Below are 72,089 nucleotides of genomic sequence, written 5' to 3'. Positions count from 1 at the left end.
TGCGTTCAGTGGAATGTGTCTGTGTCTTTGGTGTGATGAAATCCAGCTACTTTAGAGCACACGTGTTTGAGAACAGCAGCTAGGGGAAGCTAGGCAAATCAAGCTCATGACAAATGGGAAACAGATACAGAAATGTCTTGCCTGACTCATAATTCAAAGTGTACAGTACATTCTTAATTCAATTGTCAAACAGTTATTGCTGTATAATGTAAGTCCCAGTGTTGCAATTGGAGGACCAGAATGATTGTAGGCAGTATAATATCCAGTAAATGTTGACATTCTAAACCAACCACTTTGACTTGTCCTTTAACAACGACACCTGGGTGTTCATGTGACACAGGGTGGACAAGAGCTTCCCCAACTCCTACGCCACAGCCATGGGTGAGTGAGCAGTGTTTTCCCAATTTTTTTGGCCATTCAAAATCAGATCAATTGATTCTCCCCAATTTGAAGTCAATTAAGTAGCTAGCCACATACTGAACAAAAATATAAACACAACAAATATTTTACTGAGTTACAGTTCATATAAGGAAATCAGTCAATTGACATTAATGAATTAGGCCCTAATCTATGGATTTCACATGACTGGGCAGGGGTGCAGCCATGGGTGGGCTTGGGAGGGCATAGGTCCACCTACAGTTGAAGTTGGAAGTTTACATACACCTTAGCAAAAGTATGCTTGGGGTCATTGTCCATTTGGAAGACCCAATTGCGACCAAATTTTTACTTCCTGACTGATGTCTTGAGATGTTGCTACAATATATCCACATCATTTTCCTCCCTCATGATGCCATCTATTTTGTGAAGTGCACCAGGCCCTCCTGCAGCAAAGCACCCCCACAACATGATGCTGCCACCCCATGCTTCACGTTTGGGATGGTGTTCTTCGGCTTGCAAGCATCCCCCGTGTTCCTCCAAACATAACGATGGTCATTATGGCCAAACAGTTCTATTTTTGTTTCATCAGACCAGAGGACATTTCTCCAAAAAGTACAATCTTTGTCACCATTTGCAGTTGCAAACCATAGTCTGGCTTTTTTATGGTGGTTTTGGAGCAGTGGCTTCATCCTTGCTGAGCGGCCTTTCAGGTTATGTGGATATAGATACTTTTGTACCTGTTTCCTCCAGCCTCTTCACAAGGTCAGTTGCTGTTGTTCTGGGATTGATTTGCACTTTTCGCACCAAAGTGCGTTCATCTCTAGGAGACAGAATGTGTCTTCTTCCTGAGCGGTATGACGGCTGCGTGGTCCCATGGTGTTTATACTTGCGTACTATTGTTTGTACAGATGAACGTGGTACCTTCAGGCGTTTGGAATTTGCTCCCAAGGATTAACCAGACTTGTGGAGGTCTACAATTGTTTTTCTGAGGCCTTGGCTGATTTCTTTTGATTTTTCTATGATAAGCAAAGAGGCACTGAGTTTGAAGGTAGACCTTGAAATACATCCACAGGTACACCTCCAATAGGCTAATTGACATAATTTGAGTCAATCAGAAGCTTATAAAGCCATGACATCATTTTCTGGAATTTTCCAAGCTGTTTAATCTCACTAGGGTATGTGGGACGCTAACGCCACCTCGTCAACAGCCAGTGAAACTGCAGGGCGCCAAATTCAAAACAACAGAAATCCCATAATTAAAATTCCTCAAACATACAAGTAGTTTACACCATTTTAAAGATACACTTGTTGTAAATCCAGCCACAGTGTCCGATTTCAAAAAGGCTTTACGATGAAAGCACACCAAACGATTATGTTAGTCAGAAGCCAAGTCACAAAAAAACACAGCCATTTTTCCAGCCAAAGAGAGGAGTCACAAAAAGCAGAAATAGAGATTAATGAATCACTAACCTTTGAATGATCTTCATCAGATGACACTCATAGGACTCATGATACACAATACATGTATGTTTTTGTCAGAAAGTTCATATTTATATCCAAAAATCTCAGTTTACATTGGCGCGTTATTGCAGTAGTTCCAAACACTCCGGTGATTTTGCAGAGAGCTACATCAATTACAGAAATACTCATAATAAACATTGCTAAAAGATACAACTGTTATGCATGGAATTTTAGATCCACTTCTCCTTAATGCAACCGCTGTGTCAGATTTCAAAAGAAACTTTACGGAAAAAGCACACCATGCAATAATCGTGTTACAGCCTCAGACACAAAACCAAGCCATACAGATATCCGCCATGTTGTGGAGGCACAGAAGCCAGAAATAGCATTTCATCAGAATGCACTCCCAGAATCCCAGTTCCACAATAAATGTTTGATTTGTTCGATAAAGTCATCATTATGTCCAAATACCTCCTTTTTGTTCGCGCGTTTAGTACACAATCCAAACTCACGAGACGCGGCAAGTCCAGTCGAAAGTTCAGACGAAAAGTCATATTACAGTTCGTAGAAACATGTCAAACGAAGTATAGAATCAATCTTTAGATTTTTTATCATATATCTTCAATAATGTTCCAACCGGAGAATTCCTTGTCTGTAGAAATGCAATGGAACGCAAGCTAACTCTCACCTGAACGTGCGTGGTCACTCATGCCACTCTGCAGACCTCTGACTCATTCAGCTCCCATTCCCCCCTCCTTCACAGTAGAAGCATCAAACAAGTTCTAAAGACTGTTGACATCTAGTGGAAGCCTTAGGAAGTGCAATATGACCCCATAGACACTGTATATTCGATAGGCAATGACTTGAAAAACTACAAACCTCAGATTTCCCACTTCCTGGTTGGATTTCTTTATCAGTTTGCCTGCCATATGAGTTATGTTATACTCACAGACATCATTCAAAACAGTTTTAGAAACTTCAGAGTTTTTCTATCCAAATCTACTAATTGTATGCATATCTAGCTTTTATGGCTGTAGTAGGCAGTTAATTTGGCACGCTTTTCATCCAAAATTCCGAATGCTGCCCCCTACCCTAGTGAAGTTAAAGGCACAGTCAAATTAGTGTATGTAAACTCTGACCCACTGGAATTGTGATACAGTGAATTATAAGTGAAATAATCTGCCTGTAAACAATTGTTGGGAAAATGACTTGTCTCATGCACAAAGTCGATGTCCTAACCAACTCGCCAATACTATAGTTTAACAAGATATGTGTGGAGTGGTTGAAAAAACTAGTTTTAATGACTCCAACCTAAGTGTATGTAAACTCCTGACTTCAACTGTACTTGGGAGCCAGGTCCACCCACTGGAGCCAGCCAGAATGAGTTTTTCCCCACAAAAAGGCTTTATTACATACGGTAATACTCGTCAGCACCCCCCCCCCCCCCCCCACACACACACACATTCCCGCAGGTGAAAGCCGGGTGTGGAGTCCTGAGCTGGCATGGTTACATGTAGTCTGTGGTTGTGAGGCCAGTTGGACGTACTGCCAAATTCTCTAAAAGTGACGTTGGAGGCAGCTTATGGTAGAAAAATAACATTAAATTGTCTGGCAACCGCTCTGGTGGACATTCCTGCAAGTCAGCATTCCAATTACAAGCTCCTTTTACAACTTGGCATTGTGTTGTGTGACAAAACTGCACATTTGAAGTGGCCTTTTATTGTCCCCAGCACAAGGTGCACCTGTTTAATGACCATGCTGTTTAATCAGCTTCTTCATATGCCACACCTGTCAGGTGGATGGATTATCTTGGCAAAGGAAACATTTTCACTAACAGGGATGTAAACAAATTTGTGCACGAAATGTGTGCGCATGGAGAATTTCTGGAATTAATTTCAGCTCATGAAACATGGGACCAACATGTTGCGTTTATATTTTTGTTCAGTGTTTTGTAAGTAGTCGGCTATTTGGCTCACAGCTGAGTAGAGTACCTGCCTGCCTGGCCAGCCTTGGAGCAATCTGTATTAATATCTACAGACTCTTTATCTCTGTCTGCAATAAGACAATCACTGGGCCTATTAATAATGGCTTAGTTCATCTATATTTCACACATGCCGTCTTACTTTAATGCCATTTTTTTGCATTACTCATTGGTGTGGTGGGTGTGTGTGTGTGTGTGTGTTTGGTTGTGTGTGTGTGTTGTGTGGTGTGTGTTGTGTGTGTGTGTGGTGTGGTGTGGTGTGTGTGTTGTGTGTGTGTGTGTGTGGTGTGTGTGGTGTGTGTGAGTGTTGTGTGTGTGTGAGATTATTGTGTTTTTATTTTATTGTAGAAATGTCCACTGATTGAATACCATACTCTTTCTTCTACGCTTCAAGGCTTTTTATCTTCTCGGTTTCCCAAATCTATGTTTAATGCTTGAATTCTGCCAACCTTATAGCTGCAAATGTCAAGGGAGTCCAAACATTAAAAAAAATATGTATTTTTAAGTTACTGAAATTTCTTTAATGGAATTTGAGAAGTTATAGTGTAGTTTAGTTGCTGGAGTACACTTGTGCCCTGAGGTAAGGAAAAGGTTTAGAGATTTTGAGAGTTTATTAGTCACATGCACAGGGTTTCAGATATAAATGCAAGGTACAGCTGCAACAGTGCAGGTCAAAGGGTTTAATACTACCTCCACTATGAAGTGAACATGGCCTGTATTTATTGTATATTTTTCATGTGACTGCAGAAACAGCCTGCATTAGAGGTGGACCAAGCCCAGGAAGGGTCCATCATCATGTCTGCGCTAACTTCCTGTCTGTGTGTCTCTTCTCTTCCAGCTCTGTGTAACAGCATCCAGCATCCTGTCACAAAAGAAAACCTCTGAGTTTCTGGACCGCTGTGCCCTGGGGGCCCACAGACAGAACCGGAAACACCCCCATGACCCAGACACAGAGCTCATGCCCCGTACTGCTCCAAAGAGACCCAACCGGGCCGCACCACACAGCGGGGGCGGGCCGGGCCAGTGTAGCAGTGTATCTATGTGGCTTGCAGAGCGAGGTCATTCATGGCTACAGCCCGCCCCCTTCCTCCCCCCTCAGAGACACAGACATTTGAAAAGCCCCTCTTATCTGTAACCATTTGATTATCAGCCTCTTACAGGCCCTCTTAACTAAAAATATTGGATTGAATAACTTATAGATCCTGTTAGATATCCCCATGTAGTGCCTTAGCTTTAATTTCAGTGGTTCTTATTAAAGATAAAATACATAATGGTGAATTTAGATTTTATTTATTTTATATTTCCCTTTTTTTAACGGTCTCCCAACTAATCTATTGATCAACAACAGAGGAATTGGTGTTTTAACTACGGCAACAACTGACTATGTTTTTCCTAGCTGTTTATTTGTATTTGGAATGGCGGTAATCAGATGGGAAACAACCACCTGACCCCTCCTTTCTATCTTTTCTCTCCCAGCAGTGAAGTGAAGGAATGCACTAGCAAATATTTCAAAGGTATTGTTTAGTAGCAAGAGAGAGCTATTCCTCTGAGATATTCTTCTGACACACAGTGATACATCGGGTTGACAACATGAATAACCATGACAAGATGTCTCCACAGTATGGGTGTAACAAACACACTCTGCCTCCACATGACGTCACATATCCATATCGTCAGACCCCAGAATAGACTCGGTAACCGCTTGGGAAATGTCATGATGGAAACACACCTCTCCTTTGTTTTTCTTCTTCGTTTTTCTTCTTCAATGTGTGTACAGAATAATAACATTTCAACACTTGCTTTATTTTAACAGATACCCCAATTAAGGACTGCCCTAGTTCATAACAGACTGGTTTACTCCTGAATTTGTTGTTTGATTGGATCCATTAAAACAATACATCATGTGAAAGGGAAGGTACAGTGGTAAGAAAAAGTATGTGAACCATTTGGAATTTCTGCATAAATTGGTCATCAGATTTGATCTGATCTTCATCTAAGTCACAACAATAGACAAACATAGTGTGCTTAAACTAATAACACACAAATTATTGTATTTTTCTTGTTTATATTGAATACATAATTTAAACATTAACAGCTATCCAGGAGTCCAATCAATGAGACAAGATTGGAGATGTTGGTTAGAGTTTTTGAGTTTGCTATTCACAAGAAGCATTGCCTGATAGAGCTCAGAAGACCTTAGATTAAGAATTGTTGACTTGCATAAAGCTGGAAAGGGTAACAAAAGTATCTCTAAAAGCCTTGATGTTCTTCAGTCCACAGAAAGACAAATTTACGCCTTCTGGAGTGGTCCAGTCAGAGTCCTGACCTCAACTCGATTGAGATGCTGTGGCATGACCTCAATAGAGCAGTTCACACCAGACATCCCAAGAATATTGCTGAACTGAAACAGTTTTGTAAAGAGGAATGGTCAAAAATTCCTCCTGATCGTTGTGCAGGTCTGATCCACAACTACAGAAATGTTTGGTTGAGGTTATTGCTGCCAAAGGAGGGTCAACCAGTTATTAAATCCAAGGGTTCACATACTTTCCCCACCCTGCATTGTGAATGTTTACACAGTGTGTTCAATAAAGACATGAAAACGTATAATTATTTGTGTGTTATTAGTTTAAGCAGACTGTGTTTGTCTATTGTTGTGACCTAGATGCAGATCAGATCAAATGTTATGACCAATTTATGCAGAAATCCAGGTATTTCCAAAGGGTTCACATACTCTTTCTTGCCACTGTATTTTCAACCAATAAGCAAAGCTTTTTCATTATCACTATTGTCCTGATGTGTGGATGATACTAGATTTTGAAGTTACAATGCAATACCATTTAAGGAATATTCCTTCATGTGTCTGTCTGACTGCGTGTGTTTGTATATATATTTTTGGTCTATTTGTCTGCCGTTTTTTGGATGTCTGTCTCTGTGTGCCTTAGGGTCTTACCACTTCTTGCAGCAGGGGAACAGACGGGGGGGGGGGGGGGGGTAGATGAGTTGTACTGCCAAGGCACTTTCCCCTCTGGCAGCACATGAAAGCTGCTCCATCTCCATCAAAGCCACGCTCACCTTTTGTCCTGTATCTGGCTGCCTCGGAGATGCATTCATTCACATGCAGCTGGAGGCCCACACACATACACACATACACACATACATACAAACATACATAATATTTCAGATGTGGAGGTGTTTGTGTCCTGGAGTATAGACTAGGAGAGAATAGGGAACCGTACTGTTTTTATGATCAGATGTTTGATTCCCCTGAGATGACACTACTCCCAGATGCCCTGGGAGACGTGTGTGTGTGTGTGTTCCAACTCAAAAACACTGGTAAAAATCAAATCAGCGTGTATGAATACAATCATTTAAATCTCAAAAGGTAGCCCAAATCATGTCTTTGATCAAACGGGAGAGGAGCAAGCAGGTAGTTAATGCTGACAATAACAACCTAATAATGTATCACTTGATACACTCCATCCACGACATGGGTTTAAAATGGTAAATATAATTAGGGGAGTGAGATGCACCCCTCTTCCCCCTAACGTCACGATCATGCATCTGTCTTTGTAGAATTGATTTAACTGGGCGGTTTGCACTCGCTTGAAGTCAGGCTGGTCTGACCCGATTACCCTCCTGAAATTAGAAATTTAATTGCATGGATCTTTCAATGCCAAACTCTTGAGGCGTGGAGACTCAAATCTATTATTAGTGGATTTTTCTTCCCATAAACCCATCTCAGCGTTGGCCATGTGAAAAATGAGTCAGACTGATTTTGAACATGGTGTACAGCAGGGTTTCCCAAACTCGGTCCTGGGGACCCCGCAGGGTGCATGTTTTGGTTTTTACCCTAGCACTACACAGCGGACCGAGTTAGGGAAACCCTGCTGTACACTGCGACATTGTCATCAGAAGGACTGCAGTGTCACGATGACTAGGACAGCCGTTCTGCTGGCACAGCTTGCCAGGCAGGAGGAGTAGCTCATCGTGGGCTTGGCAGTGCCCTTCTGCTCCTGTCACGACATGTCCACCTCGAAGGCTCCAAGATGCCCATGCCATTCCCTGACACTCTGATGCATGTCTGTCTGGACTGCCAGTGCCCAAGTCCGAGCCTGGTTTCCAGTCTCTCTACTATCTTGCCAACTCCTCATGGAATTGTCACGCCTGCATTTACAATGACAATGGAGTAGGCAAGAGCACAAACATCTAGGCCCAGGCTACCAAAGTCCTCCAGAAGAATTTGTTTTTTGTATCCCATCTGCCTCCTATACGTTCTCAACTAGCTTCATACAGAAACATATGTATATTGAATCATTCTGATACCTCTTGTTATGTTCATCAACAACATAAAAAAAGCCATGGTTCTTACAGACGCAATTAAACACTAATGAACCTATTTGCATTTTAACGTGATTAGACCAACTGTTCAACTACCAGAACTCACATGGTGCCACCGCTGTCAGTGTCATTTAGTCTGGAGACGAGTCTCAGAAAAACATGGACATGGAACTGAAGACACAGGACAATATGACTGCAAATATTACAGAATGTAATATGTGATGAAAAATTGAGTACTAGCCTCACCTCTCTCCCCTGCTTGCTCATTTTCTATTTACCCAGAGCTGCTGTCTGGGTGCTTATGTAAATAGCTTTATAGCTATGTGGCCTTTGTAGGTTTCATTAGCATAATGTTATAGCCAATCCATGTTGTGGGTTGAGATGTGGATTTCCAACTGTCCTAATGGGTTTGTAATGGTGGATGATATGGGCCAGTGTGATCACTCTAGTGTGACTACCACTGGAATCTGTTCAGTGGCTCCTGTTGACTTGCCTCCAGTAAGCATGGCAAGAAATGGCAAGAAATGACTAATAGAAGACTGTGTTTATGTGTGCGTGTTTCAAAAACACTTGCATAAGTTACCTACCATGTGTTGCAATGGCACAAGGCAGATTTTAGGAAGATGTACAATACGTATTACTCAACTTTTATGCATTAGCTCCCCATATTCAATAGCAAAAATGCTATTATTTTACTGTTGTGATAGGGGTGGGGTGTCTTGTGATAAGGGTGGGGTGTGTTGTGATAGGGGTGGGGTGTGTTGTGATAAGGGTGGGGTGTGTTGTGATAGGGGTGGGGTGTGTTGTGATAGGGGTGGGGTGTGTTGTGATAGGGGTGGGGTGTGTTGTGATAGGGGTGCGGTGGGGTGTGTTAAGGGTGGGGTCCTGCATTGAAAACAAGCCTTGCTTGCAGCTCTCTTTTGCATAGTGAGTGGATTTGGTGGGAGTAGTGTTGAGACTGTTTTGTTTCAAAAAGTACTTTCATATTGCGTTTGCTGAAAGACTGATTGATGTATTTGCATAAAAATAGAGTGGAGAGAAGCAGCAGGTGTCTTCCATAGCTCCATTTCACTCATTCTAAACTGAGCGTTAAGCCTTTCTCTCTGGAAGTGTTTCTTGACGAAAGCGCCAGAAGCTACAGTAGTCACAGTCGCAGGGTTTTTTACGTCTATCTTTTTTCTGTGAAAAACTAGGTGTGATGGTTCAAATGTGAAATATTTATGGGTACACATTAAACAGCTGTTAATGCAGTCGAGAGGGAAATCCAAACTCATTTATGAGCCTTACTCAGAGTGTTGACAGCGTGGTTATACAGACCTTATGGATGGCTATCAAAACGTTTGAGCATCAATGCCCTGGCAAAATCACTCTCAGAGGTGACCTTGGGATAGTTATTGCTCTCTTGTGTGTGTTTCCTCTATGTTTTAAACACTACGACAGCAATGCAGAGGAGAGGTCAAATGGAGAGTAGGGAGCCTCCCGAGTGGGGCAGTGGTCTAAGGCACAGCATTGCAGTGCTAGCTGTGCCAATAGAGATTCTGGGTTCGAGTCCAGGCTCTGTCGCAGGACTGTCCTTGTCCCATCGCGCACTAGCAATTCCTGTGGCAGGCCGGGCGCAGTGCACGCTGACACGGTCACCAGGTGTACGGTGTTTCCTCCAACACATTGGTGCGGCTGGCTTCCGGATTAAGTGGGCATTGTGTCAAGAAGCAGTGCAGCTTGGCTGAGTTGTGTTTCGGAGGACGCACGGCTCTTGGCCTTCGCCTCTCCCGAGTTCGTGGGGGAATTGCAGCGATGAGACAAGACTGTAACTACCAATTGGATACCACGAAATTGGGGAGAAAAAAGGGCAAAAAACATTTAAAAACTATAAATACATTTTTTTTATTAAAAATATATACATGGAGAGTAGGCAAAGTGGTTCACGATAAAAACATGAATTGGATTAGTCCCAACTCTGTTTGCATTGGTCTTACCATTCAACACCACATGTGTGTAGGAGGTCTTTTATATTCAGAGTTAAGCTCAGCTTGGAGCTGACCTTCCGTCATCTCATCATCAACTAGGAGAGTGTTTCCAATCCAACCCAATTCACGTTCAGTCTCAAAATACCAAATCCTTCTCTGAGCTCTACCTGGGCCAAGGCACACAGCGCCCGGGAGGCGGAAGGCACCATTTCAAATTGACATTGTTGGAGCTCATTGTAGTGGGGTTGCGATGGAACTGCTTCCAGAGCAGGAATAATAAAGGGGATGAGATCTGTAATGGGACTCTGCAGAGATACCTAATCTGTGTGCAAATGTCAAAGACCAGCCAATTTGAAAGAATTCAATTATTTAAAACTTTCTAGCCTGGCACAATAGCATATAGGGCCCAGAAATCAGGTGGATAAATTCACCTGCATGAAGACAACATACACTTATAACAAGGCATCACTGTGTCAATCCAGAAGCTAATACCGATGGATTCAAATTACTTTCTAATCTTTCTAATCTTCTACCACTTTTATTTGTGTCTTGAATTATCAACCTATTACTTGCATCTGTTTAGCAATAATGTACTTTTTTATCAGCTTTTTTTTATTTTCCTGTCCTGTATTGTAGCTTTGAGTTTTAGAAAATCTATCTATTAATATAATGTATCATGAATTAGAGGGCTTGTCTACTGCTCTGTAAGAAGAGAGCTGGTATGAATGAGATGCTACAAAAGCAGAGTAATAGTTATCTTATCCATGTTAAGCATTCTTAGAGATACAGTGGCTTGCGAAAGTATTCACCCCCCTTGGCATTTTTCCTATATTGTTGCCTTATAACCTTAAAATTGATTTTTGGGGGGTTTGTATCATTTGATTTACACGACATGCCTACCACTTTGAAGAAGCAACATTTTTTTTTTTGTGAGACAAACAATAAATAACACAAAAACAAAAACAACTTGAGCGTGCATAACTATTCACCCCCCAAAGTCAATACTTTGTAGAGCCACCTTATGCAGCAATTACAGCTGCAAGTCTCTTGGGGTATGTCTCTATAAGCTTGGCACATATAGCCACTGTGATTTTTGCCCATTCTTCAAGGCAAAACTGCTCCAGCTCCAACTTTGTCCCTGACCTGTTTGGAGAGCTCCTCGGTCTTTATGGTGCCACTTGCTTGGTAGTGCCCCTTGCTTAGTGGTGTTGCAGACACTGGGGCCTTTCATAACAGGTGTATATATACTGAGATCATGTGACATTTTATGACTTCTGGAGGTAATTGGTTGCACCAGATCTTATTTAGGGGCTTAAGAGCAAAGAGTACAAATACATATGCACGCACCACTTTTCCATTTTATTATTTATTAAATTTTTTGAAACAAGTAATTTCTTTCATTTCACTTCACCAATTTGTACTATTTTGTGTATGTCCATTACATGAAATAAAAATCTATTTAAATTACAGGTTGTAACGCAACAAAATAGGAAAACGCCAAGGGGGATGAATACTTTTGCAAGGCACTGTAAAGTGCATCCCAAATCGCACCCTATTTCCTCAAATAGTGCACTACTTTTGACCAGAGCCCTATGGGCCAGTATATGGGGATTAGGGTGCCATTTGGGACGCAAGTCACAGGCTCCGACAGGAGGCCATAGTGACCAGACTCATACCCATCTCTTCTTCTCCTCAAGCATAACTCATACAGTACCAATCAAAAGTTTGGACACACCTACTCATTCAACAGTTTTTCATTATTTTACTATTTTCTACATTGTAGAATTATAGTGAAGAAATAAAAACTATGAAATAACACATATGGAATCATGTTGTAACCAAAAAGAGAGTTAAACAAATCAAAATGTATTTTATATTTGAGATTCTTCAATGTAGCCACCCCTTGGCCTTGATGACAGCTTTGCACACGCTTGGCATTCTCTCAACCAGCTTCATGGGGTAGTCACCTGGAATGCATTTCAATTAACAGGTGTGCCTTGTTAAAAGTTCATTTGTGTTTTTACTTTCCTAAATGCATTTGAGCCAAATGGTTGTGTTGTGACAAGGTAGGGGTGGTATACAGAAGATTGCCCTACTTGGTAAAAGACCAAGTCCATATTATGGCAAGAACAGCTCAAATAAGCAAAGAGAAACGACAGTCCATCATTACTTTAAGACATGGTCAGTCAATCTGGAAAATTTCAAGAACTTTGAATGTTTCTTCAAGTGCAGTCGCAATAACCATCACGCGCTATGATGAAACTGGCTTTCATGAAGACCGCCACAGGAATGGAAGATCCAGAGTTACCTCTGCTGCAGAGGATAAGTTCATTAGAGTTACCAGCCTCGGAAATTGCAGCCCAAATAAATGCTTTACAGAGTTCAAATAAGACACACATCTCAACAGCAACTGTTCAGAGACTGCATGAATCAGGCCTTCATGGTTGAATTGCTGCAAACAAACCACTACTAAAGGACCCAAATAAGAAGAAGAGACTTGCTTGGGCCAAGAAATACAAGCAATGGACATTAGACCGGTGGAAATCTGTCCTCTGGTCTGATGAGTCCAAATTTGAGATTTTTGTTCCAACCGCTGTGTCTTTGTGAGACGCAGAGTAGGTGAACGCATGATCTCTGCATGTGTGGTTCCCACCATGAAGCATGGGGGAGGAGGTGGGAAGGTGTGGGGGTGCTTTGCTGATGACACTGTCAGTGATTTATTTAGAATTCAAGGCACACTTAACCAGCATGGCTACCACAGCATTCTGCAGCGATACGCCATCCCATCTGGTTTTCACCTAGTGGGACTATCATTTGTTTTTCAACCAGAAAATGACCCAACACACCTCCAGGCTGTGTAAGGGCTATTTGACCAAGAAGGAGAGTGATGGAGTGCTGCACAATGTGGCCTCCACAATCACCCAACCTCAACCCAATTGAGATGGTTTGGGATGAGTTGGGCCTCAGAGTGAAGGAAAAGCAGCCAACATGTGCTCAGCATATGTGGGAACTCGTTCAAGACTGTTGGAAAAGCATTCCAGGTGAAGCTGGCTGAGAGAATGCCAAGAGTGTGCAAAGCTSTCATCAAGGCAAAGGGTGGCTACTTTGAAGAATCCAAAATCTAAAATATATTTTGATTTGTTTAACACTTTTTTGGTTACAACATGATTCCATATGTGTTATTTCATAGTGTTGATGTCTTCACTATTATTCTGCAATGTAGAAAATACTAAAAATAAATAAAAACCCTTGAATAAGTAGGTGTGTCCAAACTTTTGACTGGTACTGTAGATTTATTGGAATGTGATAGCACACAAAACCTATGACTCACATTTGGCTTTGTGTCTTTTCTTAATGATGTTCAGGAAAAGCTGCCTGTCTCAGACTGATGCTGTTACTGTGACAGATACGGTGTGATAGGGTCAATTTTCTGTCTCCACAGCAGAGACAGCCGACTCTGTACACAAACCTTACTTACACTGTGAGCCAATCCCCATGTCCTCCATGCAAAACAGCAGGTGAAGTACAAATATTCCCACCTTGACATTCTGGGGAATATTACATAAGACATCTATTTTCTCCAGGTTTCAGGTTACTCTGCAGTCTCTGTCACAGGCTTTCCACCTTCGGTGAGTGAAACCTGGTTGTCTGAGGCTCGTTACTCTGTAACCCAATAACACACCCATGGGGTGACGATAGGAGCACTGTCTTAGAAGGTTTGGGGGATGTTTACACTGAGCTCAGCCCTCCCACAGTCAGACACTAGATATCTGTTTTTTCTGTACGATCGTCTGTCCATGGGAGTATCGGCTAAGTGTTACTATAGAGATCCATTTGTCTGAGCCTAGGACCCCTACCTCTCTTCTGTTAGCAGCCATTTCATGTGGCGAGACGTGTTGGTTCATCTGATCCCCAAGGATCACACACTTTGAGACAACTTTCCTTTTTTTTCAAAGCTGGTATGGTTTTCAAAGCCTTTTGCAAACTCGACACGAATTTCAAAGACCATGGGCAGAATTAGAACAATATCCAACTTTGAATCAATGCATAAAGGGAATGATTGTCATGTGAAATAAATATTGAACAGGTAATGCCCTCAGTGATCTGTACAGTATACTGTAAGTCTCTGAGATATAAAATGCTGAGGGAGAGAGTGAAGAAACATATGTTTTGAAATTGCAGAGGCAGAGAGAGATGTTGGAAATTGCCCTCTGACTCTGACATATTTGTAATTAGCAAGTATTGAGATTCAAGGCTATGGGGAATTTCCAGTCCTCTTTGAGTGTGGGGGTGTTTGAATTGGAAGGAAGGAGGTTCTTGGGGTGCACAGGACATAAATGGATTTGGAGAGAAAGAGGCATTGTAAAGCCATTGCACTGTGCTTTTGTGTAATTCTGAGCAGAGGCGGTATCAAGCACTGTGGGTCTGAGTTACGGCATTATGCTATAATAAGAAATTGGACCTAAAATGCCCTGCTATATTGTCCCTAGCCACATCAAAGACCACCCTGTGGTGGTGCTGGTTTAATATTTAATGCCATGCACTGATAAATGTCCCCTGGTCATGGGCTATCATGGGAGAGCAGCAACACCTCCCTAAAAAACAAATGATTGGGAAAATGAAAGGAAAATGGGGGTTGGTTTTCTGAGGACTAAGGGAACACAATGCTATCACCTAGGGATTTGAGCTAAAAGAAGATCAGCAAAGGGACAAGAGAATGCAGTCTGAGAATAATGTAAAAGAGTAGTATTCACAATTTGTTTTTCCAGACACCTAATTTCAATGAAAGCATTCAAACCACGTAGAGCATTCAAACCAACCTTGACCTCTACTTCCTGTTTGAAGAACCAATCCTGACCTCTACTTCATGTTTATTATACGCTCTGACGAGTTGTTTCTCTGGGAATGGCGAAGCTCAGGACATCAAACTCTTTTACAATATACGGACCACAAACCTATGGTGACAGGCTGTCATTTCTGCATCCTAAATACCACTATTCATATTGATCAAAGCTGTCTTTTACAGAGCTTTTATGACAGTGTAAACTGCCATTCAGACATTTCCTCAAGATTGCTACAGGGGGCTTTATATGCCGTGTGACATTTACCGTATATGACATTTTTATTTCAATCATAGATTTCTGAGTCTCATCAGTTCTGCACCATCAATCCTGTCACATAGAGCTCATGGGTCTGAGCCTTTATGCTGTACGCTCCTCATGATGAGTAGTCACCGTAGGCAGACAGGTTGCCTCTCACATTAACAACGTTCCAGCATACACCCTTGGTCTGGGATTTCTGAGACAACATAATAAGTGTAAAATCTGGAAGAGGAACGCTCCTGTCCCTGTCTAGCTGGGACCACTGCTCCTCTCCCATGTCTTCCCAGAATCCCTCTATCATTGTGTGTGTTGGAAGAACATCAACACCTCATCGGTATTGATCGTGTTGCCATGACACCAGAGCTGGGTCTAGTTCATGCAGTGGATGTTGATGTTCTTTGGTGGAGGAGCCTTGGTGCTTCAGTCTTCCTCTGATCTACGGCATTGTTAATAAGTGGTCAAAAGTAGTTTACTACATAGGAAATAGAGTGCCATTTGGAACTCAATCACCCTCTCGACCTAAAAGTGAGGATGGGCTCCCTTGAACATTTTGGAAGCATTTCAGATTTCTGACATAAGGTTGTCTTGTTTTCGGCTCTCTTGTTTTCGGCACTTCACTGTGAAAAAGATACAGCTCTTTAATGTGCTTCATCCTTGTGTGGGTCATGTAACCAGTCATTTTAATCCTCTGTGGTTGTCATGCCAACAACATTTCCAAGGCAGTTGGTTGGGTAAGCTCTGTGGAGTGAAGTGGTTGGTGTGTACACAGATACACTACATGACCAAAAGCATGTGGACACCTGCTTGTCGAACATCTCATTCCAAAATCATGAGCATTAATATACCACTTCGTGGCCGAGCCGTTGTTGCTCCTAGACGTTTCCACTTCAAAATAACAGCACTTACAGTTGACCAGGGGAGCTCTAGCGGGGCAGAAATTTGACTAACTGACTTGTTGGAAAGGTGGCATCCTATGACGGTACCACGTTGAAAGTCACTGAGCTCTTCAGTATGAGTCATTCTACTGCCAATGTTTGTCTATGGAGATTGCATGGTGGTGTGCTTGATTCTATACACCTCGCAGCAACAGGTGTGGCTGAAATAGCTGAATTCACTCATTTGAAGGGGTGTCCACATACCTTTGTATATATAGTGTACACAGGAGGTTGGTGGCACATTAATTGGGAAGGACAGGCTCATGGTAATGTCTGGAGCAGAATAGGTGGAATAGTATCAAATACATCAAACCCATGGTTAGATGCCATTCCATTAACTCCATTCCAGCCATTAGATGAGCCGTCCTCCCCTCAGCAGCCTCCACTCGTAATGTATGTAGTGGACATGTGGAGCGAGGAAGGAAAAGGTGTGCTGGCTGGCTGTCACTAGTGTCTCTCCTGCTTGGTGGTGGCTGAGGAGACAGATGGGAGCTCACATAGCCATGAGTCCATATAAGCTCCTCAGTTCAGATCTAAGGCACGGCGCCCAGGCAGGTTCACTCTCTGGATCCGTCCCAAATGGCACTCTATTCCCTTTATAGTACACAGTAGTGCACTATATAGGGAATAGGGTGCCATTACTGTGCACTATATAGGGAAGAGGGTGCCATTTGGGACTAGGCCTCTGTCTGCCTGGGACATCTCCACACCTCCACTGCTGCTGTTAGTCATATGGCAAAGGCAATACTCTCTTCTTCTGGTGGGACATGCCTGGCATGAGAAGAAAGGACATAGATTGAGGAATGCAATGAATCTTCATACCTATACTGTCAACATTGTATTTTAAACGAATCAGTTGATCCACGTGTATAAGTAAAGACACTTTTTACTTGTTGGTTTCCATTAATGGCTGAATTTTATATTAGCAGATCATTGGCGTAAACAACTGACATAACTTCATTTTGGCTTTTTGTGGTGTTGAATTTTGGTTTAAAATATACAGTTGATGTCGGAAGTTTACATACACTTACTGTAGCTTGGAGTCATTCAAACTCGTTTTTCAATCACTCCACAAATTTCTTGTTAAAACAAACTATAGTTTTGGCAAGTCGGTTAGGACATCTACTTTGTGCATGACACAAGTAATTTTTCCAACAATTGTTTACAGACAGATTATTTCACTTATAATTCACTGTATCACAATTCCAGTGGGACAGAAGTTAACATACACTAAGTTGACTGTGCCTTTAAACAGCTTGGAAAATTCCAGAAAATGATGTCATGGCTTTAGAAGCTTCTGGTAGGCTAATTGACATAATTTGAGTCAATTGGAGGTGTACCTGTGGATGTATTTCAAGGCCTACCTTCAAACTCAGTCCCTCTTTGTTTGACATCATGGGAAAATCAAAAGAAATCAGCCAAGACCTCAGCAAAAAATTATTGTAGATCTCCACAAGTCTGGTTCATCCTTGGGAGCAATTTCCAAACGCCTGAAGTTACCACATTAATCTGTACAAACAATAGTACGCAAGTATAACACCATGGGACCACACAGCCGTCATACCGCTCAGGAAGGAGACGCGTTCTGTCTCCTAGAGATGAACGTACTTTGGTGCGAAAAGTGAAAATAAATCCCAGAACAACAGCAAAGGACCTTGTGAAGGAAACAGGTACAAAAGTATCTATATCCACAGTAAAACGAGTCCTATATCGACATAACCTGAAAGGCCGCTCAGCAAGGAAGAAGCCACTGCTCCAAAACCACCATAAAAAAAGCCAGACTAAGGTTTGCAACTGCACATGGGGACAAAGATCATACTTTTTGTAGAAATGTCCTCTGGTCCTGGTCCTCTTAGACCCCATCATAGCACTGAGACTGCACTTGTGAAGGTGGTAAATGACCTTTTAATGGCGTCAGACCGAGGCTCTACATCTGTCCTCGTGCTACTAGACCTTAGTGCTGCCTTTGATACCATCGATCACCACATTCTTTTGGAGAGATTGGAAACCCAAATTGGTCTACACGGACAAGTTCTGGCCTAGTTTAGATCTTACCTGTTGGAAATATATCAGTTTGTCTCTGTGAATGGTTTGTCCTCTGACAAATCAACTGTAGATTTCGGTGTTCCTCAAGGTTCCGTTTTAGGACCACTATTGTTTTCACTATATATTTTACCTCTTGGGGATGTCATTCGCTGCTATGCCGATGACACACAGCTGTACATTTCAATGAAACATGGTGAAGCCCCAAAATTGCCCTCGCTAGAATCCTGTGTTTCAGACATAAGGAAGTGGATGGCTGAAAACGCTCTACTTTTAAACTCGGACAAAACAGAGATGCTTGTTCTAGGTCCCAAGAAACAAAGAGATCTTTTGTTGAATCTGACAATTAATCTTGATGGTTGTAAAGTCATCTCAAATAAAACTGAAGGACCTCGGCGTTACTCTGGACCCTGATCTCTCTTTTGACYAACATATCAAGACTGTTTCAYGGACAGCTTTTTTCCATCTACGTAACATTGCAAAAATCAGAKARTTTCTGTCCAAAAATGATGCAGAAAAATMWATCCATGCTTTTGTTACTTCTAGGTTAGACTACTGCAATGCTCTACTTTCCGGCTACCCGGATAAAGCACTAAATAAACTTCAGTTAGTGCTAAATACGGCTGCTAGAATCCTGACAAGAACCAAAAAATTTGATCACATTACTCCAATGCTAGCTTCCCTTCACTGGCTTCCTGTTAAGGCAAGYGCTGATTTCAAGGTTTTACTGTTAACCTACAAAGCGTTACATGGGCTTGCTCCTACCTATCTTTCCGAGTTGGTCCTGCCGTACATACCTACACGTACGCTACGGTCACAAGACGCAGGCCTCCTAATTGTCCCTAGAATTTCTAAGCAAACAGCTGGAGGCAGGGCTTTCTCCTATAGATCTCCATTTTTATGGAATGTCTGCCTACCCATGTGAGAGACGCAGACTCGGTGTCAACATTTAAGTCTTTACTGAAGACTCATCTCTTCAGTAGGTCATATGATTGAGTGTAGTCTGGCCCAGGAGTGTGAAGGTGAACGGAAAGGCTCTGGAGCAACGAACCGCCCTTGCTGTCTCTGCCTGGCCGGTTCCCCTCTCTACACTGGGATTCTCTGCCTCTAACCCTACTACAGGGGCTTACTGGTGCTCTTTCATGCCGTCCCTAGGAGGGGTGCGTCATTTGAGTGGGTTGAGTCACTGACGTGATCTTCCTGTCTGGGTTGGCACCCCCCCTTGGTTTGTGCCGTGGCGGAGATCTTTGTGGGCTATACTCGGCCTTGTCTCAGGATGGTAAGTTGGTGGTTGAAGATTTCCGTCTAGTGGTGTGGGGGCTGTGCTTTGGCAAAGTGGGTGGGGTTATATCCTTCCTGTTTGGCCCTGTCCAGGGGTATCATCGGATGGGGCCACAGTGTCTCCTGACCCCTCCTGTCTCAGCCTCCAGTATTTATGCTGCAGTAGTTAATGTGTCGGGGGGCTAGGGTCAGTTTGTTATATCTGGAGGACTTCTCCTGTCTTATCCAGTGTCCTGTGTGAATTTAAGTATGCTCTCTCTAATTCTCTCCTTCTCTCTCTCTTTCTTTCTCTCTCTCGGAGGACCTGAGCCCTAGGACCATGCGTCAGGACTACCTGGCATGATGACTCCTTGCTGTCCCCAGTCCACCTGGCCTTGCTGCTGCTCCAGTTTCAACTGTTCTGCCTGCGGCTATGGAACCCTGACCTGTTCACCGGACGTGCTAAAAAAGCCAACTGACATTTACTCCTGAGGTGCTGACTTGCTGCACCCTCGTTAACTACTGTGATTATTATTATTTGACCATGCTGGTCATTTATGAACATTTGAACATCTTGGCCATGTTCTGTTATAATCTCCACCSGGRACAGCCAGAAGAGGACTGGCCACCCCTCATAGCCTGGTTCCTCTCTAGGTTTCTTCCTAGGTTTTGGCCTTTCTAGYGAGTTTTTCCTAGCCYCCGTGCTTCTACACCTGCATTGCTTGCTGTTTGGGGTTTTAGGCTGGGTTTCTGTACAGCACTTTGAGATATCAGCTGATGTACGAAGGGCTATATAAATACATTTGATTTGATTTGATTTGGTCTGATGAAACAAAAATAGAACTGTTTGGCCATAATGACCATCGTTATGTTTGGAGGAAAAAGTGGGAAGCTTGCAAGCCGAAGAACACCATCCCAACCATGAAGCACGGGGGTGGCAGCATCATGCTGTGGGAGTGCTTTGCTGCAGGAGGGACTGGTGCACTTCACAAAATAGATGGCATCATGAGGGAGGAAAATTATGTGGATATATTGAAGCAACATCTCAAGACATCAGTCAGGAAGTTAAAGCTTGGTTGTAAATGCGCCTTCCAAATGGACAATGACCCCAAGCATACTTCCAAAGTTGTGGCAAAATGGCTTAAGGACAACAAAGTCAAGGTTTCGGAGTGGCCATCATAAAGCCCTGACCTCAATCCCATAGAAAATTTGTGGGCAGAACTGAAAAAGCATGTGTGAGCAAGGAGGCCTACAAACCTGACTCAGTTACACCAGCTCTGTCAGGAGGAATGTGCCAAAATCCACCCAACTTATTGTGGGAAGCTTGTGGAAGGCTACCCGAAACGTTTTATCCAAGTGAAACAATTTAAAGGCAATGCTGCCAAATACTAATTGAGTGTATGTAAACTTCTGACCCACTGGGAATGTGATGAAAGAAATAAAAGCTGAAATAAATCGTTCTCTCTAATATTATTCTGACATTTCACATTCTTAAATAAAGTGGTGATCCTAACGGACCTAAGACAAGGCATTTTTACTAGGATTAAATGTCAGGAATTGTGAAAAACTGAGTTTAAATGTACTTTGCTAAGGTGTATGTAAACTTCCGACTTCAACTGTATACTGTATACTTGTCAATGCAACGTGGAATCTTGAAATGACCACATTTGTTACTCTGACTGAAGATTCATTAAAAAAGGTGTACAAATGACGTTTGTGGAGATGTTTGGAAAGGCGGTAGCATCCGTTTACATTACGTTCTCACTCATCTGAGAAACCATGACTTTATTGCATTTCATATACATTTACAGAGGATACGGCAGGATAAACTAATGCTGATTTGCTGATTTTCCGAGTTTCAAGGCATCAGCTCCCAGTACTTCACTTTCACCACCCTGAATGTTTTGCTCAGAATCCATTTGAGTTGCAGACTGTGGGATATTTCTAGTTGAAACATGATACATTTTCAACGATTGATGTCCTTTGCTGCCAGATTTTGAAACATAAAACACAACCTTGTCAAAAAAGGGAATGAGGGCTAAGGAGAGTGCCCACATTGATAAATGACTACTACGAAACATTAAGTCAGAAAAGCAGGCAGGCTGCAGCATGCAAATAAAAGATACATGATATGTCATCGGCACTGTACCATGAAATTCTTCCAGACACAAACATATACATCTGAAATGCACTGGCAGGTGACATGGGAGATATTGCAGGTTACTTGCATCATTGTAAAATTGTTTGAAAATACTCAAGTTATGTAACGCAGCTATTCCCTCAGGGGATCGCGCAATGCCGTCGGGGGTACGCCCCCCCAAAAAAATTCTAATTTTTTAACAGTCCATTTAGTAAGGCCCGCGTCCATGGAGACACATACCAGCTCTACTGGTAGTACTGATGTGCTAGCATCAGTAATTCTACATTTGTTGTTAGCCCAGCTAGCATGGACACTGACAGTTGTGAATCTGATGCAGCTGAAGAGCTACTGCTCCCTCACCTGGGAAAGCACCAACCAACAGACAGGGACGTCGAAGAGGCACAAATATGATGAAAACTACATTGATTTGGGGTTCACTTACTGTATATTGGGAGTAGTGCCTTTCCTCAGCCACATTGTGTTATATGTGCAAAAGTACTATCTCACAACTCAATGAAACCTTCACTCTTACGCAAACATTTAGAAACAAAACATGCCAATTTGAAAAATAAGCCACGGGAGTTTTTTGAGCGAGAATTAAGACGATTTTCGAGTAGTAAGACATGTATAAAAGCTACAGATACCATTAATTAGAAGGAGCTAGTAGCATCTTATATGGTGAGCTACCGAGTGGCTAGGACATGCAAGCCCCATACTATTGTGAAGGACTTAATTCTTCCTGCTGCCACGGATATGGCTGGGACAATGCTGGGGGATAAGGCCAATAAAACTATACAGACAATGCCTTCGCCAAACAACACTGTTTCACGGCGCATCAGTGACATAGCAGGATAAAAAAAATTACATTTCTGCTTCGCATACAAGCCAGTGAATTCTATGCGTTACTACTGCTGGATGAGTCAACAGAGGTGGCGGGCCTGGCACAGCTCCTGGTATATGTCCGTTACGTTTATGGGGGGTCAATTAAGGAAGAAATCCTCTTCTGCAAACCACTGGAAACCAGAACAACAGGAGAGGATATTTTTAAAGTACTGGACAGCTTTGTGACATCAAATGTACTTTGGTGGTCAAGATGTGTTGGTATTTGTACTGATGGCCTAAAAGCCATGACAGGGAGACATATTGGTGTGGTCACGCGCGTGCAAGCATTCGCTCCTGACGCCACTTGTGTTTTTTTTTTGTTTTTTTTTAATTTCACCTTTATTTAACCAGGTAGGCTAGTTGAGAACAAGTTCTCATTTGCAACTGCGACCTGGCCAAGATAAAGCATAGCAGTGTGAACAGACAACACAGAGTTACACATGGAGTAAACAATACCAATAAACAAGTCAATAACATGGTAGAAAAAAAAAGAGAATCTATATACATGTGTGCAAAAGGCATGAGGTAGGCAAATAAATCGAATAATTACAATTTAGCAGATTAACACTGGAGTGATAAATCATCAGATGATCATGTGCAAGAAGAGATACTGGTGTGCAAAAGAGCAGAAAAGTAAATAAATAAAAGCAGTATGGGGGGTGAGGTAGGTAAATTGGGTGGGTAGTTTACAGATGGACTATGTACAGCTGCAGCGATCGGTTAGCTGCTCGGATAGCAGATTTTTAAAGTTGTTGAGGGAGATAAAAGTCTCCAACTTCAGAGATTTTTGCATTCGTTCCAGTCGCAGGCAGCAGAGAACTGGAAGGAAAGGCGTCCAAATGAGTTTTGGCTTTAGGGATGATCAGTGAGATACACCTGCTGGAGCGCGTGCTGCGAGTGGGTGTAGCCATCGTGACCAGTGAACTGAGATAAGGCGGCACTTTACCTAGCATAGCCTTGTGATGACCTGGAGCCAGTGGGTCTGACGACGAACATGTAGCGAGGGCCAGCCGACTAGGGCATACAGGTCGCAGTGGTGGGTCGTATAAGGTGCTTTAGTAACAAAACGAATGGCACTGTGATAAACTGCATCCAGTTTGCTGAGTAGAGTATTGGAAGCTATTTTGTAGATGACATCGCCGAAGTCGAGGATCGGTAGGATAGTCAGTTTTACTAGGTAAGTTTGGCGGCGTGAGTGAAGGAGGCTTTGTTGCGGAATAGAAAGCCGATTCTTGATTTGATTTTGGTTGGAGATGTTTGATATGAGTCTGGAAGGAGAGTTTGCAGTCTAGCCAGACACCTAGGTACTTATAGATGTCACATATTCTCGGAACCGTCCAGGGTGGTGATGCTAGTCGGGCGTGCGGGTGCAGGCAGCGAACGGTTGAAAAGCATGCATTTGGTTTTACTAGCGTGTACAGTGCAGCATCCACCAAAAGGCTCTTGCTGCCAAGGGAATGCCTGACAGCTTGAAAGATGTTTTGGACACTACAGTGAAAATGGTTAACTTTATTAAAGCAAGGCCCCTGAACTCTCGTGTATTTTCTGCACCATGCAATGATATGGGCAGCGACCATGAAACGCTTTTACAACATACAGAAGTGCGCTGGTTATCTAGGGGCAAAGTATTGACACGTTTTTTTAAACTGAGAGATGAGCTTAAAGTTTTCTTTACTGACCATCATTTTCATTTGTCTGACCGCTTGCATGATAATGAGTTTCTCACACAAATGGCCTATCTGGGTGATGTTTTTTCTCGCCTGAATGATCTGAATCTAGGATTACGGGACTCTCCGAAACTATATTCAATGTGCGGGACAAAATTGAGGCTATGATTAAGAAGTTGGAGCTCTTCTGTGTCTGCATTAACAAGGACAACACACAGGTCTTTCCATCATTGTATGATTTTTTTGTGTGCAAGTGAACTCAAGCTTACGGACGATGTCAAATGTGATATAGCGAAGCACCTAAGTGAGTTGGGTGAGCAATTACGCAGGTACTTTCGGATGACACAAAGAACTGGATTCATTATCCCTTTCAAATCTCACTGTTAAGACACTGATGCCCTTTGCAACCACGTACCTATGTGAGAGTGGATTCTCGGCCCTCACTAGCATGAAAGCTAAAACTGTGTGGAGAATGACTTAAGACTGAGTCTCTCCCCAATACAACCCAACACTGCAGAGTTATGTGCATCCTTTAAAGCACACCCTTCTCATGAACCTGTGGTGAGTTATTCACAATTTTCGATGAACAAATAAGGTTTTATATGTAAAATTATTAAATAAAGAGCAAAATTATAATTATATTATTATTTGTGCCCTGGTCCTATAAGAGATCTTTGTCACTTCCCACGAGCCGGGTTGTGACAAAAACTCACACTCATTCTTATGTTTAATAAATGTATCGTATAGTGTGTGTGTGGCAGGCTTACAATGATGGCAAAAAACAACATTTGAGAGTGGCTAACCCTGGTGCTGGAGGGGTTACGCAGCTGGAGGTTGAATGTTTGAAGTGGTACGGGACTATAAAAAGTTTGGGAACCAACGTTCTAGGAGAAAGGGGTGTTTGATTAATCACAGGATTGGAGAAACAGTAATTTGTCAGGAACTGAACGTGGAAGGGGGGCTGCATAATCAGAAACAGACCATGGTTGTATTGCTGCTATTTATGGATACACCAGATCAACAAATTGTTTCCTTTTATGGTTTTCTCAGCATTTTCACATATTCAGATTTCTGCAGAAAACATTTGGAAGTTAAAGACTCGGTGTAGCCAAAAACGTGATTTTCCTGTGTTTGAAAAGGCTGCCTGAAATTTCAGCCTGTTTTGGTGGGATGGAGTGTTGGCCTGCCTTGTGAAATAATTTGGAAGACATACCGTTGCTTCGGTTTTCCTTATGAGAACTATGAGAGGAGTGCAGCAGGTTTCCATGACTGCGTCCCAAATGGCACCCTAGTACCTATATACTGTAGCGGTAACCTATATAGAGGGCCCTATGGGCCCTGGTCAAAGTAGTGCACTATATAGGGAACAGAGGGCCATTTGGGACAGAGACAGAGAACCACTGGCTACAGATGTCAATGGGAAATGCGTTTTATTCAAGAGCCAGTCCCTTCAAATAAACATGATTGATTCTCAGTCTGCATGACACCCTAATCACTGTGATCGCAACAGGAAGTTTCCAGTTCAAAAGAGCAGTTGAGAGGCATCCTAATGAAAATGAAAACGTTAATTCCCTGGTGATAGGGCCTTGAGGATCTCATTCCAAGCTCTATGTTACACTGTGGGCTCATCTGAGACCCAACAGGACAAAATGTATGACACGATGTGAGACCCAGATGGCAATGTATTTTGCTTGTGTCACTGTTCACCATCTGATTGGCATAATGTAGTCACCAAAATGATCGAACTATATACAGTCAAAATACACACTCATTCCTAAGTCATTCAATATAAAGGTTTAGCAACTTTTTAAATATAAATATCCTGGATAAGCGCTCTGTTCTGCCTCCTCTCCAATCTGAGCGACTATTCCTCATGAACCTAGAACCTATTGCTTCATTATAGCCTAAATTTGTCATTTAACTTTTTAAATGTATTACCTTTTATATGTGGCATAAACATAACCAGCCACAACGTTTTTAATCTGATTGAATCTGAATGAGTGAACAGTAGAACCTTTTTTTGTCTGTATCTCTGTAATTGTAAATGTATTTATGTAAAAAATACATATGTATTATTATTATTTTTACAAACAAATGAAATCAATCAATCAACCCGTGCAGCGGCCATCTGATGAATGGAAAGAGACTGTTACAAAACACAACAAAAGTTGTCAAGCCAAGCCTTCGATACTGGGTAGGCCTACGAGGTAGGGAGGGATGTATTTTCTGATTCTCGAGATTGACATAGTCTATTTATTGTGGTGTTGAAAACACAAACCATGATATTGAAGCGCCTGATGTCGGTATACTTTGTTTCTTGGTTGTGTGGTGCTTTGGCACAGAAACCTGTTGGTGGAACATTTGTTACATATATTTTATAGAATTATAAATGTACCATCAAAATGTAGAACATCTGATTTCCCCCTAGCTGATCATTGTCTGCAGCTAACTCTGATCGCAGTGTAAATGAAACAGGCAGGGAGAAGGAGCTCGTCTGTGGTAGTTGGCGAACCCTCAACCTGCTGGCCCATTAACCACCCTGCGTGTCATCGACTGTGGCACAAAAGCATGCTGATGTCGATATCTACATTCATACACAGGTTCGTTGCAGTTATTGTTATTTGTGGTCGTAAACATTATTTTGCATTAATTTTAACAGTGTATGTGGGGGGGGACCAGCCCATGTTCGATATTTTGCTGATTTATACAACACATTTATGTGTTATCCCTTGCTATATCTAATAGCATAACCAAATGACCTGGATTACAGTGAGTTGAGATTACATTAAAAGTACATACATGGTGCAAGTGATCAATGCTGTTCGAGATTCTGCGCAGATTACAGCAATTGTAATTTTCTCCACAGACCAGCAACAACCTATGCATGCTATCTTGAACATGCACGCTTTATATGATTACGTAATAAGACTTTTATAGTTAGAGTAACCAAAAAATGTGGCCATGGATGTGTTACTCATTTTAAGGTTTTTATTGTATTTCAAAAGTGATAATGAATTGTGTTTAATTGTCAATGCAACCAAATGAATGTTCTGCTTAGATAGTTCCATCTGTGCCACGGACTTATGTCACGCCCTGACCTTAGTTATCTATGTTTTCTTAATTATTTTGGTTAGGTCAGGGTGTGACTAGGGTGGATATGCTAGTTTTGTATTGTCTAGGGGTTTTGTAAGTCTAGGGTAAGTAGGTCTAGGTGATGTGTAGGTTTATGGTGGCCTGCTATGGTTCCCAATCAGAGGCAGCTGTTTATCGTTGTCTCTGATTGGGGATCATATTTAGGTAGCCATTTTCCCTTTTGTGTTCGTGGGTTCTTGTCTATGTGTAGTTGCCTGTCAGCACTCATTTGTATAGCTTCACGGTTCGTTTTGTTATTTTGTTAGTTTTGTTCAGTGTTCATTCTTGTAATAAATTAGAATGTACACATACCACGCTGCGCCTTGGTCTCCTCCTTTTGACGGCCGTGACAACTTAGTCTGGCTTAATTCCAGTTTGTCTACAAATTAATAATTGATATGTTGAATTCACAACTCCAGCTCAACCAAAAATCCAAGTTAAAGAATAGGACGAAATCTAGGTGTATGTATTGTCTATATTTTTTTTTAAATTCTGCGTTGAATTTACACAATAGCTGTTGATGACTGTCCAAATGCTATATACTGTAAGTCTAAGTAACATCATTGATGATATATGAGTGATAAAGTATGGTTACATTTAATTTGCTCTGTTAAACCTACCCTATGGAATGACTTCGAATGCAACAGTGAATCTATCTAGTTTAAGTGGAGCTCTCTCAACAATCAGTATCACGATAGCACATTGGTAATAGTCAGTGACAAATATCATAGCTAAGCAGACCTGGGCTGGGCTGGGCTTGGTTAAAACCCTTGATGGGAGACCAAAGGGTAGCTGTAGATAGATAAATTCTCCAGTAGGAGGTGCTTTCCAGCTTATTTTTATATATATATATATATATATATATATATATATATATATATATATATATATAGTGGATAGAACGTTAAAGATCTGACATTTGTTTTAAAGGTACAAATTCAAAATATTTTATACAAGGCTTGTATGTGTTGAAATTTGTTTACCATGATGACATAATCCTGTGTATTTTCCACATAAATTCCACTTCACAATATGTTGACAAATTACATTGAAACAACGTTGATTCAATCAGTTTGTGCGTAAAGATTGAAGTTCATTAATCAATACACAGAATCGTAAGATAAAGCCTACAGCTTAATGCCAATGCATTCAAGGAAAGTAAGACAATCAGATTGTTTACTTATTGGTCTGTGTTGACGTCTGGGATCTTCTCAGGGGCTCTGGTGCGTGTTCCAAAGTTCTTCCTACAATATAAATTCATGAAACGGTGAGGACTCGAAAGAGCTTAGCTCAAAGGTTTGTGCGCTACAGAGGTCGTCCAGAAAGGAGTCCCCTTAGGGAAGTGCATAGTTTCTGAACAATTTAATAGACTAAGACTAACTGAGCCTGATTGGACAACTCAGAGCTTCTGCTCTTTTCTGTCCATATATACTCTTGGTGAGAGGAAGAGGTAAGGAAGGCAAGGATCAAGGGGGAGAACGTGGTTAAATCAAGGCACTTCTCTTGTCATTCATTCACAGTATTTTATAGTTTCAATGAGGGGTTTGACTCTCAGTCTACTTGACCTCTGATTGGCAGAGCTTCAGATCAGTCCTTCCCATTTGAGTCCAAGTGTGAAAGAAGGTGTGGCTGAGTTAGGTTCTGTTCATAACAAATTATCTCCATAAGTGGCTGTACCTTCTTGGTGCAGTCACAATACCCATTTTAATGTTTATGTCATTTCTTTGTGGTTCCGTGGATACCAAAATTGACATACAGTAGTAATAATGAAAATGAGACCCTGGTCTCAATGGGCTCTCCTGGCTAAATAAAAGTTAAATAAATACAGAAAATATATTCTGCATCACAAGCCAGCCACCGGGGAAGTATATATTGAAAGGTCGGTTGGAGAGAGATGAAAAATAGAACAAAAACAGAATTGGACATTGTGTCTAAGTTCCCACTGAATCCATAGCCAGCCTTGTCAGAGCGTGACAACCTAGATGCTATTTCAGCAGAGAGTGAGAGAGAGAGAGAGAGAGAGAGAGAGAGAGCGAGAGAGAGAGATAGAGAGAGACGTGGATAATACTCTTCACAGTCAACACAGCTCTAAAGGATGTTTTAATAGGCTAGGCCATTGGTGACAGTCTGAAATAAAAAGTATAGACCCTGATGAGCACTTGGTTTATTATTTCTCATTTGTTCGTTTACTGCTGTTTATGTTTTTATTACAGACACAGATAGAAAGTGTTGGCCTCCAGGGGTCAACTCAAACTTTGATGACACTGAATTCAAAACATGATTGACTTTGTTTAATCAAAAATGCCATAAGCGTTCTAGTTTCATGAACACTTTCATGACAGTGTTGTAGAAAGTGGAACTAGAAGAAGGCTAACCTGTCATCTGTGGTTTTTCACTGCTACTCTTTTTTGCACAAAAGCACCAATGGGGGGGAGGGGCTAAGATATTTAAACCCTCTCTACGTTCTACGCACAACTATTGGTACCTAAATTAACAACAATTTTTGTATTCTTCACCCCCCCCTACAATCAACACTGAAGGATACACCTCTTCTTGGGAGAACACTCCCAGCTGAGAAGGATCCTTCTCCCACTTCTCCCCGCGCTTTCAAATTGACAGACTGCTACCAAATGGCCTCATTTATTAACAATGGAACTGGCCTCGGTGAAAATGGCCCCTATCAATGGAAATCCCTCCACTTTTGCAGGACAACAGAGATGTTGCAGAGTGTGGACCCTGAAGGACATTATGGGACCAGACTGCTACAATAATAAAACTGAACCTCAAAGAAAACCTTAAATTATCTCAAATTCTCTTTCCCAAAGGACACAATGTGCCAAAGATTAATTCTGATATCCAGCCTAACAAATTAATGATTGTGTAATTATGCTATGTTTTTCACAATACTTTTTATAAATTAATTTCAGATATTTGCTTGTAATCACGAACTTGACATAATCATTTTCAGTGCCCTGAGGACAACACATTTTACAAAGAAAATGTTTTGAGAGAGTTAGAGAACAACATACATTTAGTCTTGCCAGCATTAAGTACAAGTTTTAAACCAACCAGGGCTTTTTGTAAGGCAGCAAAGTCAGATTGCAGCTTTAACAATGCCTGTTCTACAGTTTTGGCAATGGCATACATAATGTCATTCGGAGGGTCGGCATTATAATTCGTTGCAGTTAAAAAAATTCTCACTGAAAATGTCATTTCCAATTGGGTGGAGGCGGGGGGTGTTACCTGAAGGAATAAATAACCAATACAATCCTATCCTTCTCAGTCTAATAAAGTGTCTGCTTCTGTTTTACAGTACCCACTCTGGGTAATAGAAACAAGGTACATATACTGGTTATCAATATGCCCATGCACCTCAAGTGTAGCATGGTTCCCTGTATATAGACAGACTCCTCCCCCCTCGCTGGCACACCTCGTCATTTCAACTAGGATAATGGGTCATATTTGGATGATCAATGAGATTACAACCTATATTCACCCACTCAATAAGACAGCTAAAAGTTAGTTGAATTTCCCATCTGTAATCCCTATGCGTTCAACCATCTAAAAGCACAAACAAATTCCAATGGAAATTGACAATCTCCACAGAACTGTGACGACCTTGCTATCTTGAACTTCGCACTTTAGTTATATAATCACATAAGAAGAAATGTATAGTTACATTAACCTCAGAATGTGGCCAAGGATGTGTTACTCATTTTAAGGTTGAATGTTACATTAGTTAGCCTTAACTGTAAGCTATTTACTGTATTAAAAAGTAATATTGAATTGTGTTTGGTGGACAATGGAACCAAATATCAACATTTGAAGGAGATGTATCTTCTGCTTGGATAGTTCCATCTGTACCACTGACTTAGTCTGCCTTTAATTTCAGTTTGTCCTCAAATTAATAGTTGACATGTTGGATTCACATCTCCATCTCAACCAAAAAAAGTAGGACAAAATCAAATCAAAACTTTATTTAAAGTGCATTTACATTTTTGGGATATTTAGTCCTATTCTTTAACTTGGACAAATATCATAGCTAAGCAGGGCTGGGATTGGTTAAAACCCTGAATGGGACACCAAAGTGTAGCTGTACATAGATACATTTTCCAGTAGGAGGTGCTACATAGCCTATAGTTTTTTTTCTGATTTTGGATATAACGTTGAAGATCTGACCTTGTTTTAAATGTAAAAACTCAACATATTTTAGACAAGGTTTGTCTATGTTGAAACTTGGTTAACATGATGACATAATCCTGTGGTTGATCTTTTTTCAAATCCAATGTATTTTCCATGTAGATTTCACATCACAATACGTTGACAAATTATGTTTAAACAAGGTTGATTCAACCAGTTTGTGCCCAGTGGGCCCTCTTAGATATCTGCCCTTTGAGGTCAATATCTACAGTAATTGATCATAAGACTGACAATGAGCTATCCCAAAGGCATTGTCCTTTCATCTTCTCTGGCCTATATAATCCTTAATCAATAACATTACAGTGAGGGGAAAAACATACATGTAACAGTCTGGAAAGAAACAGATACCTAAAGAAAAACACAGGCTAATGATACAAACTGATAATTTGACATAACATACTGTGCTGTTGAGGACTATACAATACATGGTACTTCTGAGGTGATTCATCAAAATAATTAATCCAGAAGATGTCTAGGCTGCTCTTCCTTGCCCCACTCTGCATATGTCACATAATTTACATTCAGTGTGTGCCACTGACAGGAAAACACCTAACAGATCACTCACTGGTGGGATTCAAATGAGCTAGTTTAAAGCAATATTTTAATTGGAAAAATATAGATAAGTAGCCTAATGAACAATAAGTTCAAGCAAGTTAAATTTAAAGAATATTATAGAATGTAATGTTTCATTATAACACATCAACGACATTGAAATCATGAGAAATTGACATATTGCCTTATACAAGCCTATCCGTATGTGAACCAGTTTTAGCCATAATGCACTGAACCTGTTAAAGTACCTGTATGTGCAGCTATCGTTTTGTCCAAGTGCAAAATTCGTTTATTGTGTATGCATGTTCCCTTGTTCTTACACTTGAAGGCTGCTTTGGGGTTGGCTATATAAATCTATGGAGAGCGCGTTTCGCAGCACGTGATGTGGCTTTCGAAAATGATGCTTCATAAATATGCACTCACCGAGAGAGACTTCAGACATCGCAGCAGCCGCAACTTAGGTCCACTGCGGGAGGCGCACATGAAAGAGCAGATGCCATTCTGAGCGCCCATCAATAAACCTTATAAACCAATAAATAACTAGATAGTTAGACAAATATATTTTCTATATAATTGTAAATGTTTTTACCGTTCCTTTTAATGATTACATGTATAGTTCTTTTGTCAGGTATTGCGAGTCAAGGTTGGATTAATGGTTGGATACAGTTTGGGTGGAGGGACCTGTGCGAGCAATGTGAAGGTAAAGACTTTTTATTAGGTTATTATAAACTCTTTGTGTCCTAATCAGTGCCTGACTGCGGCAGGAGCCCACTGGAGCTGAGGACTGTGGCACTTCAAATGTTCTACTGCTTGAGTTCATGCACATTTTAGAATATTAGCTCAAAAGTATTTCAGAGTTCCTGCACCTACATATAAACGGTGCCGGCACTCAAAATTAGTTTTTCATTCATTTCACCGTACAAAAACGAGAGGCTATTGTAGGCTATAGCAATGGCATCGAATTGTAGATCTATAATTGAAGAAAAATAACACGTTAATTAATGTAAAAAATAAAGGCGAAACCTAATGAACACATAATACATGCTGGTCTCATAGAATAGACGTAACATAGTGAAAGTAAAACCCAAGAACCTCAAATTAGTATGATATGTTACATTTGGTATGTTTACATAAGACAGAAGGTTACTTAATTCCAAAACGAAAGGAGTGTGGTTGGTCAGGGTGGATGGGTGTCCTATAACACGAACGTCTAGTAACTTGAAGGTTGCGCGTTTGAATATCATCATGAACAACTAACATTTCAGCAACTTTTCTACTACTTACTACTTTTTAGCTACTTTGCAACTACTTAGCATGTTAGCTAACTCTTCCCATATCCTTAACCTTTTAACCTAACTCCTAACCTTAAGATAAATAAATGTTTATTCACGTTTAGATAACAGTATAACACCCCATTAGCTTCGGTATGATTGCACCTGTGCACCATCCTGTGGCTACTGCTAAACATGAGAATGACAGTAAAGGGAATGTAAAGGGAATGTATAACAGGAGCTGCATTTAGTGATCTCCGACAGAGTTAGCTTGGCCAAACGTGAACAAAATAGACTGTCTCTTCTTGCACATGAGTTATCTGATATGAATGGAATTTTTCTCTCTGTGTGACATGCAGGGCAACAGCTAAGTAACAGTGAACTCCCTTTGACCATTCCTAATGGTTAACCTAAAAAAAATGGAATAAAAAGCGTTGCCCCTCATGCACCCCAAAAATCTGAGGGGGACCAAGTACGTAAGGATGGCTGGAGGTGGTCCGGGAGTTGGAGAATTTCCTGAAGCAGTTTTCCTGTCATATAGAGCCATAATCATTATGCTTAATTCTATGTAAGAAATATGAACATTTGTACATTTTTTAAACAGGACAAATCTGAGGGTCCATGTGCCACTGTGCCTCTGCTGATCATCATTAGACAATTCACATTTTATAGAATTAAATATACAGGTAACTGCCAAAATAAAGGAAACACCAACATAAAGCGTCTTAATAGGGCATTGGGCTGCCACGAACCGCCAGAAGAGCTTCAATGCGCCTTGGCATAGATTCTAGTGTCTCGAATTCTATTGGAGGGATGCAACAATTCTTCCATGAGAAATTCCATCTTTTGGTGTTTTGTTCATGGTGGTGGAAAAAGCTGTCTCAAGCGTCGCCACAGAATCTCCCATAAGTGTTCATTGGGTTGAGATCTGGTAAGAGAGACACGCACACCCACACTTCTAGTCATGGTAACTAAAATAATGGGCAACTGGGCATTTTTATACATGACCCTAAGCATGATGGGATGTTAATTGCTTAATTAGCTCAGGAACTACACCTGTGTGGAAGCACCTGCTTTCAGTATACTTTGTTTCACTCATTTACTCATGTTTCCTTTATTTTGGCAGTTACCAGTTAGAAGTTTGTAATTAAAACACCTCGATGATTTTGCTCATGTGAGAAAAAGCCCAATCTAAATTATAGTTTAATTTTGGCAAAAGAATATAGGATTAAATGCCATTTTGAAACGACAGCTCTTTAACAGTTTAACTGTCATAAAAGAGCACAATTCTTGCTGTGCTTTCCAATTTCTCCTGTTCAATGTTAAGGCATAAACACAAACATTTCTCTTATCATTTCATAGGTTAATCAGAGATCATCTTAAACCCCAGTGTTCACCTCTCAGGCCCAGTCATGAAGTCTGTGCTGGATGGTGTGGCAGACACCACCTTCCGGACTATAACCTCTGGACTGCTGTACCTTGGCTCCAATGATGCCAGCTATGATGACGCCACCATCAACACTGACTTCACTAAGGGTGGATTGTCCGTCCAGAAGCCTTTACCTGCTTTCCGCAGTAACTCTTTCCCAGACAAGGTGCCTGGAGATGAAGAACTCATCCTAAAAGGCATTCCATTCTTCCCTACCAATGCCACAGACCTGTTTGGCAACAGTAGCGGCTTTGGTGATGAGGGAACCGGAATCCAGTGTGCGGAGAACTTCGTGGACATGGAATGCTTCATGATCCTGACCCCTAGCCAGCAGTTGGCTGTGACGGTGATGTCCCTCACTCTGGGAACCTTCACCGTGCTTGAGAACCTTATCGTGCTGTGTGTGATCCTCCAATCCCGCACACTGCGCTGCCGCCCCTCCTACCACTTCATAGGAAGCCTGGCTGTAGCCGACCTGCTTGGCAGCGTCATCTTCGTCTACAGCTTCCTGGACTTCCATGTGTTCCACAGAAAGGACAGCCCCAATGTGTTCCTCTTCAAGTTAGGTGGGGTCATCGCTTCGTTCACAGCCTCTGTGGGAAGCCTGTTTCTCACTGCTATAGACCGCTACATCTCCATCCACAGACCCCTGGCCTACAGGCGCATCGTCACGCGGACCAAGGCTGTCATCGCCTTCTGCGTGATGTGGACTATCTCCATTGTCTTCGCAGTGCTCCCTCTGCTGGGCTGGAACTGCAAGCAGCTCAACTCGGTCTGCTCAGACCTTTTCCCGCTAATCGATGAGAAGTATCTGATCTTCTGGATCGGGGTGACCAGCGTGCTGGTCCTCTTCATCATCTACGCTTACATGTACATCCTGTGGAAGGCCCACCACCACGCTGTGCGCATGCTGAGCCGCACCTCCCAGAAGAGCCTGGTGGTGTACTCAGCAGACGGAACGAAGGTGCAGACCATGCGCCCTGAGCAGACACGCATGGATATCCGGCTCGCCAAGACCCTGGTCCTCATCCTGGTGGTGCTGGTCATCTGCTGGGGCCCTGTGCTGGCCATCATGGTCTATGACCTGTTCTGGAAGATGGATGATGATATTAAGACAGTGTTTGCATTCGCCAGCATGCTCTGTCTGCTCAACTCAACAGTCAACCCAATCATTTACGCCCTGAGGAGCAAGGACCTGCGACACGCCTTCCTCAGCTCATGCCAGGCGTGCCGGGGCAGTGCCCAGCAGCTGGACAATAGCCTGGAGTCTGACTGCCAGAGCAGGCACATCGCTGCCAACAGGGCTGCAGAGAGCTGTGTGAAGACCACTGTGAAAATAGCCAAAGTGACTATGTCTGTCTCCACTGAGACATCTGCAGAAGCTGTTTAGCTGGTCAACATCATGCCACAGCGATATTGTGCAACCTATCTGTTTCAGAGGAAACTTTCTCACAAGGTGGTGGACCTTCCACAGGATGTAATAAATTACACAAATAGCTAAACGGTTCATTACTTCATTGTTTTATGTTTATGAGGTGTGCTAGTATAATGTTCTAGTGCCTAAGTGCCAAACTGATTTTTAAAGGTGATGAAGAGAGTGGATGGACTCAAAATGTGTTTGACCTATCCAAGACTGTCGTAAGTCTACTGCTGATCATAGACTTAATGATGATCAAACTGTAGATAGTACTGATGGTGAATTCATGAAGGCTTAGTATATTTTTGTACTGTGAATTCAGGTTCTGAAACAATGATATCTTAATTCATGGGATAAGGGGCTACTGAAGTTTTAGATTAGAAGTATGTGTTATCAAGATGTCAATATGTGTACCATAAAGAAGACAAATCTTTGAGGCTTTGAGCAGCCAGAAGAGGCATTGACTTTGTCCAGGCATCATGTACAAATATACAGTATGTTTTGTGAATAGTTTACATTTATTTACATATGGGTATAACTTTAATGTGTTTATTTAAGACATGTACGATTCATAAAGCAACAGAGTTGCTCATGTATTTTCTTGTTGTACCTGTCTGAGTTTATTATTTAATACAGAAATAACCGAGGCTTAGGATAAATAAAGCCTGACCTGACTTTGTGTAGACAGCTCTATTGACTGTTGGGAGTCATCTTTCATACAGAAGCTGGATGAATCTGAAAACCACAGTGTTCAATTTAATGACATCTATTTGTCATTTGAAGCCATAATAAGCTAATCTGCAAGATGTGTTTAATAAGCCAAAAATCTACAATGGAATTCTCTGTAATGTAGGTACTGACAGACTGATACGTAACTCCTCCCAACAAAAAAAATCATATTTATTCTGCCTTTCACTTCTTCCTCTCTACTCTTGGCTGTAGTAGTATTTTTTCAATAAAAATGAATGTACACCAAACAATTGTACAGTGTTACATACAATGCAGTTCCGAAAAGTGGTGGCCACACTACCATAATAATCATGCCATAGATTAAATTCAGATGACTTCTAAGTGGTTTTCATTCAATTCAGTACATTTGTGAATAACCTTACAACTTGATAAAAACAATGTCAACCTGTCAATCTTATCAAATTGTTTCAGTGTTACCGTCAAGAAATATAATTTAGCACTATTGATGCGGATTCTTTTGATATTTGAGGAGACAACAGCTACCCTAGAGCAGGCCTTGAGCTCAGCTTTTGGATTAACTAAAAAAATAAGATAACCTGTTAGTTTTTTGGTTTTCTGAGTAAATTTTTTATCAAAAGCAAGCCTTTCATTATAACTGACAACATGTTAGAATGGAAGTTATACTGTGTATGCATTGTATGGAAATGAGCCTTTTACAAGTGTTGATGAAAATGTAATTTTCAATTAGATTATATAGGAATTTTAATCTAGAACTATGACTCAGTTAGCACAATTGTTCTTTAGACATTTATCTTGGTGTTAAAATACTACTGACAGCTGTTTACCAGTGTGCTTTGCAGCCTCTTGTATTGTTGAGTGTTGAAGATCAAATGTCAACTGTCAAGTGGCTTCTGTACAGTGGTGGCATCTGAGGATTGTCTGTGGAAAAAAATAATCTGCAGGATTCTTTTTCTTCCGTATTGCAATGTAATGTTTCCAAGCTTTTGAATAAAGTCACAGCTGGTTATGATGTCTGCTGACCATGTTCATTTTTATTTGATGAATAGTTGTAAGTACAGTGTGTTCAGCTTACAAAAGGCAAGAAAATCACAATAGAACAAATGTGATATACTCATAAACTGTAGTAGCGGACACCTAGGTCATATTTGAATAACATGCTTCCTTCCTCCCTCCCTCCTTTGAAGTAATCTTTGATAACATGGTGTTAAATCTAACACAAAGAAGTGTAAGCAATACACCCATATAGCTTCTACACCAATCAAGTCAGATGTGTTATTACTCCATCTCAAAATGGCTGGAAGGAGACACCAAATCTTTTTTTTCCAGGAATGGAAGGGAAGCAGTGATTCCTGAAGCTGATTCTCGCCCTCTTCTGGACGAAATACAACACTGCCCTCACATTCACACAGGATGGGAATTTCCCAACAATTCTTCATTGTCCACATTATAGGCCTTTTTGGAAGATGGTTTATCAGAACAATCCTGCAGGGTGAATGAATAATGATACTATGGCCAAATCCTGGGGTTTGTATGTATAAAGCATCTCAGATTAAAAGTTCTGATCTAGGATAAGGTCCCACTGTCCATGTAATCTCATTCATTGTGATCTAAAAAGTCAAAACTGATCCTTAATCAGCACTCCTACTCTGAGACTCTTGATATATATAGGGCCCTCTACATGGGACTTTGAACCAGTGCTATTAGCACTGCTATACCTTGTCTGTTTTTAGAACAGTTCAGACTTACAGCTGAACAGAGACATATGACAGAGGCAATGTTATGAATATGATTTAATAGGATGTCAGTTCAGTTATATCTGATCATGGACCCATGGCAAATAACATCTAAGTAGAGAAGGAAGTACACCTCAAACACAATGGGGCCAGTCCTAAACTAAAAAGAAAGTATGTAGCCTACTACTGACATTCATGGGAATGTCCTACATAAGAGAGAAACATTCAAGGAATATTGAACTATTGTCCAATCATTTGAAACGGCTGTGGGATGAGCTGTTGAATGAGCTGTAATAGCCTAATATATCTCCTGGAAACTTCATGATGCTTTTTCCTGCTGGTAAATGAATCACATTGCAGGACAGGGCTTTTTTCTGCTGGTAAATGAATCACATTGCAGGACAGGGCCAGGTTTCCCAAAAGCATCTTAAGGCTGAGTTCATCGTTAGAACCTTGGTAGCAACATCGTTAAATATCTGAGCGGTTTCCAAAAACCATCGTTATTAAGGTTGCACTTGTAAACGCTCGTAATCTAACGCCTGCCTCAGACCAATAGTAGAACAGTTAAGACCGCGAATAACATCAGAACAAAAATTGACTACAAGTCAAATCAAATGTTAATAGTCACGTGCGCCGAAAACAACAGGTGTAGTAGACCTTACAGGTCCTAAACGATATCATAACCACCATCGATAAAAAACAGTACTGTGAAGCCGTCTTCATCGACCTGGCCAAAGATTAACTCTGTCAATCACTGTATTCTTATCGGCAGAGTCAACAGCCTTGGTTTCTCTAATGACTGCCTCGACTGGTTCACTAACTAATTCTCAGATAGAGTTCAGTGTGTCAAATGGGAGGGCCTGTTGTCCGGACCTCTGGCAGTCTCTATGGAGGTGCCACAGGGTTCAATTGTCGGGCCGACTCTGTTTTCTGTATATATCAATGATGTCGCTCTTGCTGCGGGTGATTCTTTGATTCACCTCTACGCAAACGACACCATTCTGTATACATCTGGCCCTTCCTTTGACACTGTGTTAACAACCCTCCAAACGAGCTTCAATGCCATACAACACTCCTTCCGTGGCCTCCAACTGGTCTTAAACACTAGTACAACTAAATGCATATTCTTCAACCGATCGGTGCACGCACCCGCCGGCCCGCCTAGCATCACTACTCTGGACGGGTCTGACTTAGAATATGTGGACAACTATAAATACCTACAGTTGAAGTCGAAAGTTTACATACACCTCAGCCAAATACATTTAAATTCAGTTTTGCACAATTCCTGACATTTAATCCTCGTAAAAATTCCCTGTTTTAGGTCAGCTGGATCACCACTTTATTTTAAGAATGTGAAATGTCAGAATAATAGTAGAGAGAATGATTATTTCAGCTTTTAATTCTTTCATCACATTCCCAGTGGGTCAGAAGTTTACATACACTCAATTAGCATTTGGTAGCATTGCCTTTAAATTGTTTAACTTGGGTCAAACGTTTCGGGTAGCCTTCCACAAGCTTCCCACAATAAGTTGGGTGGATTTTGGCCCATTCCTCCTGACAGAGCTGGTGTAATTCAGTCAGGTTTGTAGGCCTCCTTGCTCGCTCACACTTTTTTCGTTCTGCCACAAATTTTCTATGGGATTGAGGTCAGGGCTGGCCACTGTTTCATCGGACCTGTGGACATTTCTCCAAAAAGTACGATCTTTGTCCCCATGTGCAGTTGCAAACCGTAGTATGTCTTTTTTATGGCGGTTTTGGAGCAGTGGCTTCTTCCTTGCTGAGCGGCCTTTCAGGTTATGTCGATATAGGACTCCTTTTACTGTGGATATAGATATTTTTGTACCTGTTTCCTCCAGCATCTTCACAAGGTTCTTTGCTGTTGTTCTGGGATTGATTTGCACTTTTCGCACCAAAGTATGTTCATCTCTAGGAGACAGAACGCATCTCCTTCCTGAGCGGTATGACGGCTGCGCGGTCTCATGATGTTTATACTTGCGTACTATTGTTTGTACAGATGAACGTGGTACCTTCAGGCGTTTGGAAATTGCTCCCAAGGATGAACCAGACTTGTGGAGGTCTACAATTGAGTTTGAAGATAGGCCTTGAAATACATCCACAGGTACACATCCAATTGACTCAGATGATGTCAATTAGCCTATCAGAAGCTTCTAATGCCATGACATCATTTTCTGGAATTTTCCAAGCTGTTTGAAGGCACAGTCAACTTAGTGTATGTAAACTTCTGACCCACTGGAACTGTGATACAGTAAAATATAAGTGAAATAATCTGTCTGTAAACAATTGTTGGAAAAATTACTTGTGTCATGCACAAAGTAGATGTCCTAACCGACTTGCCAAAACTATAGTTAGGTAACAAGATATTTGGGGAGTGGTTGAAAAACAAGTTTTAATGACTCCAACCCTAAGGTGTATGTAAACTTCCGACTTCAACTGTAGGTTCTGGCTAGACTGTAAACTCTCCATCCAGACTCATATTTAAGTTCCCCAATGCAATTAAATTCAGAATCGGCTTCCTATTTCGCGCAACAAAGCCTCCTTCACTCATGCTGCCCAACATACCCTCGTAAAACTGACTATCCTACCGATTCTTGACTTTGGCGATGTCATTTACAAAATAGCCTCCATCACCCTACTCAGCAATTGGATGCAGTCTATCACATTGCCATCCGTTTTGTCACCAAAGCCCATATACTACCCACCATTGCGACCTGTATGCTCTCGTTGGCTGGTCTCGCTACATATTCGTCCGCCAAACCACTGGCTCCAGGTCATCTATAAATCTTTGCTAGGTAAGCTCCGCCTTATCTCAGCTCACGGGTCCCAAAGCAACACCCACCTGTAGGCACATGCTCCAGCAGGGATATTTCACTGGTCATCCCCAAAGCAATTCCTCTTTGGCTGCTTTTCCTTCAGTTCTTGCTGCCAATGACTGGAAGCAATTGCAAAAATCACTGAAGTTGGAGACTTACAGTGGGGCAAAAAAGTATTTAGTCAGCCACCAATTGTGCAAGTTCTCCCACTTAAAAAGATGGAGAGGCCTGTAATTTGCATCATAGGTACACTTCAACTATGACAGACAAAATGAGAAAAAAAATCCAGAAAATCACATTGATTTTTTATGAATTTATTTGGCAAATTTTGGTGGAAAATAAGTATTTGGTCAATAACAAAAGTTTCTCCCAATACTTTGTTATATACCCTTTGTTGGCAATGACAGAGGTCAAACGTTTTCTGTAAGTCTTCACAAGGTTTTCACACACTGTTGCTGGTATTTTGGCCCATTCCTCCATGCAGATCTCCTCTAGAGCAGTGATGTTGTGGGCTGTTGCTGGGCAACACGGACTTTCAACTCCTCCAAAGATTTCTATGGGGTTGAGTCTGGAGACTGGCTAGGCCACTCCAGGACCTTGAAATGCTTCTTACGAAGCCACTCCTTCGTTGCCCGGGCGGTGTTTTTGGGATCATTTCATGCCTGAAAGACCCAGCACGTTTCATCTTCAACTGCCTTTGCTGATGGAAGGAGGTTTTCCAATCCCCTCCTCAAAATCTCACGATACATGGCCCCATTCATTCTTTCCTTTACACGGATCAGTCGTCCTGGTCCCTTTGCAGAAAACAGCCCCAAAGCATGATGTTTCCACCCCATGCTTCACAGTAGGTATGGTGTTCTTTGGATGCAACTCAGCATTCTTTGTCTTCCAAACACGACGAGTTGAGTTTTTACCAAAAAGTTATATTTTTGGTTTCATCTGACCATATGACATTCTCCCAATCTTCTTCTGGATCATACATTGCTCTCTAGCAACTTCAGACGGGCCTGGACATGTACTGGCTTAAGCAGGGGGACACGTCTGGCACTACAGGATTTGAGTCCTGGCGGCGTAGTGTGTTACTAATGGTAGGCTTTGTTACTTTGGTCCCAGCTCTCTGCAGGTCATTCACTAGGTCCCCCCGTGTGGTTCTGGGATTTTTGCTCACCGTTCTTGTGATCATTTTGACCCACGGGGTGAGATCTTGCGTGGAGCCCCAGATCGAGGGAGATTATCAGTGGTCTTGTATGTCTTCCATTTCCTAATAATTGCTCCACAAGTTGATTTCTTCAACCAAGCTGCTTACCTATTGCAGATTCAGTCTTCCCAGCCTGGTGCAGGTCTACAATTTTGTTTCTGGTGTCTTTGACAGCTCTTTGGTCTTGGCCCATAGTGGAGTTTGGAGTGTGACTGTTTGAGGTTGTGGACAGGTGTCTTTTATACTGATAACAAGTTCAAACAGGTGCCATTAATACAGGTAACGAGTGGAGGAAAGAGGAGCCTCTTAAAGAAGAAGTCACAGGTTGTGAGAGCCAGAATCTTGCTTGTTTGTAGGTACCAAATACTTATTTATTTTCCACCATAAATTTGCAAATAAATTCATTAAAAATCCTACAATGTGATTTTCTGGTTTTTCTCTCTAATTTTCTGTCATAGTTGAAGTGTACCTATGATGAAAATTACAGGCCTCTCTCATCTTTTTTAAGTGGGAGAACTTGCACAATTGGTGGCTGACTAAATACTTTTTGCCCACTGTATATTATGATGACATTTTGTGATGTCTTGGTCTTCAGAAGGGAAAAAATTCGGACGTTCGTGCACACATATTTTTTTCTGAGGCAAGCCGAAATTCGGAGCCGAAGTCCAGTCCCCTTCCTCGGTCATTGGTCAACAGTAGGGTTTCTTCAACTTAGTATTTGTTGTCGTTCAAAGATAGATACAGTAAAGAGGTCAATCGAGCCTTTATGCCCCTCAAACTCACTCTGGACCTCGAAACCAGTTCGCGCTGCATTGTTTAATTGTCCCCTCTAATACGGGACATGATTTAGGACCTGGGACACAAGGTGTATGCAATTCATTATCAGGTAAAACAGAAAACCAGCAGGCTCTGGAACTTGTAGAGTAAAGAGTTGAGTACCCCTGCTCTATGCTATGCTAAGCAGATTATACGAATGGGAGTTCTTAAAAATTAATTTGTGGAATATCTTTCCTTCTTAATGCATTTGAGCCAATCAGATGTGTTGTGACAAGGTGGGTGGGTATACAGAAGATAGCGCTATTTGGTAAAAGACCAAGTCCATATTATGGCAAGAACTGCTCAAATAAGCAAAGAGAAACGACAGTCCATCATTACTTTAAGACATGAAGGTCAGTCAAAACGGAAAATTTCAAGAGCTTTTAAAGTTTCTTCAAATGCAGTTGCAAAAACCATCAAGCGCTACGATAAAACTGGCTCTCATGAGGACCGCCACAGGAATGGAAGACCCAGAGTTACCTCTGATGCAGAGGATAGGTTCATTAGAGTTACCAGCCTAAGAATTTGCAGCTCAAATAAATGCTTCACAGAGTTCAAGTAACAGACACATCTCAACATCAACTGTTCAGAGGAGACTGCATGAATCAAGCCTTCATGGTTGAATTGCTGCAAACAAACCACTACTAAAGGACCCAAATAAGAAAAAGAGACTTGCTTGGGCCAAGAAACAAGGAGCAATGGACAATAGACCGGTGGAAATTTGTCCTTTGGTCTGGAGTCCAAATTGGAGATTTTTGGTTCCAACCGCTGTGTCTTTGTGAGACGCGGTGTGGGTGAACGGATGATCTCGGGATGTGTATTTCCCACCGTAAAGCACGAGGAGGAGGTGTTACAGTGTGGGGGTGCTTTGCTGGTGACACTATCTGTGATTTATTTAGAATTCAAGGCACACTTAACCATCATGGCTACCACAGCATTCAGCAGCGATACGCCATCTGGTTTGGGCTTAGTTGGACTATCATTTGTTTTTCAATAGGACAATGACCCAACACACCTCCAGGCTGTGTAAGGGCTATTTGACCAAGAAGCCTAGTTACTTTACCCTGCCTTCATGTACATACACAATATATACTAAAGTATATGGACACCCATTCAAATGAATGGATTTGGCTATTTCAGCCACATCCATTGCTGACAGGTGTATAAAATTGAGCAGAACCATGCAATCTCCATAGACAAACATTGATAGTAGAATGGCCTGTACTGAAGAGCTCAGTGACTTTCAACGTGGCACAGTCATGGGATGCCACCCTTCCAACAAGTCAGTTTGTTAAATTTCTGCCCTGCTAGAGCTGCCCCAGTCAACTGTAAGGCCTGTAAAGTGGAAACGTCTAGGAGCAACAACGGCTGAGCCGCAAAGTGGTAGGTCACACAAGCTCACAGAACGGGACCGCTGAGTGCTGAAGCACGTAGTGCTTAATAATTGTCTGTACTCAGTTGCAACACTCACTACCGAGTTCCAAACTGCCTCTAGAAGCAACATCAGCACAAGAACTGTTCGTCGGGAGCTTCATGAAATAGGTTTCCATGGCCAAACAGCCGCACACAAGCCTAAGATCACCATTCGCAATGCCAAGCGTCGGCTGGAGTGGTGTAAAGGTTCTCTGGAGTGATGAATCACTCTTCACCATCTGGCAGTCCGACGTCGAATCTGGGTTTGGTGGATGCCAGGAGAACGCTACCTGCCCCAACTCATAGTGCCAAATGTAAAGTTTGGTGGAGGAGGAATAATGGTCTGGGGCTATTTTTCATGGTTTGGGCTAGGCCCCTTAGTTCCAGTGAGGATAAATCTTAACGCTACAGCATACAATGACATTCTAGATGATTCTGTGCTTCCAACTTTGTGACAAGAGTTTGGGGAAGGCCCTTTTCTGTTTCAGCATGACAATGCCCCTGTGCACAAAGTGAGATAAATACAGAAATGGTTTGTCGAGATCGGTGTGGAAGAACTTGACTGGCCTGCACAGAGTCCTGACCTCAACCCCGTCGAACACCTTTGGGATGAATTGGAACGTCGACTGCGAGCCAGGCCTAATTGCTCAACATCAGTGCCCAACCTCACTAATGTTCTTGTGGCTGAATAGAAGCATTTCCCCGCAGCAATGTTCCAAAATCTAGTGGAAAGTCTTCCCAGAAGAGTGAAGGCTGTTGTGGCTGTTTTTCTCATGAAGATGCTTTCTCAGGTGACATGCAATAGTTTCAGAAGTGAGGAAGAAGCAAGCGAGAGGGCTCACTCTCGCCAAACTGTCCAGAATAATCCCAATGCGTCTCTATGGGCATAATATGCAGACCTAAAATTGTCGCCAGCCTTCCCGCTTTTTGGACAAAGACTCCCATTATTAGGGCGGAGACATGAGTATCTCGTCATTATATACAGATCTATGGTTTCAGCCTCTTGTGAATTGGATAGGAAAGTTAGCGGGTGCACAGTGCACTGTTAGAATGCTGGACTCCCCTAAAGGAAATTGATGTTTCGCCAAAATTATATAATTACTCCTGTCTAAATAAAATCCTTCAAAATAATTCACCAGGGATCATTAGCTTTTTTTTCATAGCTGTGGATTGTTTCAAATCCCAAGTGTGTTGGCCTATGCCTATTTGGGAGCAGTGGTGGAACTAGAGTTTTATACATGGGGTGGCCAAGGCTACTTCAGGGGGTCCATAGACCATGACAGAAAATGAGTGTGTAACCCTAACCTGGCATCTAAGGAGCATGAATGAATCCTATGATTGCTGATTAGAGGTAGAAGTGATAATTGACTTAACCCAGAGTTCTTCAATGTGGCAGATAGTGTGGTCCAAAAAGGTTACTTCACTAGAATTCTTTAACATACTATGAATAGTCAGTGTCTCTACCTCAGAACTGCAGCTCAATTTCTTTCTTTCTTTCTGCACACAGGCACACACACACCCACCACACACACACACACACACACACACACACACACACACACACACACACCACACACAGCACACACCACACACACACCAACACACACACACACACACACACACACACCACACACACACACACACACACACACACACACAGGAGAGACTTGGGTCACTGTTTCATGAATATATAGATCTGGGTCTATAAGTGTTGAACATCAAAATATTTTCAGAAAATAAAGCTCAGGCACCAAGGAGATAAGATAGCATTTGTGTGTTACATAAATTCCATAGTTCATTTACAAAAAAAATGTTTAAAAAAAACATGACATACCAGGTATCCATCAGAAATGGACTTGAAAATTAAAATAATTTTGGTGCCCATCAATATTGCAAAATTACAGTATCATATTTAATGCTCATATATATTATGTTTACTAATAGCAAATAACAGTTTTGGAATTGGGCTAATCAAGACCAAATTAAATCTGTGACATGATACCCTTTGGATTTATCATTTTAGAATGTCAGTGTACTAGTTAGTACACAGTGCAGGTTTTAATCATGACCAGAGGGACAAATTATCCTAGGTAGATTTAAAACAGCATAATTCTGCGGTTCTGGTGAGAACTGGCTAAATGTTTCACAAACTTATCCATGTTGAGGGAGCATGCCCTCCTTGACTCAACACTGAGAATTCCGAGGTGACTTAACCTGTCATCAACCATTGTTGTCCTAAGGTGGGTTTTAATCAGTTTTAATGCTGAGAAGCTTCTCTCGCAAGAAGCACTGCTGACTGGTGTAACAACAGAAATCTTACAAAGTCGAAATAGCCCATGGAAGACCTCTTTATAAGGTTCTAGAAACACAACAAAGTCAAGGAGAGTAGACGGTCTGTCCCTTCCACTTTTCTCTCTCCTATCAAGAAGCCGCTTGGTTTGATGAACCTCATGTTTGAGGTCCTCTAAATCTGACTCAAAGGTCTGAGCAAAGGCAAACAGAAGCTCCTCATTCAAGAATGTTGTACTCTTTGGGTTGAGAGACTGGACCCCTTGCATTATCTCGCAATTATTCTTTGAAAAACATCTCTGCAGCTCAGCTGTGAGACTGTCAAGCACCTGATAAAAGAGAGCTCATTGGAAGCTCTTACCATCACTTTGGTCACTATTTTTCTGTCCTACAGTGCTCATCATCAATGAGTTGTAAAATCTTAAGCTTGTTTTAGGCTGTATTTTACACACTGTTTGTATACTTATTTTGCAGTGCTTTGCAATCTCTTCAACCTTTTTCCATAGTTCTCCAAAGTAACCCTCACTTCTGTAGTCCTGTACTGTGTCTGTAAGGGCACCTACTAGATCCACAGCCCTTGCTAGGTCAAGAGAGCTTGATTGGAGCATGTCAGAATGACATTTGGCATCATCAAGCACTTTACAGGGCTTTTGCCCTATGAAATGTAAATCTATCTGAGAAAGAAGGCCCCTTCCCGCCACTGATCTATCACCACTATTTTCAAGTACGAGCCAGATACAAAGTTATAAAGCTTTTGCAGGAGAGCAGAAAAGTTAACTGCCTCAGACACTGATTTTACAGCATCGACAAGAACCAAAATCAAACAATGTGCATTACAGTGCACATAAAATGAAAATCTTGCACTGTTTTTAATCCGTGCAGACACACCAGAATGCTTTGCGCTCATGACGGATGCACCGTCATAGCCTTGCCCCACAAGATTATTTCTGTAGTCCAGACCATGTTTTTCAAGGCAATCAATGATCATTTTTGTGAGCCCTGATGCATCTAAGCTTTCAGCTGACTGAAAGTGAAAAAAGCTTTCGTGGATGGCCCCGTTGTAATAGTACCTCACAACTAAAGACGTTTGTTCTTTTTTCTTTAAATCTTTGGTTTCATCTGCAATTACACTAAAAACTTCACTTTCTTTTTACTTATCTTATTATTTCACTTTGTACCATCTCAGCTAAGCCCTCAAGAACTTCGTTCTGGATTTGGTGGCTTGTGTACTTAGCATTGCCACATGCATTCATCCTTTTCTCTATGAGAGGGTATTTGCTATTTCTTCTAAGATGGTCAAAAAAATGACCCTTGTTGTGAAAGTCGTCAGACTCTCGATGACCTCTCTGCGCTATATTTTGAGTGGCAGTTAATAGGAGCACATCTGCAATTGTTTTAATGTAAGTACAGTTTTCCTCCACTTTCTTTTTCCGGTCCTCATTTATGACATCTAACATTGATGAGTTGCTGTCAATAGCCCTTTTATGCTGATTCCAAGCATACATACATAGCAACCCAGAATCTTTAAACGGCACCTTTTTCCAGTTACAAAAACCTGACTGTGATGTGAAGGCAGATTCAGGTGTATTGGGCAGAGACAAATGCCTACAGGCAAAACAATAAGTCGAATCTTGACTTACAGAATATTCAAGCCATGAATTGTCCTTATACCAGGAGCTGTTGAAAGCCCTTTTCCTAGTACCATGCTGAGTTCTGGGAAATGTTTTCAAACACGACTGTACAGGACCCTCTTCTCTGGATCTTGAAATGTCTGAAATACACGTTAAATAATGTGTCATTTCTCTATGGAAATGTATAATTAAGGGATCCACAAGATTAGATACTAACAGCTGCTAACTAAAATGTGTAGTTTAAAGTATAGGCCTGGCCTACAATTGGGTCCTTTTGGTACAGCATATCTGGTGCTTGATGCAGTTGCGAGGGGCTTGATGACATCTCCTGGCAGCTCTGGCTCACTGTCTTGCTCAGAGCCAGAGTTGTCTGTGTCATCCCTTGATACATCAATTACATTAAAATAACACAAGAACCATTAGTGTATAATAAAAATGGCACAGCCATCAAAACAAGAACACACATGAATCAACAACCATCATTTTAAAGTGAGGCTTAATCTGACAAAATCACATATTACAAACTGAAGCTAAATTTACATTCTGAACTGGGCATGTGACTGACTGTCTGGTAGATGCTCTGACCTGGTGGTGGTAGACTGGGTCCTTGTGAAGTCTGACCACACTCAGGTAGGGAGCTGCTCTGGGGTTCAGTAGTGATGCAAGGGCTGGGGTCTGTTTGCACCTGATTTGCCTGTTTGTGCTTCTTTAAAAAGAAGTCTGATATCTCTCACTTTCTTTTCATGTTTAATTGAACCTATGCAAAAATAAGACAGTCTATGGTTACATCTAAGCATCCAATTACCCACATTTTTGTCCAATCTCAATCTTAATTACAAATCACCCTTATCATAACTGGACCTTAAAATCAACTACCAGCCTAAGTTACAAGTCAGATCATAGCTAACGTTAGCCCTACTCTGCAGTAAGTAACTTAGCTAGCTATAATTTCTTACACCTTTACGATAGCAAACATGCTATCTGCAAATTGTGGTAATCTTTTGAGTAACGTTAACAGATTGATAATAACAATTGTTCGTTTTGAGTTCAAGTACGAAAATCTAACTGAGTTAATGGATTTCAAATGGCTGAATGTTAACTTGCTGAACACTGACAGCTGTAGCCTACTAGTTACCCCACATTACCTAAACATTGGTATACTGTAACTTACAACACTGCACTATATATGCGTGTATTACTAGCACAGATGTAAACATAATGTTAGGCTAAATTGGGAACCGATCTATTTTATCTGATTAACAGTCTGTTAATGGAGCCAAAGGTCTAACGTTAACTTACACATCGACTCAACTTTCGTAAAAGCTGTTCAGGAAACCCAAACCCGGTGCTAAACCTTAACATTTACTACAAATATAATGCTTTCGCCAATCGCGAAAAAAGCTCGTGGAGCTATGGAAATATTCTCTATTCTTCTTCTGTATGTTATTCTTATTCTTCTGTATCTTGCAACCAACTAGAGCCGGCTCTTGTAGGTGAACGTTGGGAGCCGGCTCGCATATGAGTAGAGCCAAATCTATTTATACAAATATTTTAAAAATTATATATGAATAATCAAACGATTTAAATTAATATAATTAACTAATTCAAAGAACGAAAGAAGAAATAAAATAATATTGTAGCGACCCGCACAGACAGCTGTGTGTTATGTGTTGGGCTATTGGTTGTGTTGTACTTACCAGTACCCAGTGTTCCCGGGGTCCGACATGTCAATCAACCTGCTATCTGCCAATCACGGGAATGCCTAGAATGTTCTGATGCCGGGCATCCTGGTGGTTGGCGGAGTGGCGTGTTAGGGCGGTTGGGCAGGGGATGGAGCATTGGTTTTAAGACCAGATTTAGCCATTGTTCTTTCTCTTACGTCTGGGCTTCACAAGAGAAGGTCACGGTTGGTTTGTGGGCTACGGCCAAACAGTAGCCTGTGTAAAGTTGGGTTAATAAACCGTCAATTCGTAAACTCAACCCTCTGTCTGGACAATTGTTCCTTTATGATCTAGGCAGGTCATTACAATATAGCCCTAAATACTCAAGCGCACACACATTCGTTCTGACTGTCTGCTCAGACTAACAGTCTCACCTGTTCCTGTCAATTAGAAACGCAATGTCAATGCGTGAGGGAGGGCCGAGCCAACTCACTCACAGTCACACACTTAGCAGCCGAGGAGAGTGAGGAAAGACAGCTGTGAAAAACAACAGCTGGAAAATTAGTCGGAAGCACAGTAGCATTTGGATGCATTTCAATAATGTAGACAATGTTAGAGCACAATGTATAATTTGCCAAAACAAAATCTCATATAAAGCCGGTTCTACGCACAACCTACACCGGCAAATGCGAACTGTGCACCCAATTTTGAAGCTAGCTGTAGCGGAGCTTCGAGAAACTAACGGGCCTGCTAGTGATAGTGGTGGAGCCAGCACCTCCACACGTGGAGATGTATCCACTCAGTCAAGTAGGCCTACTCCGGGACCCACAGCAACGCAGTCTTCTATGGACAAGTTTATCCCAAAGTCTATGTCTGTAGCAAACAATGCCAAATTGATATTGCATTGGCTAAAATGATTGCGTGGCAATAGGTCTAGCTGATTGAGTTGCGGCTGTCAGTGATAAGCATCTAAAATATGTGTGAAGATGTGTCAGAAGTAAAACTTAAAAGGTTGCAAAAGAAGAAGGGGAGGGATGTGTGGCGAAGTAATGGGTTTATCTCCAGAATATGTACTCAGCTCTCCAGAATGCGCTCAGATGTCTCCCGCAAATTATTGCACATTCATGGTTTCATTATGTGAATTGTTTGCCCTTTGACCGTTTCTTTTTTTTTAGCAATTACCCATTGCATGTCACCAGTAGGCCTAGTAAATGTACAGTTAACCCCCCGTCATTTGCCAACATTCATTTCTGTTAAACGCACAGAAGTAGGCCTAACTGGCATGCTGAGTTCAAAAGTAGTAAAGTGCCAATTTGGCAATGTCTGATTTTTGATTGTCATAACTCACCACATCCATCACTAATAAGCTTAGTTTCTCAGTAGTTTATTTTTCACCTCACACAGTAAGTCAACGAAGTCTGTTTTGTTTTTACATTCATTGCGAATGATAGTTCCTCAATATTTGAAAAATCTTTCCAACACTCCCAGCCTCGATAATCACCAAACCTCTGGTGTGAAATAACAAAATATCATGATCTGATGATTCCATATATCCAGTGGAAACTTCATAAAAGCAGCAGTCTGTCCTGAGCTCACTGGTGCTGGAAACTCTGAATAGGCTAATTGATACAATGTTGCAAGTTCGCTAGGGACAGCTCAAGTCAAGACAGATAGAAAGGGGTGCAGACAGGCAGAGTAGAGATATATGGGTAGATGGTACAACGAAAGCCTCCGGGATAAAGATCAAGTGCAGCAAGTAAGACAGGACATCGCTGACGGTCTTGAGAACATCAACAAGACCCTACTGCCTGGGAGCTCAAGCTTTGGTGCCTACAGTTTGGACTTCTCCCCCGGGTAATGTGGCCACTCACCGTCTATGAGGTCCCAATAACAACAGTGGATAAGATGGAGCGAACCATTACCTCATACGTGAAGAAATGGCTGGGTGTCCCACGATGCCTGAGTAACATCGGCCTCTATGGCAAAGGGGTCCTTGAACTACCTCTTACAAGTCTAACGGAGGAGTACAAGTGCTCTAAAGTAAGACTTCAGATGACATTGAAGGACTCCAAACACCAGACCATTAGCAAGGCTGCACCTCCCCTACAAACTGGACGGAAATGGACATCATCCAAGGCTGTGCAGCAAGCAACATCAGCCCTYAGACACCAAGACATTGTGGGGAATATCCAGCATGGAAGAGGAGGCTTTGGCCTGGCAGCAAGCAAACCAACGTTCCATAAGGCAACAACATCTGAACGCAGGAAGCTGGTGGTCGAGGTGGTGCGCAGACAGGAGGAGACTGCAAGAAGTGCAAAGGCTGTCTCTCTTGCTAAACAAGGGCAATGGACGCGGTGGGAAGGCCTGGAGAGGAGAAAGATCAACTGGAGTGAGCTTTGGCAAATGGAGGCAAGCAACATCAGCTTCATCATAAGAGCTGTTTATGATGTGCTTCCATCACCAAAAAACCTACATCAATGGTATGGCGAGGACCCGACCTGCCCCCTCTGCCCAGCTCCAGCGACTCTCAGGCATATAGTGACAGGTTGCAAGACCAGCCTCTCACAAGGCCGCTACACCTGGAGGCACAATCAGGTCCTCAAGAGCCTGGCTGCAGCACTTGAGACCAATAGGAGTGCAACCAATTCATTACCTCCAAAAACAAGCAATCCCGTCAAAACAACAACATTCATCCGGGAGGGACAGAAAAGGCCCAAGCATCCTCCTACAAGGCCAGAAACTAGACACCTAGGCATGGCCCGGGACTGGAAGATGCTTGTCGATATTGGCCAGCAACTCATTTTTCCACCTGAGATTGCTTCTACCAACCTTAGGCCAGACATGGTACTCTGGTCCCCTTCACGAAAGGCTGTGTACATCATAAAGCTCAAGCAGCTGAAAGAGGCAGCCAGTGGATCTGGATCAAACGGAAGGACCCTTGCTGGGCTATAACTTCATGACCCCCCACCCCCACCTGAGAACCCAATTCAGATCCCTCCAACTTGAGGAGGGCATATGAGGTATGCGGTCAGCTGTAGGGCTGGCTCAGGGAAGAGGACGCCCCTGCCTTGCATAGTCCCATGGGAAATCTTAATTGGGCATGGGACACAAGCTAAGGCTTGATCACCCTTTAGCTGGCCACCTTTGATGAGGGTGTTTAGTGATTAAAGGCTGAAACACCCACTGATTCGAAGGCACACTACTGAGGATGTGTCCCAAAATTGACATCTTAACCCAGTCTAAGAAATAAACCTCCCATGCCACTCTGTCAACATCACGGCAAATCTCATGTGAGTGCATACCATCTATTGGCACAATGGACAGTTTTAACATCTCGTCCTGTGTTTTATGATTCTATGTGATTGAAAGAACCATCACTTATCAGGATAAACAAAAACGTTATTATTGAAATTAAACTGTTCCACGAAAATGCGCATGTAACAACAATCATAATTGACACGTAAAAATGGTAGGATAAATTGTAAGCTTCCACAAACTTGAAACTCACGAGCTGCCTATGGTCTTTAATATTAACACCCGGGGTCTCGTGAAAAAATGTGTCCACCTATGGAAATCAAAGGTCCATCCAACTGATTCGTTCTAGCGGCCCTACTTGATTGTAGTCTAATTGGGTGGCCCAGCCTAACCGAAGCCTTTAGAGACCGTTCATGGTGTTTTGGGATCTTCGGCCGTTGTAGTGAAGATGCATCTTTAAAACACTTGTAAACCTAAACTACATCACTATCGGGAAACTGGGCCCTGAACAATCGAGAATAGGTCTACCACATAATTGTATTGTTCTTGTAAATAACAGTTAAGTTGAATCCGATTTGCACATTCAGAAATGAGACCATCCTTTACAATGACCGGAGGACACCTTTTCAAACGTTCTGTTCTTGGTTAGTGATTAACTAATAGCTTTATTCAACTTCTTCAAATCGTTTGAACGTACTGGAGAATTTAAATTTGGTTGGTGCTTTTGGTATTCATGGTTTGTGGGGAATGTAGTGCAAAAGCCCAACTATTGGATATGAACGAATGAAAACTGTATGGCAAATACACTACATATACCAGCACAACAATCGTTAATTGCGCATGCCCATTGGCTCAGAATTTGACGCCATGTTGGTTGTCATCAAGGAAAGAATTTGTCAACGACACTGGCAGAAGGAAATACGTGTCCGAAATCTACTATCATCTGGTTGTATATAATAATTCACCTAAAAGGATTGACTAAATTCATTTCAACTAACACTCGGCCATTACAGGGTCTGCGATTTGGATGCTATTAAGACTCAAAGAGGCGAAACAACAACGCCATTTGTTTCTAACCTGAATTTTCCTTGAGGTAACGTTAGTCGGAGAAGAACGGCCCAGTCACTGGAACTCTGGTTGTTGTGCCCTCTGATAGCGAAAACCACAGCTTTCTCGTTTTTATAGCGAGAAGATATTGTAGACGGAATGGCTTGTGGGGCTACTTTGAAAAGGACTATGGATTTCGATCCATTGATTAACCAGGCGTCCCCCAAAAGGAGGAGATGCGCCCCAATGTCTCCAGCCGCTTACACCTCATCACCCCAGAAATATCTGCGTATGGAGCCCTCGCCATTTGGAGAAGTGTCGTCCAGACTCACAACCGGTTAGCAACATTTCATAGCTACTAGATTTGAGGCATGCATGGGAATTTATTCATGAAATGTGTTAGGGTACCTTCGTGTGAAGTTAACTGACAAATCGTTAGCTGGCTTGGAAAACTCAATTGGCTTAACGTTACAACTAGTAACTTACCTACTGATAAGCTTGTAAACACTTCGTATGTGTTGTTGGCTAGCTTGTGGTAGCGACAGACATACTAACTGTCCATAACTGTTGTTTGCTAGCTAGCCACCTAGCATGGCAGCTAGGTCGGTCATAAACCTTCAACCAACAAACTAAGTTAACTACTGTAGCTAACGTTAGCCTAGTTAGATATTTTAAATGAGCATCATTTTACATTTAGCTGAAACACTTTACCAGCAACATAGGATGATGCCATGTTACCATATTTTGTCATTATAATACTGTAACATGGCTAGGATTGGCACACCCGTTGTTTCAAATGGCTGTGCACAGGAACTGCCTCGGGAGGGCTTGGGATGGGGTTCTCATTTGCTAGGGAAGTGGCTAACTAAAGTTTTATTGCTTCTCTTCTCAAATTAAGGTCATATTGTGGTTAGTTACTTGAAGTATAACTACACTAACAATGTATATTACTAGAGTATGTTGTGCAAATTATATTTGGAATAATTGTTTAACTTGCCCTAACCAAATCTTGCCCTTGTTCTCCAATCCAGAGCAAATCCTGCACAATATCAAACAAGAGTACAAACGGATGCAGAAGCGAAGGCACCTGGAGAACAGCATTCAGCAGACAGAGGTCTGTTGTCCCCTGGAGTCACAACCGCATAGCTCCATCCTTAGTGGATCCAGTCTGCCAGGTATGTCCAGGCTGCTTTTACTCAGGAAGGACATCAGTAAGAATGAAGACATGTCTTAGGGTCTTCATCAACTGGATACCATTGGTTGTCCCACAACAATTTCTATCCCTTTTGTTAGCTTGCAGTTGTATGCCTCTTGGCTTCATTTAATGTCAGAATTATTTTAGGGTAAGTGGTTTTGAGAACGCTCCCTGATAATATACTCTCATTCTCCATACAGGTACGTCCTCTGGTGCTGTCTCCCCACCTAGAAAAGAGCAGCCTCTGTTTACCTTGAGACAGGTTGGGATGATCTGTGAACGACTGCTTAAAGAACGAGAGGAGAAGATAAGGGAAGATTATGATGAGATATTGACAACAAAACTAGCAGGTATGTCAGAGAAACTGTTTCTGTGACTTGTTTTCTGCAGAAGAATGTATTGCGCAATCCATTTGTCTGACCTTTTGCTCTTTTTGCAGAGCAATATGATGCTTTCGTTAAGTTCACTCACGATCAGCTAATGCGGCGATTTGGAGAGCAACCTGCTAGCTGTGAGTAACAAACGTATTTTATCAGCGACATGCCTCCCCCTTGATAAACACCCCTGTCAATTCTGTACCATGCTGAATGTTGACCTTTGTTTCCATTAATCTGTATTTATAGCTGCTCTCTCTCCCTCTCCAGATGTTTCCTGAGTGAAACCCCATGTTTGATGGAATACCAGTTTCCCCATTTTATTATTGCTGAAAACTCCCCAGCTGATTCTCTGCCAACTGTATTCTCCAGAGACTCAGTGGGTCTAGTTGAACTTGTAGCAGTGCCATATCTCCCCTGTGGCCACAGGCTGCCTCAAACTTCTGTCAGTGGCAACTACGTTCTCTTCGTCTGGAATTTGGGATGTGTCCCAGATGGCACCCTATTTCCTGTATAGTGCACTACTTTTGATTAGTGCCCATATGGCTCTCGTCAAAATTAGTGCACTATAGAGGGAATAGGGTGCAATTTTGGATGAAGCCTTGGCCTGCTCCTGGCAACGCATATATGGACCTCTGCTACCTATTACTCTACTAGTGGCCTCTGTTGTTTTCATTGCTGTATTGATATTTATTCAGGGTTTTTTCTGATGCCTTTGTTAGTGACCTGCCATTCCCAGCTCTGCTACCCTTGTCAAGCACAGACAATGAATAACAAGTTGGCATTATAGCCCAAACAGACTGGCACAGGCTATGACTCTTCTGCCACAGTTTTTGTTCCATAAATATGTTTGTTGCAAAGATGCCACATTTTTTAGCAAATCAACATGCATCTTTGCAGGGGGTGGTGGTCACTACAAAATAGTGGATAAACTAAGGAAGCTTCTGGCCTAGACTCCAGAAGAGGACATCCTGGCCTTTTATCAGTTGTGGTTAGATTGTACTGGTAAATGACCTATGTACATTATGTAGTTTTGCTTGACTTTTGTTCCATTTACTTATCTTTTAATTCGCTATGTAGATTAATGGACTTGGGTTGGGAAAAGCAAAATAATAAAAGCTATACATTAAAGGGTGTTCTGGTTTGACATTGTGGTATTTTTCATAAGAAAAAATGTAGTTGACATCTGGCAATGCATAATAGTTCAGTAACATTGAGGGTCAACAAATGTATTTTGAATGTTCATTATAGATAATGAGTTACAACAATGACTTTCAAATAACATGAGATTGTCAGCTGTCTATATACATTTAGTACTGTGACAAGTGGAATGACTGACAAAGATTCATAACTATTGTCCATGACTAACAGCAGTAACAGTCAACAAAAACAGGTATTTATTTTCTATGCCTCAGCTCCACAAAATATTGAAGTATAAGTGTATTTTTAAATCCCTTCCCTTATGCTCCAGCATTAGTGATAAATTATTAAAGTTCCTTGCCTCGGGCAGGTCCAGCTCAGTGGTCAGGCAAGGCCATAAACCTTTAAGTTCTTCCAGGCCTCAAACAGTGATCAGTTTCTGCTTGGTATCCTTGTCTGCTCTTGGAAGCTTGGTGGTGTCTTGTTTTGGGAGTCCATACAGGTATATGGAGATGCACACCAGCATTGCTCCACTGGCAAAGTTAACAGCTGAAAGAAAAGATGGTTACTGAAAACCTGCAATGGACTATAAATTCACTCACAGCCAAAATATGTTGGTCAGATTCTATTTTTATACAATATACTAACACTTGAGTGTCAAAGCCCAGTGTCTGAACAGTAACTCATGATAGTCCCTGCCCACAGAGATCTGATTGATCAACTCACTTATCTGTAGCCCAAACAGAGCGACAGATGCCACAGTAGAGAGAACGATGGCGGCTGCAGCAGAGAAGCCTTTCATGATATTGTCTGTGTACTTCACCACCACTGATGTGTACAAACCACCCACACTGGCCAGAACTGGAAGGATAAAATAACAAATGTAACTTCAATGTACAAGACAAATTCAGGTTAGGAAAATAAAAAACGATTTATAATAAACATCCCCAGGCATGGTAGAAAAGTAAGAAAACCTTAATTTCATAAAAATCTGCCTTGCTTGCTCTTTGGGGTTTTAGGATGGGTATCTATTTAGCACTTTGTGAAAACTGCTGCTGAAAAAAACAAAACATGATTGTGTTTATGTATCAAGCTTGAAATTTGACTCACAAACTACAAAGCACACCCAAGGCGTGTAACCATAGAAGAAGCCTTTCTGTATAACCTGAGTACCCTCAGTCATGTAAACACCAGCGAGGGTGACCACGATGCCAGACAGGTACATCTGGATGTTCCGCACCCATAGAGATGTGTCTGAGCTCTTCAGGACTTTCTCAAAGTACACACCTGTTCAAACACAAAGTGACACCATTAAATATAACCTGCCATTACCGTCATAAATGATGTTATGGATTATTAAAGGTATGAAGATAAAAATGAAGATACATTACCTGCAAATCCGGAGCAGAATACAGCGACAGCAATGGCCATGAACCCCCAAAAAGGGTTCTGCTCAACCTAATAAGATTAGAACATGTGTAACATCCTTATCAAATCCTTGGATTCTAAACAAGCCATTATGAACCCTGAATGCTGATTGGCTTTTATCAAATCATATATCACAGGTATGACAAAACAAATATTTTTACTGTTCTAATTATGTTGGTAACCAGTTTATAATAGCAATAAGGCACCTCAGGGGTTTGTGGTATATGGCCAATATACTATGGCTAAGGGTTGTATCTAGGCCTTCCGCGTTGCATCGTGCATAAGAAAAGCCCTTAGCCATGGTATAACTGCCATACAGCGTATTCAGAAAGTATTCAGATCCCTTCACTCTTTCCACATTGTTAGGTTACAGCCTTATTCTAAAATATATATTTAAAACAAATTATCCACATCAATCTACACACAATACCCCATAATGACAAAGCGAAAACAGATTTTTTCAAATTCTTGCAAATGTATCTAAAATAAAAACGTATTCAGACTAGAGGTCGACCGATTAATCGGAATGGCCGATTAAATCGGGGTGATTTCAAGTTTTCATAACAATCGGAAATCGGTATTTTTGGGCACCGTTTTTTTTTTACACCTTTATTTAATCTTTATTTAACTAGGCAAGTCAGTTAAGAACACATTCTTATTTTCAATGACGGCCTAGAAACGAGGCAGAACGACAGCTTTTTAACCGTTGTCCGCTCGGGGGATCCAATCTTGCATTGATTACATTGCACTCCGCGAGGAGCCTGCCTGTTAGCGAATGCAGTAAGCTAAGGTAAGTTGCTAGCTAGCATTAAACTTATCTTATAAAAAACAATCAATCAATGACTGTCATTGCTCCAATGTGTACTTAACCATAAACATCAAATGCCTTTCTTAAAATCAATACACAAGTATATATTTTAAACCTGCATATTTAGCTAAAAGAAATCCAGGTTAGCAGGCAATATTAACCATGAAATTGTGTCATTTCTCTTGCGTTCATTGACACGCAGAGTCAGGGTATAATGCCAACAGTTTGGGCTCTTTGCGAAGCTAATTCCCAGAACTTTACGTAATTATGACAACACTTGAAGGTTGTGCAATGTACAGGAATATTTAGACCATGGATGCCACCCAATTAGTAAATACGGAACGGAATAAACGTTTTGTTTTTCGAGTGAATAGTATTCCAGATTAGTCAAAGGTATAATGGTTTAGAGAGAAATAGTCGACGCGTTTATATTCCTGTAATATAACTTGCGGCTGAATTTGAAAAGGGGTTCCTTACGTTATTTACCGTTCATGTCTTCATAGAGAATGTCTTGATCTACTTCAAAATAAGTCTGTGTTTCCCGTGCAGGCTTAAACCGTCTCGACGTTTTGATACCCGTGTAAATCTCACTAGGATTAAGGTAACGTTATGTCAACATTTTCATACATCCACTCTAACAATTGGTTTATCTTCGTTTATATTTAGCTCATAATTGATCGAGTTACCTTTCCTATGTGATATCTACACAGTTTATATTGGCACGGTGTATGTAAGCCTACACGAACAGAGACTTATTTTAAGTGAATCTAAAAATATCGTATGGAATAAATGAAGGGAACCGCTTTTCAGATTTTTGCTGGTGTCATTGGGATTCTATGGACTCGCACTTTTGTTGTCAATTCTTACCATGCCATTAATTAAAATAGGATTTCCTGCTATAGAATTAAAGTTTGTTTTTCACATTCACATCACAGGTAACTTACAACTCTATTTTTATATCAAACAGTTGAGGAGTATTTGTCTCCCTAAGCAGACTCTTCCAAGTATCATTGTCACTTCAGAGCTGTGTTGTGTATTGTATGTATGATATATTAAGTTAAAATAAAAGTGTTCAATTGTTCATTCAGTATTGTTGCAATTGTCATTCTATACAAAATGTATGTTTGATAAATATATAATATAATATATTAACTGCTTCAAAAAATAAAGGGAACACTTAAACACACAATGTAACTCAAGTAATCACACCCTCTGTGAAATCAACTGTCCACTTAGGAAAGAACACTGATTGACAAACAAATTTCAACATGCTGTTTGTGCAAATGGATAGACAAAAGGTGGAAATTTATAGCAATTAGAAAAGCACCCCAATAAAGGAGTGATTACTGCAGGTGGTGACCAAGACCATTCTCAGTTCCTAATGCTTCCTGGCTGCATGTTTTGGTCACTTTTGAAATGCTGGCTGCTCACGCTAGTGGTAGCATGAAGTACGGAGCTCTACAACCACACAAGTGGCCAAGGTAGTGCAGCTAATCCAGGAATGGCACATCAATGCGAGCTGTGGCAAGAAGGTTTTGCTATGTCTGTCAGCGCTAGTGATCCCGTAGCAATGGAGGGCGCTACAAGAGACAGGCCAGTACATCAGGAGACGTGGAGGGAGGCGTAGGAGGGCAACAAACCCAGCCGAGGACCAGCTACCTACCACCTTAATTGTGCAAGAAGGAGCAGAAGGAGCTACATGCGCAGAGCCCTGCAAAATGACCTCCAGCAAGGCCACAAATGTGCATGTCTGCCTCAAACCGGATTCCAGAAACAGATTCATGAGGGTGGTATGAGGGGCCAGAACGTCCACAGGTGGGGGTTGTGCTTACAGCCAACACCGTCCAGATCAGACGTTTTGGACTTTGCCAGAAGAACACCAACAGATTGGCAAATTAGACCACTGGCGCCCCTGTGCTTTCACAGATGAAAGCAGGTTACACACTGAGCACGATGGCACATGTGACACGACGTGACAGAGTCTGGAGACGCGTATGGAGAACGTTCCTGCTGCCTGCAACATCCTACAGCATGACCGGTTTGGCGTGGGTCAGTCATGGTGTGGCGAGTGGCATTATCTTTGTGGGGCCGCACAGCCCTCCATTGTGCTCGCAAGAGGTACCTGACTGCCATTAGGTACGAGATGAGATCCTACAGAGCCTTGTGAGACCATATGCTGGACACATGCACATTTGGTGGCCTGCTGGAGGTCATTTTGCAGGGCTCTGGCAGTGCTCCTCTGCTCAAAGGCGGAGGTAGCGGTACTGCTGCTGGTTTGTTGCCCTCACTACGGCCTCCTCCAGCGTCTCTCTTGACTGTACTGGCCTGTCTCCTGTAGCGCCTCTCATGCTCTGGACACTATCGCTGACTAGACACAGCACAACTTCCTTTGCCACAGCTCGCATTTGATGTGCCATCTGAAGTGAGCTGCACTACCTTGATGCCAACTTCTGTGTGGGTTGTTAGACTCCCGTCTCATGCTACCTACTTAGAGTGATGAGCACCGCCAGCATTCAATAAGTGACCAAACTTATTCAGCCAGGAAGCAATTAGGAAACTTGAGAAGTGGTCTGCGGTCACCACCTGCAGAATCACTCCTTTATTGGGGGTGTCTAGCTAATTGCCTATAATTTCCACCTTTTGTCTATTCCATTTGCACAACAGCATGTGAAATTTATTGTCAATCAGTGTTGCTTCCTAAGTGGACAGTTTGATTTCACAGAAGTGTGATTGACTTGGAGTTACATTGTGTTGTTTAAGTGTTCCCTTTATTTTTTTGAGCAGTGTATATATATTTAAAAAATCTAAATAAATCGGCCGATTAATCGGTATCGGCATTGAAAAATCATAATCGGTCGACCTCTAATTCAGACCCTTTGCTATACTGTTTCCATTGATCATCCTTGAGATGTTTCTACAACTTGGAGTCCACCTGTGGTAAATTCAATTGATTGGACATGATTTGGAAAGTCTATCTGTATAAGGTCCCACAGTTGACAGTGCATGTCAGAGAAAAAACCAAGCCATGAGGTCGAACGAATTGAGCTCCAAGACAGGATTGTGTTGAGGCACAGATCTGGGGAAGGGTACCACTAAATGTCTGCAGCATTGAAGGTCCCCTAAAACACAGTGGGCTCCACCATTCTTAAAATGGAAGCCGTTTGGAACCACCAAGACTCTTCCTAGAGCTGGCACCCAGCCAAACTGAGCAATCGGGGGAGAAGGGCCTTGGTCAGGGAGGTGACCAAGAACCTGATGGTCACTCTGACAAAGCTCCAGACTTCCTCTGTGGAGATGGGAGAACCTTCCAGAAGGACAACCATCTCTGCAGCACTCCACCAATCAGGCCTTTATGGTAGAGTAGCCAGACGGAAGCCACTCCTCAGTGAAAGGCACATGACAGCCCGCTTGGAGTTTGCCAAAAGGCACATAAAGGACTCTTAAACCATGTGGAACAAGATTCTCTGGTCTGATGAAACCAAGATTGAACTCTTTGTCCTGAATGCCAAGCGTCACATCTGGAGGAAACTTGGCACCATCCCTGCGGTGAAGCATGGTGGTGGCAGCATCATGCTGTGGGAATATTTTTCAGCGGCAGGGACTGGGAGTCTAGTCAGGATCGAGGGAAAGATGAACGGAACAAAGTACAGAGAGATCCTTGATGAAAACCTGCTCCAGAGCGCTCAGGACCTCAGACTGGGGCGAAGGTTCACCTTCCAACAGGACAACGACCCTAAGCACACAGCCAAGACAACGCAGGAGTGTCAATGGCCCAGTCAGAGCTGGACTTGAACCCAATCTAACATCTCTGGAGAGACCTGAAAATAGCTGTGCAGCGACGCTCCCCATCCAACCTGACAGAGCTTGAGAGGATCTGCAGAGAAGAATGGGAGAAACTCCCCAAATACAGGTGTGCCAAGCTTGTAGCGTCATACCAAAGAAGACTCGAGGGTGTAATCACTGCCAAAGGCGCTTCAACAAAGTACTGAGTAAAGGGTCCGATTTTCTTTCTTTTTATCAACTTGCAAACATTTCTAAAAACCTGTTTTTGCTTTGTCATTATGGGGTATTGTGTAGACTGAGAAAAAACAAACAATTTAATACATTTTTGAATAAGGCTGTAACGTAACAAAATATGGAAAAAGGGAAGGGGTCTGAATACTTTCCAAAAGCACTGTATACCACACCCCCTCGTGCCTTATTGTTTAATTAGAACATCATCAATGAACCAGTATACACTTGACATGCCCATTGGCTAGGTCTCCCTTGTACAATAAGTCTTCTGACCTCAAATGGGTGTTTTTAGATAAATGCAGGTTAAATTTAAAAAAAAGAATGCTAGACAAATACCAAGGGTACCTGGACTTTAGTGGCCTCTGCAGGTTTCCACTGGACCAAAGCAACACCCCCACACAGCATGCAGACAGACAACCACTGCAGCCTGCTGAGAGAGCGATTCAGCATTAGGACCATGCATAGGGCTGTGCACGGGATCTTCAACTGATAGGTCACCTTGGTAGGGAGATGCAGTGGAACAGTGAGCATATGTACCAGGAAGGAAGTATACAAGTCAATTATTAATGTGCAGTTTTCTGAAGAAATCATTTAATTTCAAGTTAATACCTGATACACAGCTGCATCAAGATTGCTCAGGGCAATGAAGGCCATGTTATTCTGAATCGCATAGACCACAGAGGGAACACTCAGTTTCAGCAGCTCTTTTGGACTCTGAAACACATGTTCAACTATGGATGCTTTTAACCTGCCAAAGCTGCCAGCTTCTCTGCAAGGTGAAAATTAAGACAAACATATACAAAAGTTGAGCAACTGGGGCATTAATTCTTTCAACAAAATACTCAATACAAGGCAGGGATTGACATTTAAGGTCTGAAAGGCACTCGCCTATCGGGCAAGTCAGGAGTATTCTTTGTTTGCTCGAAGATTATGATCAGTTTAATTAACGTATTTTCACCTACACACAGGAGGAACAACAAATACGACTACTGGAATTCTTTGCATGTTGGTAATCAGTGAAAAAAATATATATATATAATCTGCCTAATGGGGCTACCAGAGGGTAGGCTCAACTTGCAACTGCTCAGGTCACTTGCCCGGGCAATATGGCAAACCATAATGTCAATCCCTTCAAGGGTATTCTATATATTTATTCAAGGCTGAGACCACTTGGATAGCAATCACTTGTTTAGTTTACACATGGATTAGGAACATTATTTGGCCTGTCATGAAAACACAGGATATAGAATAGATGGCAAAGCTGGGCCCTAGATAAAGCCTACTTACTTGGTCAACATCCCAAGGCTCAAGAACAATTTAATAACCTCTGTGACGCATACTGCTGTTGTAGAGAAGTACATAGCTGTTGATGATATTGTCCTTGTGTATCGTAACACCACAGTGTAAGTTGCTGCCACCATTGTCATCACTGACAGACAGTACACCTTGAACACCACACTCACTGGCTCTGTGGGGAGAGGACAGAGAGTCTTGACAGCAGAAAGTGTAAAGTTGACAGAAAGTAGGTCAGTGAGGCAAGAAACCAGAAATCACACATACTAGGCATGTTCACACTGCACCTTAGCCCAGGGCTAAGAGCCTGCTTAGTCCTGGGCTAAGGGAGATTTTAGCCTGGGGCTAAGTGAGTGTTCACACTTGAACATTCTAAAAAATGGGCTAGCTGGCCCTGCTCAGGAGCAAGGTTAGCACTGACTTTTCGGGGCTAGCCCCAGAAACATATGATGCAAAAATAGCCAGTGTGACAAGGGGTCAGAACAACTCATTTTCATTGTCCAATCAGAAAAGCTGCACTTTATTTGCATATGCTTGTGATGCGTTCTGTAGCTATTTTGATAAGTAAATGTATACCCTTTCATCCTTCCATCTGAGGACAAAAACCTGACAAAAAAAACAATACTTTCATCTGTGAAAATACATTGGTTGCTATGGCCAACAAAAACAGGTGTTATGCAGGCTGGCTAACATCTCACATAGGCAGCTAGCCAACTGAAGCAGCAAACTCTCAAGTATGGGTAGCAGGCGAGTGGGTGTGTTGAAAGTCTCCCAACTCTACAGCTGGAAGGGCAGCAAATGCTCAATTTCACCTGTGTGAAGCTAGCCACAATAAGGAAGTCACAATAGTGGAATTTGGGTTTTGCATTCAAAATGAAAGTCCCCCATTGAAAGTGATGTACACCTTTATTTAACTAGGGAAGTCAGTTAAGAACAAATTCTTATTTACAATGACAGCCTACCCCGGCCAAACCTGGACGCTGGGCCAATTGTGCGCCGCCCTATGGGACTCCAATCACGGCCGGATGTGATACAGCCTGGATACGAACCAGGGACTGTAGTGACGCCTCTTGGACTGAGATGCAGTGCCTTAAACCGCTGCACCACACAGGAGCCTTCCAAACAGTAGAATCAAGCCATATTTGGACTAGATATGGCAAAAAAATCCAAAATGAAATACAATTGTTAACAGATAAAAACTTCAAATCCCCACATCTGCATTGGGGGCATACTATACAGCTTATACTAGAGATTGTGCACCCATGAAATGGAGTATCAGCCTACTCGGTGACACCCACAGAACACAACTATGTAGAGGTTACACAAATATTAGCATCTTAGCTCTTACAGTGCAACTCTAAAACCAGTGCGAAATTAACCACATTAAGCCTATAATACGTGTCGACTGTAAGTCGCTCTGGATAAGAGCGTCTGCTAAATGACTTAAATGTAAATGTAACTCATATTGGACAGTAGAGCCTAAGCTAGAGATTGTTCACCCATGAAATGGGGTATCGGTCTATATAAGTGACACCCACAGGACATAACTGTGAAGAGTTTTCACAAATATTAGCGTCAATGCACTTATTGGGGGGACTTTGAAACCGGTGTGAAACTAGCCACATTAAGTTCACCACTCAACCAACAGTGTATTGAACATTCATCTTGCAATGTACAGCCTTACCTATGGATCTTAGGTCCACGGTTATCAGCCTACTCAGTGACAGTATTTAAGATACCCAATAATAACAAATTGCAACAGAAATGTTTTATTCAGTATTTATTTAAAGAAACAACTTTCCAGAGGGAAGTCAAAAACAGTAACCAATTTGAGCCAATATAGGAGAAACTGACAAATTCTTCCCTGATCTCTTTTTAATAAGACAACCGAGCAAGCTCCTGGAAAATACACAAATCAACATACGCCCATGAAATGTAGAATAAAGTAGATTGAAGAATAACAGTTCACCCATCAAGGCTGCCCCCACCTGCTCTTTACGAGCTGCAGGCTGTTCGAGATTTTGTTCTGACCAGATTCTAATACTCTTGGTAATGTTGAGCAGTTGATTAGTAAAAAAATCTGTGTGGTAGAATGGTGACTGAACAGGACATCCACCTCCCTGTCACACTGACCCTCAAGGGTGATCCTGGGGCTGCAGATAACAGCACTGTTCACTTCACCCTGTAACCATATGGATATTTTAGGTTTCGCATTGATTACTATATACTTTAACACATGCACACTTAAACATATATTGATGACATTTCTACCAATAACAGTACATAACATATCCTGCGGGTTGCCTGAAAGTACTTATTTGCCTCCACACGGCTGAACTGATGGAGCAACAGCCACTGGGCGTCCAACCTTGCCTCTGCCCCCATGCTGAAATAATTTAGGTATTAGACACCTATAATTTGTGGTCTGGATAGTGCACATGCAGAGAAAATTAGGAACAATCACATTAAAATCTAACATCTTACACTGTGGATCACAAGGCCAGCCATTGGAGGAGCAGGTGGGGCTGCAAGAGGGGGTCCTGATGGGGGTGCACTAGAAGTAGTTGTCCTGGAGATCTGGCCAATCTTGCCTCCACCCCCATCCTGAAATGAATGCATTAGACACTTCATTTGACTGGACTATGCATAAATACAGATTTTTTGTTGTTGAAAAAAGTGATGATTAAAACGAGAAGTTATCTTCTTACACTTTAAATCCCAGCAGAAGTAGGCCTAGTAGCAGCCATGCACTGCAGTCCCTCAAACGAAGTGTCTGATCAGCGTGGCCAAAATTGCAATCCCATAATCATCACTCAGGTGTACTTTATTGTGGGACCAGGGGAACCAGTGGGAAGGCACAAGTCACACCTAGCTCCCATGCTTGGTCTTCATACTCCAATGCCAGCTACTACTGGTACTTTGGTTCCTTTACGACGTCAATGCGACGTGGGAAGTAATGTACAAAGACCTGCAAATAATTACAAGTAACATTCCAGGGTTTTAGTCCTTTGCAAAACATGGTCGTTGAAATTGTGATTTTCACTTACGTCATGCCTTTATGCTACTAGTAATGGTAATTAAGGATTTACTCAGTCCACTTCAACAGAGCAGCATGGAGGAGTTCTTTAAACCTTTTCCCTGCCTGATCGATGGATGGATTGTCTGTAAAGTTGTTTACCAGGAGCTAAGAGACAGACAATGGCAGGGACAAGGCCTTGTGGTGACACAATCCCACAAACATCTACCTCCAGATGTGGAGCTCTGGCTCCAGGAGAGTGGACATGAAGCCAAAAGTCAGGTCAGCATGACCTGTGCTACCAGCTCGGTTTGACATGGGCACAATATCATCCACTAAGGCACAAAGATTAGAATTACCGACCACCAGGACAAACTAAGGAAAGAAAGTTTTTGTAACAATAAACATTTTAGAAATACATATCCTCAAACTAAATTAAGATTGTGGACTGTAGGTGTTGCTGTGAAATACAAATAATAAGGGGGAAATAAAACTCAACTATTAAACCAAGGAACATGCAATACAAAAGAGAAATCCTTATTTCTAGTATGTCCATTTTTTTAAGCATTTAAACAGTTATGCAAAATAAAACAATTCTTGCCTCTTTACCCAAGATCTCTCAGCCGCGGCAAGTGGGACTTGTGGCGTGGGTTGTGTGGTGATTGGGGCCTATTGTTAGCTCTATGGCGGGAACCATATGCATACATGAAGTCTTGCATGACTGAAAAATGAAATGTCATTAAACATGATTTTGGGCCACATATCACTGACTACATGTCATATCAAGCTTTACCGCTTGCCCTATAATAAGAGCAGTATTTTGATTTCAGTAACAATTTTCTTACATGAATAAAAATAAATATTTTGAATGGGAATGTTACAATATATTGTTGAACATACTCTACAGGCATATCAAAGTTCCAGAGTTGGATCTCTGCTAGTTTTAAAGTAATGCCAATTTCTCTCTATAAAATGGACCATATTAGGCAATCACAGCCCTCCTTTTACGTGTATCATTGCACATCCTGCAAATCACCAACAGAGGGTGCCAAATACTGTAGGCCTGTACATTTTGAATGACTAATAACAAAGAAACAAACTATTGATAACTGTCTACTTGAACAGAGTAAAACTGTAAATGAAGGTGAATTGGAGAGCCTATGGAACCGTAATGCATGTAACGCAGTGAGATCCTCATCTCATTTAAATATTGAATTTAGGCCTCAGTGTTGGGGTCAATTTGAGAAATTATATTCCAATGCAATAATTTAAGAGGTAGGCTTATCTATTTCCATTTACTTCTAAATAAGCGGACAAGGAGAAGCTATTTATGTCAAGTTCTCTCCATTTTGTAAATTCAAATCACTTCCTGAATTGACTGACTTCAATTCACATTGACCCCAACTCATGTCACTGTTGGAGCTACAAACATAAGCATTTCGCTACACCCGCAATAACATCTGCTAAATGTGTATGTGACCAATAAAATTTGATGTAGGCCTATTAAATTAACAACATAAGCAAACATACAAAGAGTACTAGTAACAACAAAATTGACCAATAACAAAAGCACTGTATTGACACCCTTCATACCTGATAAAGCAATGAGGCCTCTCTCCAATAATTGAGATCAAGCTGAAAGTTGAATCGCCAAGCTGAGTCAACCAAAGTGTGTGTAAATGTTGTCCCATTTCTCTGGTTAAGGGGATATGACACCCCTCCCATTTTACAGGTAGGCCTATCAAATTAGAGATTGGAAGGGAGGTTGTGTAACTGGAGGAGCAAAAATTAAAGTCCTACTTCAGTCTCCTTTTCACTTGATTTACTTAAAAAGGCACATCTCAATCGGTGGTCCAGGTATCCTCATGACATGGCACAAATGGGGGGGCTTCCTCTTTTGTTCCTCAAGCAAAGGGTGAGGTCGATGACATTAGCAGGCACCATCAGACCAACTCTGTGAATGCCCTGGCCAATTCTTTGAAGTCTGCCGTTGTGCCTAAAAAAAATGTAAACACTATTTTGCTTACATGTTTTTTTTACTCTTTAGTGTGTACTTTACTGTATTTATACTTATCAGGCCAAGCGATTGACTTTATGCATTTTTGGCACATGTCAAGGCGGGCGTTGGGCTGATTTAAATGTGTAAAGCTGCATCACCATTGGGATAATATAGGTAATGAACAACTATGCCAGTCCATCATGGATTACATTGTCTTTGAAGCAGTTCGTCTTTCAAATAAAATTAGCTAAGACGCTAATATTTGTTAACAAACTCTACAGTTGTGTTCTGTGAGTGTCACCGAGTAGCATACCATGTCCCGGACCTGCTGTTTTTCGACTCTAACGCAAATTCCACTATTGTGGCTAATCGTTATTGTGGCTAGCTTCACACAGGTCTCAATATCCGTCGATTTTCATTAATTTATTCTGTTGACATTTATCTAGATATTACCATCCATGATAATATTGTTACATGCTTTTGCCTGGATCAGAAAAGTTGATGTCTCGTCCGTGAACAGCATTCTCTGTGCAGGGGCAAGATCACATTTCTAAAGTGAAACCTTGTTTCCGAGGTCAGAGAAAGGCAGCAATGTCCTCAAACATTCACAAAATGCTATGCTAACAGCAAGGGGACCTAATATGCTAATAAATGCCTTACATGTAACAAATGGTCGCGTGGCTGAGAGATTGTTGGTCGCATCAGCAAGTTGTGTTTGTCCGGTTGCCCAGGGCTTTGGAATACAAGTGTGAATCCAGGGATAAAGCTTAACAATGCAGTTTGAAAAGGGCTAATGTGGACGGCCACTTATTGACGTGATTCTTTATTTTCTGAATTCGTTTACAAAAACAATCTATGCAGCCGGGCGATTTTGGTTTAGCAAGAACCACCTTGCTAAATCTGCACCTGGCTAACTAGCTAGCTACATAGCATTTGCGCTTCCACGATTCAGACGATGACTCTTTTCCGTCCGCAACATAAAACACACTTTAACTTGCTAGCAAATAAATTCATACCCAATAATATTACTGATTTAAGCGCTAGCTTGCTGCGTTTAGTTTCGAAACATTAGAGACTAGCTAGCTATCTAACGTTAGCATTGCAAGTAGCTAAGAATTGCAAATTTCACTTACCGTTAGCCATGGTTAGCTAACTTGATTGTTATGGTGCGTTGTAAAATGAATGGGTATTTAACGTTGAATAACAAACGAACCAGACTTCAAACCATTGTCATCTGTCTGCATCTAAGATGCATCCAGCTGCAGTCCCAAGGCGGAGACTCCTGTCTGTAAACCAGCCTGTCACCAAACGTTTCACAAATAGAACAATGAGACTGATTTTTCACCGGATGTATAAATGTCAAGCAGTCGCTTGATGTTCGTCAATGATATAATGGCAGTCCGCAAACCAAAGTTACATGTGCATGCCGACAACTTTTTTTTGATTTTATCTTTATTTAACTAGGCAAGTCAGTTAAGAACGAATTCTTATTTACAATGACGGCCTAACCCCGACAACGCTGGTCCAATTGTGCACTGCCCTATGTGACTCCACATCAAATTCAGGAACTTAAACACCTGCTCCCGTGTGCCCACTAACTGGGTCCTTGGATCCATCTGTGAAATGTAGCAATGAGATGCTCAACCTCACAGCCTTTCAACCTTACCCAAAATGCTAATGACAATTTTTACGGCATATATCCAAAGGCATCTCACCTGCCTCCACTAGCAAGGCACATACAGATGTTGATTTAAACGCACCAATACATATCCTTAAAGCTATTTACTGGATTCTGTCCAGTTTCTGAAGCCAAGTCTTCGCCACTGTTCCATAAACTATACACCTGCAATCAATTGTCGTCCTGATCAGAGCTCTATAAATATCCATTAACGATTGTCTATCAACACCCCATTCGTAACCAGAGACCAAGCGCATAAGATTCACCACCTTCTTACACTTTGTTTCAACATGTATGACATGACATTTCCATATATATATCACTCATTGAACCATAGACCCAACTATTTGTACTTAGAAATCCTCCCCCATAGGCTGTCCATACAGAAACACCTGTATATTATC

General features: G+C 41.8%; 3 protein-coding genes and 1 pseudogene across 12 annotated transcripts; 3 read left to right on the top strand and 1 right to left on the bottom strand.

Moving 5' to 3' along the window:
- The window catches only part of LOC111954187 (mRNA-capping enzyme-like), a 142,132-nt pseudogene extending 137,042 nt beyond the window's left edge, over nt 1-5,090 (top strand).
- Nucleotides 5,091-32,583: 27,493 nt separating this feature from the next.
- LOC111954643 (cannabinoid receptor type 1A-like) lies at nt 32,584-36,512 on the top strand. The gene is made up of 2 exons (XM_023974516.2): nt 32,584-32,738; nt 34,672-36,512. Exon 2 carries the CDS (start codon nt 34,722-34,724, stop codon nt 36,126-36,128), a length of 1,407 nt encoding a protein of 468 aa, XP_023830284.1. The 5' UTR covers nt 32,584-32,738; nt 34,672-34,721; the 3' UTR covers nt 36,129-36,512.
- An 18,011-nt stretch (nt 36,513-54,523) lies between these two features.
- On the top strand, nt 54,524-57,445 carry LOC111954166 (akirin-2). Its single transcript, XM_023973685.2, has 5 exons — nt 54,524-55,077; nt 55,772-55,915; nt 56,136-56,285; nt 56,375-56,446; nt 56,580-57,445. Exons 1-5 carry the CDS (start codon nt 54,900-54,902, stop codon nt 56,588-56,590), a joined length of 555 nt encoding a protein of 184 aa, XP_023829453.1. The 5' UTR covers nt 54,524-54,899; the 3' UTR covers nt 56,591-57,445.
- A 92-nt stretch (nt 57,446-57,537) lies between these two features.
- On the bottom strand, nt 57,538-71,526 carry LOC111954165 (CMP-sialic acid transporter). 10 transcript variants are annotated; one of them, XM_070435909.1, is made up of 13 exons: nt 71,141-71,525; nt 69,602-70,004; nt 67,701-68,729; nt 67,477-67,596; nt 67,286-67,378; nt 67,126-67,175; nt 64,987-65,167; nt 64,309-64,468; nt 64,045-64,197; nt 58,841-58,907; nt 58,560-58,736; nt 58,176-58,310; nt 57,538-57,998 (listed from the first exon to the last, which is right to left on the bottom strand). In XM_070435909.1, exons 5-13 carry the CDS (start codon nt 67,375-67,377, stop codon nt 57,871-57,873), a joined length of 1,143 nt encoding a protein of 380 aa, XP_070292010.1. In that variant the 5' UTR covers nt 67,378; nt 67,477-67,596; nt 67,701-68,729; nt 69,602-70,004; nt 71,141-71,525; the 3' UTR covers nt 57,538-57,870. The 10 variants fall into 10 exon arrangements, with proteins under 10 accessions (XP_070292010.1, XP_070292011.1, XP_070292008.1 ...); XM_070435910.1 differs by having other exon boundaries at nt 67,701-67,960; XM_070435907.1 differs by having other exon boundaries at nt 67,701-70,004.
- Between the last annotated feature and the right edge of the window lie 563 nt (nt 71,527-72,089).

This window comes from Salvelinus sp. IW2-2015, linkage group LG28, assembly GCF_002910315.2.
Source record: "Salvelinus sp. IW2-2015 linkage group LG28, ASM291031v2, whole genome shotgun sequence".
Classification (NCBI taxonomy): Eukaryota; Metazoa; Chordata; class Actinopteri; order Salmoniformes; family Salmonidae; genus Salvelinus; species Salvelinus sp. IW2-2015.
This window is presented reverse-complemented; position numbering and strand designations above follow the sequence as displayed.

Coding starts and splice junctions, on each gene's coding strand:
- LOC111954643 (XM_023974516.2), top strand. CDS start 34,722: ATGAAGTCTGTGCTGGATGGTGTGGCAGACACCACCTTCCGGACTATA.
- LOC111954166 (XM_023973685.2), top strand. CDS start 54,900: ATGGCTTGTGGGGCTACTTTGAAAAGGACTATGGATTTCGATCCATTG. Junction 55,916..56,135: donor TAGTGGATCCAGTCTGCCAG/GTATGTCCAGGC, acceptor TTCTCCATACAG/GTACGTCCTCTGGTGCTGTC. Junction 56,286..56,374: donor ATTGACAACAAAACTAGCAG/GTATGTCAGAGA, acceptor CTCTTTTTGCAG/AGCAATATGATGCTTTCGTT.
- LOC111954165 (XM_070435906.1), bottom strand. CDS start 67,282: ATGTTATGTACTGTTATTGGTAGAAATGTCATCAATATATGTTTAAGT. Junction 64,198..64,308: donor TTGATGCAGCTGTGTATCAG/GTATTAACTTGA, acceptor CTCCCTACCAAG/GTGACCTATCAGTTGAAGAT. Junction 58,908..64,044: donor CAGAGGCCACTAAAGTCCAG/GTACCCTTGGTA, acceptor TAATCTTATTAG/GTTGAGCAGAACCCTTTTTG.